We start from the raw sequence: 72,089 nt of genomic DNA on the forward strand, positions 1-72,089 counted from the left end.
CTTCATTGGCTTGAGAGACAACCAAATTCGAATCCCCAACCACATCCAAGCTTATTGCCCCTAGTTCTAGGGCTGCTTCTAATCCAACGATACATGCTTCATACTTGGCTTGATTATTGGACACTTTGAATTAGAGTTTGAAGGCTAAAGGGATATGAGAATCATCTGGTGTTATGAGCAACACGCCTATCGCATAGCCAAATTGATTGGATGCTCCATCAAAGTATAACTTCCAAGTGTCTTCTTCCAACTGCATGACTTCTTCATCTAGGAATGAGTACTCCACATCCTTTTCTCCTTCAATCCCCCGATCTGCAAAAAATTCTGCTACGACCCTTCTTTTGATAGATTTGCGAGCGACATACTTGAGGTCGAATTTGGAAAGCAAAAGCCTAACTTCCTGATATGCGCTGGTTTCTCAAAGAGATATTTGATGTAATCTAATCTTGAAATCATAATTATAGAGTGTGCTAACAGGTAGTGCCTTAATTTTCTAGTAGCCCAAACCAAGGCTAGATAAGCCTTTTCCAAGGGAGTGTAACGGGGTCTCATACTCCAGCATCTTCTTGCTCAAGTAGTAAATGGCCTTCTTCGCTTTTTGGTCTGATTCTTGTGTAAACATACACCCCATAGTTGATTTAGTCACTAATAGATAAAGGATCAGTGGTTTTCCCGACTCATGTGGTGATAACACAGGTAGATTCTGTGAATACTGCTTGACTTGCTCGAATGCAAACTTGCATCGATTATCTCATCGGAACTTCTTTCCTTTCTTCAGGAGATCAAATAATGGTTCACAAGTTAAGGTTAGTTTAGAAATAAACCTTTATTATGAATTGCACTTCTCCCAGAAAGCCTCACACCTCCTTTTCAGTTATTAGTGGCAGCATTTCTAAGATGGCTTTGATTTTTGAAGGATCAACTTCAATTCCTCGTTGGATGATCAAAAACCCCAGCATCTTACCAGCAGTCACCCCAAATGTGCATTTCTGTGGATTCAGTCTAAACTTTTACTTCCTGATTCTTTCGAAGAAGCTCTTCAATACAACATAGTGGCCCTCATGCTTTTTAGACTTGACGATCATATCATCCATATATATCTTGACCTCCTCATGAATCATGTCATGCAATATCGTGGTTACTGCTCTTTGATATGTGGCCCTAACATTCTTCAGTCCGAACAACATAACTCCATAGCAGTGCGTCCCTCATGGAGTGGTAAAGGCAGTCTTCTCCCTGTCCTCTGGAGCCATAAAAATCTAATTATACCTGGAGAAACCATCCATGAATGACAACAATGCATGCCCAATTATGAAGTCAGCTCATCAATATGTGGCAGCGGAAAATCACCATTTAGACTAGCTTTTTTCAAATCCTAGAAGTCAACACAAATTCTGATTCTGCCTTCTTTCTTCGGAACTGGCACAATATTAGCTAACCAAGTCAGATATTCTGATGCCAATAAGAATCCAGCATTGATTTGTTTGGTAACCTCCTTTTTGATTTTTAGTGCCCAATCCAGACGAACTTTGCAAAGCTTCTATTTGACAAGTTGAGTCTTAGGGTAGAGCGATCCTATGCTGTACAATCTTAAGATTGATTCTAGGCATATCTTCATAGTACCACACAAAAACATCTTTGGGTAATTAAAAGATATTGCGTAAGTCTCAGGACCGATCAAAATGGGATGTCTACAAGATGGTACACACCCAAGCTTTGTTCTCTTTTCAACTCATCATTGATTGCCACTTCATCATCTTCTTCCCTGAGATACACGCCATTGTCAACACAGTGCTCATCCCCTCTGTTTATACTTACAAAGTTATCTTCCAGCAAATGAATATCAGAGCTACTTGGTTTTTGCATGACAATTATTTGCTCTTCGCAAACTTTGATCTGGTAGAGTTTGCCTTTGTAGTTCAAGGTTATTACCTGATTGATGCATTTCAAAATTTTGGTTGCTATTCTAACTTTTCCACAGCATAAAGATGACATTTCAAGAGTAACTTTATCAATCTCAATAATATCACTCCATAGCAAACCTATATTCTTAAAATTGATAGAATTCCAAAGATTAAGTGGTACTCCATAACAGCTTGGCCATACCACCCTTTCCTGTTCAATTGTTTTGTCCTTGGACCGTTGTGTGATAAACTCGCACCAATCATGGGCCCAATGCTCTAATTCCTTGCTTGTATTCCTCATTACCTCTTCTAAATTAAATGAGAAGATCACCGACTTGCTTCCAATCTCCCTTAGCTAAACATCAATTCCAAACTTGTCAAACAAATCTTATTTGAAATTAGAGACGAGACAGTGAGGGTTGAGTTTGGCGACTAGACTCCCATATCGCCAATTGTTTCTATACTCCTCTACTTTGACTATCAGCCCATTACCTTTCATAGCTCCAACCATATCTGCCACCACATTAGCATAGCTTTGCACATTATTATGCATTGTACCAACACGATTTCTTTGGACTGCTCTACCTTCACCTTTCGGTAACACTTGTTGTTTTCCAATGTTGATTTGGTCCTTGCTAAACTCTACCATTTTTACCTTTATCTCGCGATTGTCACACCAAGTACCATGTGCCTTTCGAACAGCCACTCCCGACACAACTGAACAGTTGTACCCTACAAAACCAAACCTTGAACTTGTCAACTTCCTCCTCTTGTTAGGGATGTAAACATCCATTATTACTCTGAACTTGGAGAACAAAGTGTACATCCCCTTGGGTTCTAATGATTCAAGTAGGTTGTCTATAAAAACTGTGTATACCTTAAGATTTCTTGTTTGGGCATGCTTACCTACGAACACTGGGATCCATCCACCCTTTGAACATTCACCTCTTTCTCTCATTTTTTTTTTCCTCTAGAGCAAATTCATAGTGTGCACCTTTTCCCATTACTATGTGATGTTAAACACTAGACAATATTTCAACCATAATACTATAAACCCTACTTTTTGATCACTAATATTTCATCAAATAACCTAACTTCTTCTTCTGAAACTTTCTTTTTCTTTCTTTTTCTCTGCAAACTTTGAGTGATAGAACACAGCTCCAAATCTTCATCCATGAAGACAAATTCTTCGATACCCTTACCGGTAGCCTTACCATCCTTCACTTTGCGTGGATCATCCATTTGTTTTTGGATGGGTGACTGTTTGTTTAAAACCATATGCACTTTTGAATTAGCCAAATTGAGTTTAAATTGCTCAATTGCTCTAAATTCTTGGAGAAAGACATGGATCTCTACCTGCATGAACCTAAGAGGAGTCCATGGAATGCCATTGTCAGGTCCGAGGATCAAATCTTTGAAAGCAAAATGCGCAAAATTCATAGCCATTCTTAGTAAGTAATGTATAGTGCCACAAGTGGGGTTAAGATGAGGATAGAAGTGCTTTGCTTATCTATACTATATATAGCCGTATGTAACCAATTATATTCCTCAGTTAATTTGGTTTTAGGTTAAGATCAGGACATAAGTAATTCTTATTACTCTGTGACTTGGCTTTGATAAGGAAAGTGCCTATGATTTTAAAATTAGACTTAGAAAAAGCCTATGATTCTGTAAGTTAGGAATGTTTGATGTCCATGATGAATGGTTTTGGCTTTGGGGAAAAATGGAGGAAATGGATTATGGAGTGTGTGACCTTATCCAGAATTTTCGTACTTGTTAATTGGTCTCCAACTCTTGAGTTCACACCAGGAAAAGGTCTTAAGCAGGGTGATCCTATGTCACCTTTCCTATTTAATCTTGTAGCTGAGGGTCAGAACATTCTACTTCAAAGGGCATGCACAAGAGGGCTATTATTAGGGGCTGTGATAGGCCAAGGTGATTCAATAACAACTGTATCACATCTCTAATTTGCAGATGATACTATAATTTTTTGTGAGGCAAATGGGGAGGAGGCGTTAACAATTAAAAGGATCTTGAGATGCTTCCAATTAGTCTTCGGCATGAAGATCAACTTCCCATAAGAGCCATGTGTGTGGAGTGGGTGTGCCTGAGCAGGTGGTGGAGGAGTGTGCTTATATGTTAAATTGTCGAAACGAAAGGCTACCTTTGTCTTATCTTGGGTTGACATTAGGTGCCAACCCCAGGTTAAAGAAGACTAGGAAACCAGTCATTGATAAGGTTAAGGCCAGGTTAGCATCTTGGAAAAGAAAGCAGATATCCTTTTTTGGTTGATTAACTCTTATAAAGTCTGTGTTGTCTAGCCTTCCCTTGTACTATTTATCTATCTTTAAGATGCATCAATCCTTGGCCACGGTAATTGATAGCATACAAGCAAGTTTTCTGTGGGGAGGGTCAGATTTGAACAAAAAAAGATCCATCTTGTCAAATGAGAGGAGGTCACAAAAAGCAAAGATTAAGGAAGATTGGGAATTAGAAGATTAAAGGATGTGAATGACTGCTTGTTAGCAAAATGGTGGTGGTGATTTGGGTTTGAAGACAATACACTGTGGAAAAGAGTCCTATGTAACAGATATCAGACTACTGGTGGGCATTGGCTTCCTTTTTCAAGCTCTAGTAGTTACTACTCAAAATTATGGGGTGAGATCTTAAGTATTGGTCAATCTAATCCTCATTTGTTAAGTCTTTTTCTAGAAAATTCAAAGGTAGTTGTATGGAATGGGGTTAGAACTCACTTTTGGAATGGCCATTGGTTTGGGATCCATTGAGAAAAAGATATCTTTGAGCATGATGATTGAGAGGAAAAGGATCACAGGGTGCTGAAATTTGAATTTTAGAAGAGATCTATTTGCTTGGGAGGCTGAGGATTTGACAAGATTTTGCACCTCTCTGAATCAAGCAGAGTTGAGAGCATCAAACAAGGATGATTTATTGAAGTGGTTGGCATGTCCATCAGGTCAATTTAATGTCTTTTCCCTTTATGATATGTTTGTGTCTAGTAACTCTGTGGTGGTCATTAGTCTGATTTGGAATAATGTGTCTCCACCAAAAGTCCAATTTTTTAGGTGGTTGGCTTGGAAGGGGAGACTGAAGACTGCTGTCTTTCTACAAAGAATTGGTGTGCTGAACCAGGGTGCTTCAGTTGATTGCGTGCTCTATCGGAAGGACATAGAAACAATCAATCATGTGCTACTCTGGTGTCGTTTTGTTTGGAAAGTTTGGTCATGTTTGATGAATTGGTGAGGGTTGCAACGTGTCACGACCCAAACCCGGCCCTATGGGTTTAGCACCGTAACCGCCCAGTAATCCGAGATTACCGAAGGCCTGCAGAACAGTAACACAATAAAACAGAGTACAGGGCCTGGCGGAAGCCAATACAGTAAATAAATAATGTCCATTGAGCTGTGACAGTCTGTATGCCAAAAAGATTTTTCATGCATTCACATATACAAGCAGTACAGTCTATACAAAATTTACAGTTACACAGTACAGGGACCTAATCCCTTGGTAACAGTACAGTTAGCAGCTGACAGTCTATACAGTAGTCCAACAGTGTGGGGACAGACGGGGGAAAAACAAAACACCCCAAAGCCATAGCATGGCAACTCGGAACCTCGCAGTGAGGCACAAAGGCTGGCTTGACAAAACTGGAGTCTAACCCGCGCTCCTAGCTCCGATCTGGTGGCTGAGCACCTACATATATATATAAACAGTGAGCTAAAGCCCAGTGAATAACATAATGTGTAAAGAGGTTAAGAATGAAATGTCCTTACAGTAATGAAAACAGTTCATTAAACAATACTTCAGTCTTTCAATCAGAACAGTTATTCAGTCATATGTGGTACATCCATTAGCATAGCAGTAAACAGTAGGTCTTAAAGACCAAACAGTAATGATGGCCATCAGTCAGTAAACAGTAGTGGTTCCGCGAGGGAACCGACAGAGATCTCTGTAACAGTAGCAGTAACAGTATACAACAGTTGCTAAGGATGCCACAATACATTTCGGAATATAGGACATACATTCAACAATTAACAATAAGTACTTCAGAAAGCAGTTTCGTTAAACAGTCAGAAAACATTCTCAGTTGAACATATATTTACACAATTGTTACTCACAGTGTTCGGGCTACGGTGTGCTAGAGCATGTCTCCCCAGTCGCCAACCCTACACAGTTCACAGGTTGAACACACACTAAGCTACACAGTTGGAAAATATCATAATTTAATCCCTAATGCCTCGGTGTGTTCCACATCTATCTCCTCAACAATATGCCTTAAACTAGGCCTAAGAATGCCTAGAATGGGATGAGGATGCAAAGATGTGATCAGAAAACAGTTTCAGAATTTTCAGAAAAACAGATTCCCGCTCGAGCTCAGGTTTACCCGCTCGAGCGGACATGCAACAAAGGTACACGCTCGAGCGTCAACTTTCCCGCTCGAGCGTACTGTAAAAGTACTGGATGGATGAAATCTCCGCTCGACGGACGCTCGACGCCCGCTCGAGCTTGAGACACATGACTTCGCTCGAGCTCCCAATCCTCCGCTCGAGCGGACTGTAAAACAGTGCAGAGATACTGGACGCTCGGATTCCACGCTCGAGCGGCACTTTTCCCCGCTCGAGCGGAAGTGCAAAATCTGGAAATTCCAGATTGCACCTCCAAGCCAAAACCCAGGTTCAAAAGCATCAAAACCGATCCTCTTGGGCTGAATTTCTAGAAAACACTTGTAAACATATAGAATAACATGGTTCAAAGCTCAATTTTGAGAAATCAAAGCCCAAGGGTGTTTAATTCAAACTCAATTTCAAACCAATTTCATGAACAATATGAACATGCAAACATGCATGAATTCAAATCATTTTGAAGCTCCAATTTGATATTCTAAGGAGCCACTCGATCCCAAAACAAGTTGAAAACATGGACCATTACAAAATTATGAACATGCATGCACCATTTTACCATGAATTCAACTCGAAAACTCATTAATTCAAACATGCATGCATGAAGTGAGCTTCAATTCACCATTAATGAACCAATTCATGACTTAGCTCTACAATTAGACATGAACCATGCAAGAACAACTCAAAGACACAATTAGGAAGATGAATGATCTACCTTAGGTGTAGAATTAGGAGTGAGGGAGCTCAAATATGCAAATACACTTCAATTTCCTTCAAGTCTCTCAAGCCAATTCACAAACACGAACTCAATTTTCTCTTAAAGTTCTCACCTCTCTCTCTACTCGGTGGAACTCAAGGAAAAGGCTGATCAAATGTTGCTCCTAAGTGAAATCAAGTCTCAAGAAGGTCCAAGTAGTGGGCCACTAGAGTGGCATTTGTGTAATTACGGCAACCATTGCAATTTAACTCATTTTAATCTAATTTAATCATACCTAATCAGTTTTTTGATAATTGCACCATAAAATCACATAAATCATGATGATCATGAAACATTAATCAATTCCCGGTTCGGCCGCCGATAAGGCCTTCAATTAGCAGTTTAAACATGGAACGTGAACAGATCAAATAAACAATCAAACAGATAGAATACAGATTAACACTCATACTCGGTCAATTCAGTTCCAGTTTTCAGTCAGTCAGTTCAGTACTTTAATCAGCTCAGTTTAACGGTAATCAGTGTTTATCGGTAATCTATCAGTCATTAATCGGTAAATAGTATGAGGGTTGTTACACAACGGGTGTTACCTGGAAGTGTTGAAGGGATGCTACAGTGGTGGAGGGGATTTAAATGGAGAAAACTTGAAAATAAAGTTTGGAATGTAATTCTGATGGCAATTATATGGTTAGTATGGAAACTCAGAAATGAAGTGATCTTTAATGGGAAACAGGTCCATCTCGAAGAGTTTTGTGATATGATTAAGGTGAGAATTGCATTATGGGTTAAAGCTCAATCAAAGGGGTGTCCATATTCAGTCTAGGAAATCATCTGCAACATACATCAGATCCGATATGTGAAGATGTCTTCAGGCTTCTGATTTCTGCATTGGTGGTGTGCTTGTTGGGCTGTTATTACCTGCTGGTTTTTATAGTAGAATGGTCTTGGAAGGGGGAGTGTGGTCCTTCATGGATTGGTAGATATGATGGGTGCAGTTGGGGTGTTTTCTCTTAGGTATATTGTTGGGTGGGTTCGTTTTGGTGTCTGTGTCCCCTATTTGTTTGTTTTTTTCTTTGGTGTTGGTTTCTCACCAACTATCCGGTTAAAGCTAACAAATGATAGGGTGTTGCTCTTGGTGCCAACGTGGTTGAGATGAAGGGTAGCACTATGATGCTCTTTGCTTATCACCCTTGCTTTATTGATGTAATTCATATTTTTGTAAAGTTGTTTCTTTTTGCTGATAAAATTTAAAAGAAAAAGAAAGGGTAATGCCTTGTTATACAAGCATAAACTACAAAATTTATGTTAATTAGGTTTCTGGGTCATTTAGAGAAGTTTTTTACGGATTAACTGGAAATCCTCTTTGTACGGTTGACCAATTAAATAAGGTCACCTTAGAAAATTTATAAATTTTACCAAAATTGTTGCACCCACATAGAGTAAGGGTAGACATGGTTCGGATTAGTTTGGTTAAGTGTAAACCAAGACCAAAGCATTATTTATGTTTTTATAAATTTTGGAATCAAATCAAATCATAAAGATCTTTAGGATTAAACCACTAAAATGCAGTTTAGTTCAGTTTGGAATCACGATTATTATTCACAATAAAATTAAAGATCGAATTATGAATTACGATTCATCTATTTTAAGAACCAAGACCAAACAGTGCAGTGAGAAAACTAAACAAACCGAACAATTTGGAATTTGGAGAATGTTAATTTTTATCCCATTAGTTTTATTTTTTATTTTTTATTTTATTTATTTATTGTGAGTTAATCACAAACTGTTCTTCTCCGGCACGGGCAATGTGGTTGCTTCAGGAATTAAGGTTAACTGTGGGATCCAATTTGGAAAAAATTAAACCAAAATTACAACTTAAGATTTAAACAACTATCTTTGTTTTTCAGTAACTAATATGGAATTTGTAGAATGAATGACCGTAAATTATAGGTTGTACGGGTATGCCGCGTAAAACGTTATCTCTTTAAACTAATCTTGCACCGAGTTAATCCAATCGAATGAATTTTGGTCTACCTATCTAATCTATTATATCTAATATATCCTATCATCTAATAAATAAAAATAATCTAATATATCTTATTAAAAATAGGAAGTGATTTACTTAGAAATAAGGAAGGAAAAATATTTTCTATATCACTCACACAGAGTATGTACATGGTTATATAGCAGGTGAATCCCACTAATCATGGGATTGACTCCTACAATATCTCCTATAATCAGTATCTATGATTTGTCAAACCTATCCTAGAAATAGAATGATTTATACGAATCAATTACAATAAATGCCAAAACTCAACACTCCCCCTCAAGTTGGTGCATAGATGTCATACATGCCCAACTTGCCAAAAACTTTGTGAACACTTGGTTTGAGACTGCTTTGGTGAGGATGTCGGCCAACTGATCTTCTGAACGGATCTTCGGTAACTCCACACTTCTTTCATCCAACTTCACCTTGATGAAAAATCTGTCTACCTCGACATGCTTTGTACGATCATGTTGAACCGGATTATGAGCTATATCACATGCTGCTTTGTTGTCACAATATAGTTGAATTGGTAGCCTAGACAAGTAGCCCAAGTCTTGCAAGAGGAGTCTTAGCCATAATGCCTCACAAATTCCAAGTGCCATTCCTCTATATTCAGCTTCTGCACTTGATCGTGCAACAACATTTTATTGATTGCTCCTCCAGGTAACAAGATTACCACCCACAAATGTAAAGTAACCTGAAGTAGACCGCATGTCATCTACTGCTCCAGCCCAGCCAGCATCAGTATATACCTTTATATCTTGATCATCTGTGTTTTTAGTGAATAAAATTCCCTTTCCAGGAGCAGACTTCAGATACCTCAAAATGCGCATAACTGCATTCATATGTTGTTCTCCAGGATTATGCATAAACTGGCTGACAATACTTAATGCATAAGTAAGGTCCGGTCTTGTATGTGCTAAATACATCAATCTCCCAACAAGTCTCCGGGTATCTCCCTTTGTCAACTGGTACCTGATCAGACTCAATACATAACTTCAAACCTTATTCTACTGGTGTATCAACTGGTTGGCATCCTGTCATACCAGTCTCCTTCAATAAATCTAAAGCATACTTTCTCTGAGAGAGGAAGATCCCTTTATTAGATCTAGGCACTTCAATCCCAAGGAAATATTTCAAAGGACCTAGGTCTTTCATTTTGAATTCTTTGGATAAATACTCCTGTAGAGCCTTTTTTTCTTCTAAATCATTTCCTGTAACCACCATGTCATCCACATATATAATGAGTACAGTGATCTTTCCTTGTTGCTTCTTTAGAAATAAAGTATGGTCTGAGTTGCTTTGTCGATAGCCAAAGGCTGTCATAGACTTTGTGAACCTTCCAAACCATGCTCTCGGAGATTGTTTCAATCCATACAGCGATTTCTTTAATTTGCATACCTTCTGATCATGCATTTTTGCTATCATGCATCCTGGTGGAAGATCCATGTAGACTTCCTCAAACAGTTCACCGTGTAGGAAAGAGTTCTTCACGTCGAACTGTTGTAATGGCCAATCCAAGTTTGTAGCTAAAGACAACAAGACACAAACTGTGTTGATTTTAGTTATAGGAGCAAAAGTTTTTGTATAATCGATCCCATAGGTTTGGGAGTACCCTTTAGCTACCAGTCTTGCTTTAAAGCGTTCAATTGTACTATTTGCTTTATACTTCACAGTGTAAATCCATTGACATCCAACTGATTTCTTTCCTGGTGGAAGATCAACAAGATCCCAAGTCTGATTTGTTTCCAAGGATTTCATCTCCTCGTTCATAGTAGCTTTCCATCTCGGGTCAACTAAGGCTTCCTGCACACTATTAGGAATAGATACAATAGATAATTAATTTACAAATGACTGATTTGATTCTGATAAATGGTGGTTAGACACATAATGATTCATTGGATATTTAACAGTACTAGAAAGTTCGGGTTCATATGTGGTTTTAGGAATACCTCTAGTGAGACGTAGTGGTATCTGTTTCCTGGATGGTTTAACCACTAAATTAGGAACATCCTCAGTAGGAGATTGGTTGGGTGTATCAATTGCTTGTGGCACGAGGGACTCAGACTCAAACAGTGGTAGACGTTCCATACCTTTAGTTTCTGGGTGTTCATCACCACCTTGTTCTAATACGGTACCATTCAAATCTAATTCACCCACTTCTCGGTTAACATGCCCAGTTTGTGAGTTGTCACCAATAGAATCCAAGTTTTCACCACTTCTATCCAAGTTGCTCATACCTTGGTTACCTGATTCAGGGGATTCGCTTATCTCTGAGTTGTGAAAATCATATTCTAGAAAATCATAGTCGAGAGTTTGAATTTCTTTCTGATTCTTCCCTTGAAATTCAGGTTCGGAGGAAAAATACATTGAGTTTTCATGGAAAACAACATCCATTGTGATAAACATCCGTCGAGTCAGAGGATGATAACAGCAGTATCCCTTTTGATGCGTAGCATATCCAAGAAAGACACATCACAATGCTCGAGGAGTCAACTTGGTGCACTGATGCGTGTGGAGATGTACAAATGCGACACAACCGAAGACATGATGAGGTAAGTTTGAAACGGTTGGGGCTACAATTGCTTCAGTAAGAGCCTGGAATGGTGTTCGGAAGTCAATAGAGCTGGATGGTACTTGGTTGATTAAATATGCTACAGATGTAAGTGCTTCTCCCCAATAGGATAACGGCATATGAGCTTCTATCAATAAAGCCGAACAACCTCTAATAAGTGTCGATTTTTTCTCTTAGCAACTCCGTTTTGCTGAGGTGTATTGGGGCAAGTAGTTTGATGAATAGTGCCGTGTGCATCCAAATACTGCTGAAGTTCACATCTCTGATATTCTCCATCATTATCACTACGGAGAATTTGAATCTCCGTATGGTACTGAGTTCCAACCATTGTATGAAACTTTTGAAACAGCAAGTTCACTTCTCCTTTGGATTTCATTAAGCACAACCAGGTCATCCTGGTACAGTCGTCAATAAAAGTAACAAACCAACGTGATCCACCTAACGTAGAGACTTTGGACGGATCCCAAACATCAGAATGTATAATCATAAAAGGAACTGGACTTTTATTCAAAATCAAAGGAAACGAAGCACGATGGCTTTTGGCCAGTTCACAAACATCACATTGGAAACTAGAAATATCACATTTTGCAAATAAACTAGGAAATAATTTCTTCAGATAACCAAAGGAAGCATGCCCCAGACGTCGATGCCAAAGGAATATGTCAGATTTATTTTTCTCCCACTCAAAACTGTCCACAATCAAAGTTTGTTGTAACCTGTTTGAAGTCTTTGGTGCCAAGTCCAAATAGTATAGCTTTCCTTGCCTAATACCATAACCAATCGTCTCCTGCGTTCGGATGTCCTTAAACACACAAAAATTAGGCCAAAAATTATAACACAAGATAAGGCTGTGGTTATTTGGGAAAGTGACACAAGATTATAATTCAAGGATGGGACAACTAAAACAGAATCTAAATTTAAACTATCAGTGAGGGGGAAAGAATCTTCCCCAAGAACTAGGGTTGTATTACCATTGGCAGTAGACACAAATTTGTGTAAAGATGGGTTAACAGAGGAGACCTGTCTAGAATCAAATGTTATATGATCTGTGGCACCAAAATCAATTATCCAAGCACTATTAGAAATAGGTGTAGAGATATTTAAAACCTTACCTCCTTTGTCTGCAGTGGCTACCATGGCGGAAGCTTCATCATCTTCTGACCGTGTTTGGACAACTACAGCAGTGGGGATTGTCTTGGAATTCCTCTTCTGTGGATCACGACTATGATCCTGTGGGATATCATCACCCCATGTGAAGGGGACACTTCTCCATGTGCTGCAACTTCTTCCAACCTACAAAGTCACAAAGATGAGTTGGCAATGTGCAAAGCCAACACACATGAGCTGCCATGTTAAGAAGCCTTTAGCCATGTGATGAAGGAGTTGGCACAAGCTGGCCATGTGCTGGCCAGCCCCTCCATCTCCATTCTGTTAGTGTATAAATGGAGGCTGAGGGGAGGGTTTGAGAGATAGAGGAGAACAAGAGAGAGAGAGCAGAGCAAGCCACAGAAAGTGTGATATCTGAGGCGGAGAAACCGTCTTCCTCGGTGTGAGCAAGGGAGACGGGTGAGTGGGTGATTGAGGAGAGTGTGAGCTCCTCCTCTATTGTAATCTTTCTGTAATATCTTCAATGTTATAGTGATAACAGGCTACTCTCCCGTGGACGTAGGCATTGAGGCCGAACCACGTTAAATATTGTGTCTCCTTGAGTGTGGGTGTGTTTTTCTGCATGGAATAATTTCTATAAGGTCTTGGGCGGGATCCCAGATCCCAACAAGTGGTATCAGAGCCTCGTTGGTGGCGTTTCAGAACAAAAACAGCGTGTTGTTTGAAACTGCCCAGAAATCAAGTTGCTCGAAATCAGGTTTTGAGCATACCAGGAGCAAGGGCTCGACGAGAGGAGTCCAGAAATATAAAGCAGACACCCAACGGAGGCCGGACGCGCCCTCACGCGCCTCTGGAAGTTGGTGCGTGAGTCCCAGTCTCGTCACGCGCTAACACACGCCATGCAGGCACCGGCGCGTGGTCCCAGTCTCCCCCACGCGCCCCACGCGTGGACAAAGGAAGAAGACGAGTGGGCAGGGAGCGCGTGTCATCCACGCGCCTGGAACACGCGCAGGCCGCGTCAGCGTGCCACGTCGTCAACACGTGGCGACACGTCAGCAAAGGTTTGCCACGTGTTTGCCCCGTCAACCAGAGGCAGGGAAGGATCCAGTGCTTTGCGGCGAAGGTACAGCCGCAGATCTGAGGCGTACAAAATATTTTGGCTAGATCGAAGCCATTTGGAGTTCGTTTTTGGTGATCCAATAGTGATTTCCGACTATTTGGAGTATTCCAGACACATCCGTACGTTCAGATTTTGCAAATAAGTTTTCAAAAATTTGCAGTTTTTATTTTGGCAATCCGAAGAACTTTTCCGGCTAATTTGAGCAGTCTAGACTTCACAGCAAAGCTTGTTTTTCAAACAGAGATTACTTTCTGGATGATGGAGGAATCCACATCAGTTTCAGGGCCGATGATTCGGTTGAACGCTTCTAATTATGCGATATGGAAGCCGCGGATGGAGGACATCCTGTATTGTAGAGATTTGTTTGACCCTATAGCGCTAAAGGGGGTCAAACCAGATGGAGACAAGGATGGGGACTGGATAAAAACCAACCGGAAGACTGTCGGTCAAATCAGACAGTGGATTGACCACAGTGTGTTCCACCATGTTGCCCAAGAGACAGACGCCTATGCCCTATGGATGAAATTGGAGGGCATGTACTAGTCCAAGACCGCACGGAACAAAGCCTTGATCATGAGAAGGCTTCTAAACCTGAAGCTGAAGAATGGTGTGTCTGTTGCTGAACACACCAGTGAATTCCACAGCCTTGTGAACCAGTTTGCATCAATCAAAATGGAGTTGGAGGATGAGATGCAAGCATTATTATTACTCAGTTCCTTACCAGACAGCTGGGAGACGTTGGTGGTTTCTCTCAGTAATTCTGCACCCGAAGGGAAGCTGACCATGGGGATGGTCACAGACGCCGTATTCAACGAGGAGGCAAGGAAGAAAGAGATGGAAGGAGAGCAGTCCCATGCCCTTGTCACAGAAAGTAGAGGCAGAGATAGAGAAAGGGGCAGAGGTAGAGGAAGAAGTAAAAGAAGAGGGCGTTCACAGTCCAGACAGGACAACATGAGGAGGTGTTTTTACTGTGATCAAGAGGATCACGTAATAAGAGATTGCCCAGAGAAAAAGGCGGACAGACAAGCCAAAGAGAAGGCTAAGGGACACGGAGGTCCCTCAACTACAGCAGTTGCAGTGAATTCCTCTGACGATGAAGAGGTGATGCTTACAATCTCGTCAGAGTTGGAGACACCCGGCTGGATTTTGGATTCAGGGTGTACGCTCCACATATGTACGGATAGGAAGCTTTTCTCCACTTATCGAAGAGTTAGCAGTAGCATTATCCGGATGGCCAACAACACAGTGAACAGAGTTGTCGGCATAGGGACAGTGCGGTTCCTTACTAAGGATGGAAGAAAAGTAATGTTATCTGAGGTCCGACATGTGCCAGGAGTACGGAGGAATCTAATCTCCCTGAGTATGCTAGATCTAAAAGGAAATTGTTTCTCATCTAGTGGCGGGGTTCTTCATGTACACAGAGGTGATAGAGAAATGTTGCAAGGCAAATTGTGCAACAAACTGTATAGACTGGAAGGAGATGTTTTGACAAAGATGAGTGTTGTCAAATGCCAGTCGAAGGGTACAAAGAGAGAACATACGCAACCAAAGCGTATGATTGAGCAAGGCTTTCATCAGGAATGGCGAAAACGGTGCACGGGAACGCAAGGAGGCAGTTCAAAGGTGCACAGATCTGAGCCAGTGAAGCCAATCTTGAAGAAAGTTCAGAGCAAAGAAACCAAGTCTGTAGAGACTATGCCAGTGAAGAAGAGAGTTTCTTTTGCTCCCGTGTTAAAGACATTTTGCAACCTCTCAAAAGATGCATTGAAGGGAGGGATGCAATTTCGAGTCACAAAGTGAGCTTTGCAATGCACTCCAATAAGGGGGTGCAAGCACTATGCACGGAGTTGCATAGTGATAACTTGTACAAACCGGTGGAAGTTGTCTTGACAGAAGGGCTAACTGTCAAACATCAGTACAGACGTACAAGTGAGACAGAACCGAACATCAAGGATTGCAGCACAGACAACGGGCGTATGAGATCGCTGGGAAGTTGTTCTGAAATGCAGAAAGCAAAGGCTGGTTGTTCAGAAATAAGCTCCGAGCAAGGAAAATTGAGGATGTTGATGTGTCAAACTCTGAATTTTTCTAGTTGCTCCCGTGTTCATCATGCAAGGAGTTGCACGGTAATGCAAGGGTATCCCGAGCAGGGGGTACAAGGCATCCAAGGGGGTGCTTGATACCTTGGCAGCAGGTTTTGTTGTGGATCACCTCACATGGGCTGAGGGGGTGATTTGTGGGATATCATCACCCCATGTGAAGGGGACACTTCTCCATGTGCTGCAACTTCTTCCAACCTACAAAGTCACAAAGATGAGTTGGCAATGTGCAAAGCCAACACACATGAGCTGCCATGTTAAGAAGCCTTTAGCCATGTGAAGAAGGAGTTGGCACAAGCTGGCCAGCCCCTCTATCTCCATTCTGTTAGTGTATAAATGGAGGCTGAGGGGAGGGTTTGAGAGATAGAGGAGAACAAGAGAGAGAGAGCAGAGCAAGCCACAGAGAGTGTGATATCTGAGGCGGAGAAACCGTCTTCCTCGGTGTGAGCAAGGGAGACGGGTGAGTGGGTGAGTGAGGAGAGTGTGAGCTCCTCCTCTATCGTAATCTTTCTGTAATATCTCCAATGTTATAGTGATAACAGGCTACTCTCCCGTGGACGTAGGCATTGAGGTCGAACCACGTTAAATATTGTGTCTCCTTGAGTGTGGATGTGTTTTTCTGCATGAAATAATTTCTATAAGATCTTGGGCGGGATCCCAGATCCCAACAGATCCCACCACTCTGGATATCCCACAAGTTCAAAACATCTATTTTTGGTATGACCAAATTGGTTGCAATGAGTACATTTGTATGTTGACTTGTCAACACCATTGGTGGGTTTATGATGATTGGGCCTCATTCGTTCTTGCTGGTTTGGCCGGTTTTTTGCCACCATGGCGGAAGCTTCAGTGTTTTCGGACTCGCCTTTCAGAGTAGTACGTCGTACCACCTCACGACGAATCAAAGAATAGCATTCTTCTAAATTTGGGAATGGGTCTTTGCGCAAAATCTCTCCACGAATTTGTTCAAAAAACTCTTCCAATCCTGCAAAAAATATGTGTACCCTCAGTCGTTCAATGGACTGCTGGTATGCTTCAATGTCATCTGGATCCTTCATGACCACTGTATCACGGTGATCTAATTCTTGGAAAATTTCAGTCAACTCCCCATAATATACAGAGAGTGATTTTCCACTTTGTCTAGCAGTGAAGGCCTTCTGGTTCAAGGAAAAAACCTGTAATTCATCACTTCCATCATAGAAGGCTTTTGACAGTGCACTCCAAATTTCGTGGGCAGTGAGTAGGCGTAAATAACGCTTCATAATTTCTGGAGACATGGACATCAATAGCCACCTCTTGACTTTCTGATTGTCAGCATACCATTTTTCATATCCATCTTCAGATTCTGCAGGAGGAGTTTTCTTGCCCCGAATGAAGGAGAGTTTTTCCCTCTCAGCAAGATGGATCTCCATCAACTGGGACCAGATGTCATGGTTTGATTCTGTAAGAATAATTCCTGCATTAAAAACACTCTCAGATTGAACAATAATATGAACTGATTTTTTTCAGATGATTCAGTAATTTCTCCGCTCATAGCTGTATTGGGTGGCTGTTGGTTTATGGTGATTTGGTTTAATTTCTGGGTGTCAAGGTTTTCAAAGATTCAAAGAGTAGCTCTAGTTCACAAGAGCTTTCAAGGGATTCGGAGGTGAGGGAAAGGAGTACCAAAACTTCTGATTTTGGTGTGGCTCTGATACCAACTTAGAAATAAGGAAAAATATTTTCTATATCACTCACACAGAGTATGTACATGGTTATATAGCAGGTGAATCCCACCAATCATGGGATTGACTCCGACAATATCTCCTCTAATCAATATCTATGATCTGTCAAACCTATCCTAGAAATAGAATGATTTATACGAATCAATCACAATAAATGCCAAAACTCAACAAAGTCATGTTGAAGGGTTTTTGGACCCATCCTAACTCCATCTGATTAATTTAAATTATTCATTTTGATGTGTGTATCAAGTGAATTTTATATATATATATATATATATATTAAATTGATCAAATATTGATAGACATATAATTGAATCACATTTAGTTTACAAAAGTGAACGGGAATTATGATTTTTAAAATAGATCATTTATTTTTTTGAAAATAAATATGATCTAAACACGTAATTATCAATATCCAATCAATCCGATATTTTTATGTGGATGATCTATTCACGAGACACTAGAAGTTGAATGGTTTGGATTACTGAGTTAAATTCGAAGTGGATCCATAGCCTTCAAATTGCTCCTTCCAATTCAAGTGATGGACCGGAGACAAACCTAACCTTTAAAAACACATCGCAACTTGATAAATTACAACTACACAATTTAATATTTGCTTAAAATATAAATTGCCTCTTATGAATTTGGAAATTACATTTCGCCCTTAAAAGTTTTAATTGCATAACAAATAAGTATTTTTATTAATAAACTATTAAGTCAATTAATAATTTTTAATAATGTCAACAATATATTTCAGTTAACAATTTGATAATTTTATTATTTTATTGAAAAATAGTTAGAAATTTTATTTTTTCCATCAATTCTATTAAATGACAAATTAATTGTGATGAAGGGATATTCGTAAGTTCCAAAATTATATAAGATAATTTGTATTTTAAGTAAATTTGATGTATTTGTCTTTTACGCTTAAAATAATTTTAAAAAACAGATTTGTGCTAATTTTAAATTATCCAACCTTGTTTTTTCATTTAAATATAAAAATCCTAAATTTAGATCCAACTTAGACCTGAGTTCGACTGGCTCTGGAGGCCCATTTTGAGCCAAGAATCACCTGGACCGGCACCAGCAGCACTTCATGAGTGGCCGGACCCGCACTATTTCCCCTGCAAATCGCGTTTTTAATTTATTTATTTTTTTATTATTTAAATTGAACTACCTAAACCAAACCGACCATAATAAATTCAGCTTAGGTCAACCCCTAATTACTGACAAATTCGAGATTTTTTTCGGCAATTAGGCTAATTAAGTTAAAGTTAGACCTTATTAATTTTTTTGAAATAAATAAGGTCATCAAAACAAATAATTTATATAATTAAAGGAAACCAAGAAAAGAAAGTTGAGATTCGAGAAATCAATGCACTGCTGTAGTGGTATTTGCCATTTTTTAGTCAATTTTTGTGTAGTGTTATTTGTGTATATAATATGTATGTTGAATATTGTCCAAATTATTATAATATCATCAAACGATTAATAATTATATATGTATATTTATATTTATATATAATTCTGGTTTTGAGTTGCTCTGGTTGTTCGGTGTCTTTACCAAATTTACCCAAATTTAATTCAAATTTCTAAATTTCTATCCAAATTTGTAAGTGTTTGCACCACATTTTATTTTTTTGCTGATTGTGACCTATTAATTATGGCCAAGTTCGATTATGATCTGTCAATTGAAATCATAAACTATTTTCAAAGAATAATCTTGACCACATTTGTTTTTATTGTTATTATTTTTGTCGACAGACATGCTAACGTTGGTGTTAAAATTTAGGAATCTTCCATCAACAGATTGCTAACAAAGCATAAGGTTGACGTGGTAAGTGTTAGGTTTTTGTTCTTGCCAATCTCGTTTGACAAAACTCCTTTCAGTTGTACTTGTTTTTGCACTTTTTATTTCAGTGAGGTTATGAGTTTTTAGATGTGAATCTAACCCGAATTATGCCTTGCAAAGAAGTTTGTGATGTTAATGCTTTCAAGATTGCCACTTCGCTGACTATGACGGGGATCGAGCTGCTTGGTTAGCTCGCGGGGGTCCAGTGAGCAGCGCCCCCGAAGCAAAATGCAAAATGCAAAATTACGTTCGAAGTTGCTTGTCCGCCCTTGCTCGCTCCAGCGAAGGCTGCGTCTGTGTAAAAAACCTGAGAAGGATGTTTGTGCGCTCGAGCGCAAGTTGCATGGCTCGAACGAAGCCACTTTTGGAAAATACGTGTTTTTGGTTCCTCGCTCGAGCGAGAGAGTCTTTGCTCGAGCGAGCATCGTGGAACAGATTTCTATAAATATGCGTTTCAGTTGAAATCTAGGATTAGTTCTTTAGATCTTCTTCTTGGATACTATGGTTTATATCTAGGGCTATTTTGCTAGTTTTCTTTGATGTTTAATTGAGTATTCAACTCAAGGTTTAAGAAGTATACATCAAATGATTGTTTGGTTATTCTACACAAAAGAGAGAGTTGTTCTTCGGTGGATTCTGAAAAATTCGAGCCTGAAGCTTTAGTGGATTCTGAAGTGGCTCATCGTCAAGACAATTCCGAGGTGAAGACGGGGCTGGAAGATGCACATAGGGGTTAGTTCAATTCGGGCGTGGATTCGCTAGGTAATTGAGAGTATACCTGTGTAATTCTTTTATATCTTCTTAGTGGATTGTTTTGTGGCTGTTGCTCATGGTTTTTTTTTAATCACAATTGGAGGTGTTCCAATTGTGGTTTTTTCACGTTAAAATTGTTGTGTCGATTTGTCTTGATTGTTTGATTGAGATTGTTATTTAATGCTTAAAATTGATACATAATCACAAATCAATATCTAGGGGATTTCTTAATTTTTCAATTGGTATCAGAGCAGGTCGCTTTATTGTTGTTTAAAACTGTTAGAGCGAGATCTTGTTTGATTTCTGATAATGGATTCAATTCGTGAGGGAAATTCTATGGTTCGACCACCCCTACTTGACGGATCCAATTATTCTTTATGAAAAGCTCGGATGAGATCGTTTTTAAAATCTATTGATGAAAAAGTTTGGCAATCTGTCGTGTATGGATGGACCGAACCAACAATTACCATTGATGGAGTAACTTTGCCCAAACCAATTGATAAGTGGGACACAATTGATTACCAAAATAGTAGCTGGAATAGTAAAGCTATCAATTCTCTCTTTTGCGCTGTCACACCTAAAGAGTTTAGTCATATTTGCAATTGTGATGTCGCAAAAGAGGCTTGGGATATCTTACAAACTATTCATGAGGGCACTCCTTCTGTTAAACGCTCAAAACTTCAAAGGTTCACGTCTAGTTTCGAAAACCTTTCAATGAAAGATAGTGAGACCTTTGATGAATTTTATGCGAAATTGAGTAACATTATAAATTCCAGCTTCAATTTAGGTGAAAAAATACCAAAATCCAAGATTGTAGGAAAAATTTTGAGGTCCTTGCCCAATCGGTTCCAACCAAAAGTTACGGCTATTGAGGAGGCTCAAGATGTTGACAATCTCAAGCTGGATCACTTGGTCGGAAATCTCCAAAATTGTGAGGCACATAGGAATTTCAAAAAGAAACAAAAAGATGCTATTGCTTTTAGTAGTGCTCACAGAGTTGGAGTGGATTCTGATGAGGATTGTGAGATAGATTCTAAGATTACGGATGCTTTTGTAAAACAATTTAAAAAATCTTTTCTGAAAAAGAATCCTAATCTTTTGGAATCTACTCATACTCATAAATCCAAAGGCAAAGATAAACTCAAAATTAATTCTATAGCCAAGAAGGAGAAAGGAAAGATACAAGGGAACTTTGAAAGAGTCCAATGCTATGAATGCCAAGGATTTGACCACTTTGCTCAAGAATGCCCCACTCGTTTGAGGAAGAAGAAAGCTCTCGCTATCACTTGGGGTGATGAATCAGAATCTGATAAAGATGATAGTGACAACGAAGATCCAGGCAAAGAAGGACATAAACAATTCCTTGCTTTCATGGCGGCTTCTAAAATTGAAGGACGAATAGAGTATCCGAAGAGGCCGGTTGAGAATGACACTGATGATGAATCCTCAAGAAGTGATGATGAAGAGCTTTAGCAAGCTTATGAAAAGTTGTATAAGAAGTCTCTTAACTTATCCAAATTGAATGACAAACTCACAACGAAACTCAAAGCCTATGAAAGTGAGAATGTCAAATTAAAGAAGGAGATTTCCGAGGCTAAGAATGATGCCATCAAGATAGCTAATGATCGACAAGCTCTTTGCGCAAAACTCTTGACTTGTGAGACAGAGAGGAATGAGCTACAACAAATCTATGCAATGCATAAAGAAAAGATTGAATCTCTTGAGATATCTCAAGTTGCTTTGGAAGAACTAATGATCAAGAAAAAGGAAGAACTCAAGTGTGCTATGGCAATCATTGGTCTTTGGAACAAAGGATCAAAGACTTTTGATAATATCATTGGGTCTAAACAAATTTGCTCTGACAAGAGTAGCATTGGCTTTGATGGTAAGAAAAGGCAAAAACAATGTGCATCTACATCTCATGATACAAGAACTCAAGGAAAGGGAGAACAAAAAATCCAACATGAAGATAGATTTCTCAAACATCCTAGCGTTAGTAAGGCCAAAGAAGAGAAGATACACTCTGTTTTTATTTGTCATCATTGTGGTATGAATGGTCATATTCGCCCTTATTGTTATGAGTTGCATGGGAGAGTATCTCATAGAGATGGAAGAATTCCAACATCTCGTGTGGTAAGAGACACTTCATTGGTGGTAATGAGGTTAAGGGTTATATTAGACCTCGTTATTTTGATGTGCTTGAGACTAAATGTGAACAGAGGTTTTGTTTGTCTAGACCTAGGAATAGGAAGTTCGACACCAAGTCTAGATGGGTTCCCATTGAAGGGAAAGGGAACCGCAACGTCAAGACACCACCAAAGAACCGCAATTCTCACAACTTTTTTCATACTAAAGTGGTTTGAGTGAAAAAACTTGACTTGTGTTAATTTGTTTATTCGTTTTAGTTTTTGGGTTTCTGTGTGTTTTTTTTTTTTTCTTTTTGAGTCATTTAGGGTGTGTTTGGTAACGTTTACGTTTTCAGTTTATATTTACAAAAAATTTATGAACTGGTTTTTGTTTATTTTTTGTTTATTTTTAGAAAAACATAAACTGCAAACGCGTTTGGTAATTGACAAAATGTTAAAAAAAAATTTAAAAATATAAAAAGAGTGAGAAATAGCAAGTGGTGGCAAGTGGCGGCGGAAGACGGTGGTGGAAAATGATGACGGTGGGTGGTGGTGGTGGCAGGTAGGTGGGTGGGTGGGTCACGGTGGCGGGTGGTGGGTGGTGGTGGTGGTGGTGGTGGCGGGTGGCAGGTGGGTGGCGTATAGCGGGTGGTGGTAGTGGGTAGGTAGCGGGTGGTAGGTGGGTGGGTGGGTGACGGTGGTGGGTGGTAGCGAGTGGTTGGTTGTGGCGAGTGATGGGTGGTGGTGGTGGTGGCAGGTGGGTGGCGGATGGTGGTGGGTGGTGGCGGATGGGTGGTGGGTGGTGATGGTGGGTGGGTAGGTGACGGTGGCGAGTGATGGGTGATAGCAAGTGGGTGGTGGTGGTGGGTGATGGTGCCAGGTGGTGGGTGGTGGCGAGTGGTGGTGGTAGTGGGTGGGTGGGTGACGGTGGCGGGTGGTAGGTGGTAGTGAGTGGGTGGTGGTGGTAGTAGTGGTGGGTGGTGGCAGGTGGATGGCGGGTGGGTGGCAGGTGGGTGGTGAGTGGTGGTGGCAAGTAGGTGGCGGGTGGTGGTGGCGGGCGGTGGATGGTAGTGGCGGGTGGTGGGTGGTAGCGGGTGGATGACAAGTGGGTGGTGGGTGGTGGTGGTGGCGAGGGGTGGATGGTGGTGTCGAGTGGGTGGCAGGTGGGTGGTGGGTGGTGGTGGCAGGTAGGTGGTGAGTGGTGGTGGCAAGTGGGTGGTGACGGAAGACGGTGGTGGAAAATTGTGGCGGGTGGTGGCTAGTGTTGGGTGGTAAAAAAAAAAAAACTGAAAACTCAAAATGGAAACATATTTTTTGTATTTTCATTTTTTGGCCAAATTTATAAACTGAGACCACTGATTTATAAATCAAAAATTTTACCAAACAAATTTTTATTTAAGTTTTTAAAATTTTTGTAAATATAAACAGAAAACAGAAAATGTAAGTGTTACCAAACGGCACCTTAATATGTGCATGTTTGTTTTCTGTCTTGCTTTGTTTAGAAAAAAAATATGTGCTTGTTCATTTTTTGTCTTGCTTTATTGTTGAAAGAAAAAAAAAAAAAAAAATCCAAAAAGATTTTCCTAGTATGGTTTTGCAAGCTTGAATTTTTTGAGATGTCCTTGGTGCATATTGGAATTGATGAGAATAACCATTACATGTTAATATGTTTGTGTTTTCTGTGGTCATTACTCATTTCGGAGTGTGTGTTCTTTGATTAGTATGTCTCATTTTGTACACACTCTTGGATTAGCAAACATCGGAGTCTTCCGCCTTACTGATTTTTTTTCTATGGACTTCTAGCATTACATCTTTTGCTTTTCTAGAGGAATTGACATATTCTAGCATATCATGGGTGATGTTGAGTCTTTTAACCACCTTCCATCTTTTTGTACCTCCACGGCTTTCCCCTCAATTCTTTGCAGTCCAGCCATGAGGAAAAGTCTACCTCAGAGTCACTAACCAGGCCATCCTTATTTTATCCATACTTCTCTGGTTCGGTTTTCATACTCTTGAGCATATCAGTTGCCAATGAGTGTGCAAAAGAAAGAAAAAATGTAAAAAAGAAAGAAAAAATGTGCAAAAGAAAGAAAAGAAAAAAAAATGTGAAAAAAAAAAAAAAGAAAAAGATTCATTGATTGAGGGGGATCCTCTGCTTTTACTCACCAAATATCCATTGATTCCTAATGGTTTGACTTTCCTTTGTTGTGCTTAGATTCTCTTGCCGGAGGTCCAGCTATCAAATCCTTACTAGGATTTGAATCTTGTGTTTGTCGAACTCCAAGAGTCACACACACACTTTTATCATGGGATCTATACTTTTCACATGTGGTATCACTTTTTTTCATGAGGAATCTTCTATAGACTGTGCATATTGTGTTTTTTTAGTAATTGTGCTTCTTGGATAATCTTGTGTATTTTAAGGTACAAATCTAAAATTTCTTGCTTGCTCCACCATATTATTCTTGTCGTTTTCTTTTTGTTCACTATTTTCAGTGTTTGTAGTTGCTTTTAGTGTAGAGGAGTTTGGTTCATTTTGGATTGGTTTGTAAGGGAGTTTGGCATTAGTTGGTTGTGTGTTGCTATCCACTGCTTGTTTATTGTATACTTCTCGCAGGTTATTATTTTTTAATAAAATCTTGTCCCTACTTGTGTGGTTTTTTGATCTTGCTTTCGTGATTTGAGCTGCTTCCCTTGTCAATTTGTGACAAAAAGGGGAAGAAATGTCAAGTGTCCTAGGATTTCATGTATACAAATGTCATGTGTTTTAGGATTTCATGTATTAGTGCTTCATGTTCTTAAAATCTCCAAGTCACATCTATTCATGTTTTCTATCTTATGCTTTAAGATAATCTTGTCATATGTCTATTTCTTTTTCATATACTCTTGTGGCACTAATAGTTGTTTTGGAGATTATGACACTAATAGCTGTTTTGCAGATCATGACCTTGAGATAGAAGTTTGCGTTTGTTGGCTATAATGGGTTGGAGTGATTAGGATTTTATTTTTTAGGTGTGTTTTGTCACGGCATTGCCAAATGGGGAGATTGTTAGGTTTTTATTTGTAGCAATCCCGTTTGACAAAATTCCTTTCAATTGTACTTGTTTTTGCACTTTTTATTTCAGTGAGGCTATGAGTTTTTAGATGCGAATCCAACCTGAATTATGCCTTGTAAAGAAGTTTGTGATGTTAATGCTTTCAAGATTGCCACTTCGCTGACTATGACAGAGATCGAGTTGCCCGGTCAGCTCACGGGGGTCCAGGGGGCAGTGCCCCTTGATGGGTCCGAGGCAGCGCCATGGTGAGGTTGAAGGGCAGCGCCCCCGAAGCAAAATGGAAAATTGCGTTCGAAGTTGCTTGTCCGCCCTTGCTCGCTCGAGCAAAGGAGTCCTCGCTCGAGCAAAGGCTGCGTCTGTGTAAAAAACCTGAGAATGATGTTTGTGCGCTCGAGCGCAGGTTGCATGGCTCGAGCGAAGCTACTTTTGGAAAAACACGCGTTTTTGGTTCCTCGCTCAAGCGAGCATCGCGGAACAGATTTCTATAAATATGCGTTTCAGTCCAAATCTAGGATTAGTTCTTCAGATCTTCTTCTTGGATACTATGGTTTATATCTGGGGCTATTTTGCTAGTTTTCTTTGATGTTTAATTGAGTATTCAACTCATGGTTTAAGAAGTATACATCAAAGGATTGTTTGGTTATTCTATACAAAAGAGAGAGTTGTTCTTCAGTAGATTCTGAAGAATTCGAGCCTGAAGCTTTGGTGGATTCTAGAGTGGCTCATCCTCAAGACAATTCCAAGGTAAAGACGGGCTGGAAGATGCACATAGGGGTTGGTTCAATTCGGGCGTGGATTCGCTAGGTAATTGAGAGTATACCTGTGTAATTCATTTATATCTTCTTAGTGGATTGTTTTGTAACTGTTGCCCGTGATTTTTTTTTATCACAATTGGAGGTGTTCCAATTGTGGTTTTTTCACGTTAAAATCGTTGTGTCGATTTGTCTTGATTGTTTGATTGGGATTGTTATTTAATGCTTAAAATTGATACATAATCACAAATCAATATCTAGGGGATTTCTAGATTTTTCAGTAAGGATGGCATGGCAGGATTGGTGAATATGGTTGACATAGAGTAAGGATGCGTTGAAAAGAGAAGGATAAGGAAGATAATGACAGAAAATCAAGGAAGAAATTAAAAATTCAAAGAAGTAGTTCCTAGAATGTAGGGATACACATGAAGGAAATCAGAGAATCAAAGGAGATCAGAACCAAGAGCTAGGTTAGAAGTCAAGTATAAAAGAGAGAGCTAGGGTGCATAATAGAATCAATCAACAACCACTAATCACACTCGTAAGGAGTTATCTAGGAGTAGTTCTAAGTTAGCCATTTTAGAAGTAGATTAAACTAGTAACTTTTTTCAATCCACACTTCTCTTCTTTCTGTCGATTGCTGTATTTTTTCATTTCTTTGTTCTTTTTTGAGTTGTTGTAACTGATAGCAAATGAAAATTTAATTTAATAAATACATATTATTTTCGGTTTGAATCTTTCTTTACTTAATTACCTCCAAGGAAGTCCTTAATCTATTTAAGGTATAGAACTCAATCACAAAACCTGATCTTTTTGTGTTTATTAAAATTTGTTTAAGCCTGTTGATCAATCATTGTCGATTGGGCCTAAACTGAATTTTTGCTAACATAAATTGGCATGCTCGGTGGGACCATTCTAACTTGGAGTGATGACGGTAAAGAAGCAGATTTATCCTTATGAAATCATGCCTCAATAGATGTGTTTACATCTTGTAAACCTATGGATGCAAACTACCAATGGAGTGACAGTGTTCCCATGGATACATATTATCAGTGGAATGCCTCATATTCTAAAAATTGTCAGTGTTATGGTGGTTGTTCTATTACTTATTGTCAACATAATGGCATGACCAATGATGTGAAAAGAATAATTTGGCATTGTGAGAATGAAATTTATTGGTGCGGGAATGAAATTTTAACCCTAAAAGAAGAAATTAATTCTCTTTATAGGCAAAGATTTCAAATAATTTCATCATTTCTGTATTATTTGACACAAAGAGATTTAAATTACTATGATGAAAAAATTCATCGACTTAAAGGCCAAATTTTTTCAATTGATGAAGAAATTCGATATTGGAAGCAAAAATTAGAAGGAATAATGGTCAATGAAAAATTAAAATATGAAAATAATGTGGCTCATACGGTTAACACACATTTTTTAAGAGCCAAGGTATGTAACTCAAAGGGTTAGTACACCAAGTTATGAAGATAATATGACCTTGGAGAATTTTCATAGGTCATTAATGACTAAAATTAAAAAACAATCTATTCTCTCAAAAAATATTGAGAATTCTGATGATAAAGGTTCACTTGGGAGAGGGGGGGGGGCATGATGTTTTGCCAAACATGGCAAAAAGTGACAAGCCATTAATGGCTATAAAAAAAAAAAAAAACAACTCATTCTCTCAAAAAATGTTAAAAAATCATTATAAAATGATGGAAAAAATTCACTTGGGGGAATGGTTTTAAGCCAAAGATGGCTAAAAATTATGAACTTGGGGGGGGGGGGAGGGGGAATTTTAAGCCAAAAAATGGCTAAAAATTATGAACCCACGTTTATTGAATGTGAATTTTTTGGCATTGTTCAAAGTGTCAAAATTTTTGAATTTTTCATAACATTCAATTATGTGAGTTTTGGGATCCAACACTCACTTTGGATTTGTGGATTACACCAAAAATTAATTTTTATGACATGGTTTGAAAATTAACAATGGTTGAAAAATGTTATATGTAGTGGATTCTCTTTAATTAGCTAAAATGTGGCTAACGGAGAATTGTTTTATTTTAAAAATAAATGATATACTCTTTGTTGTCACTTGATAAAACCAAAGATGGAGTGTTTGTCAATTAACAGTGATAGATTAAAAATTATTATAGGTGTAATATAACTCTTAACGAATTTGAATTATTTACATCATAAAATATTTCCTGTCCATTGTCATAAACTGCCTTATAAATCATTTAATTAGATTTCATTCTTCAATCCATTTAAATGAGTGAGTATTGTTTGCACCACATTTTATTTTTTTGTCGATTGTGGCCTATTAATTATGGCCAAGTTCAATTATGGTATGTCGATTGAAATCATAAACTATTTTTAAATAATAACCTTGACCACATTTGTTTTCATTGTTATTATTTTTGTCGATAGGCATGCTAACATTAGTGCTAACATTTAGGAATCTTCTACCGACAGAATGCTGACAAGGCATAAGGATGGCGTGGCAAGGATGACATGGCAGAATTGGTGAATATGGCTGACATGGAGTAATGATGTGTTGAAAGGAGAAGGAGAAGGAAGATAATGACAGAAAATCAAGGAAGAAATCAAAAATTCCAAGAAGCAGTTCCTAGAATGTAAGGATAGACATGAAAGAAATCAGAGAATCAAGGGAGTTCAGAACCAAGAGCCAGGTCAGAAGTCAAGTATAAAAGAGAGCTAGGGTACAAATTAGAATTAATCAACAACCACCAATCACACCTGTAAAGAGTTATCTAGGAGTAGTTCTAAGTTAGCAATTGTAGGAGTAGATTAAACTGGTAGTTTTTTTCAATCCCCACTTCTCTTCTTTCTGTCGATTATTGTATTTTTTCATTTCTTTGTTCTTGTTTGAGTTCTTGTAACTGATAACACGTGACAATTTAATTGAATAAATACAAGTTCTTTTCTATTCGAATCCTTCTTTACTTAATTATTGCCAATGAAGTTCTTAATCTGTTTAAGGCATAGAACTCAACTACAAAACGTGATCTTTTTGTGTTTATTAAAATTTGTTTGAGCTTGTCAGTCAATCAATCATTGTCAATTTGGACTAATTTGAATTTTTGCTAACAGTAAGAAATTAAAAAATATGTTATCCAAATTCTAAAAACTTTTAGGGGTGAGCATGGTCTAGATTGGTTCCGATTGGGGTAAAACCAAAACCAATCCGTTATCTACGGTTTTTGAAAAATTGGAACCAATCCAATCCGTTTAAATTGTAGAACTAATCCATTTAAATATGGATTGAATTGGTTTAGGACCACGGATTCACATAATTAAATAAAATATATATATAACATTTTAATTTCATAAAAATATAAACATAGTATCATATTAGTTTCACAATAACAACATGTTTTTCCATAATAGCGACATACTATTCTAGAATTTAAACAACTATAAGAAAATTGATTCTACCATAAGTATTCAGATCATTACAAATTAAAACTAAAAACCAACAAACAAAAACAACAAAAGAAGATACTATGCGAATTTAGGTTTGGATTTAGATTTTATATGGAATAAAACGAGATACTATTGTGTAATATAAATATAGACTATTTGTATACGGTTCGGATCAGTTCCAATCTGGAACCGTGTGGTTCAATCCGGAACCAATCCGTGGACTATGGATTTTTAATTTTTCAATTCGGAATCGAATCATAGATTCAAAAAAACCAATCCAAATCTACCGGATTGGACTGGACCTGATCGGATTACGGATTTTAAGAATTCCTTGCTCAGCCCTAAAAATTTTGGGGTGGGCTCGAGTTACTCAAATTAAGCCCATACAAGTTGCACGCTAATTTGAAAGATATTTTTGCTAAAACTCAATACTAAAGTTCTTGTAAGTTTAGACTAGATGCATTAGAATTTTGGTTGCACGAAACTGTAATTATTGTTATAATAAAAATTGTGTTTTGCATGAGCTTTTCCAAGGCGATCACGTCTCATTTAGTCTTGACCACTCGACATAAATTAGAAAAATTGAATTGTGAGTCCCATTTTTCTATATATATAATCAACTATAATTAATTGGGACCAAAATTATCATAGTAGTCATAACCACTGAAAACAAAGTCACTTATAGGATGCATTGTTGCGATATAAATACAATTGTTTATTTTCTCCTGACACCAAAAAGTTGTAGTCAATATGAGCTAAAAATCAAGAAAATGCACACCCCCTTTTGGTTGTGGACTCCCACTTATGCCACTCAAAAGAGCACAAATAAGTAACAAAAAGAAGAATCAATGTATAGACAACAGAGTTTTCTTTCGATTGTATGTCAATTATTGATTTATTTAAAACTTAACTAATAAAATTTAATTTTTATCACATTAGTGTGAATAATTTTTTCAGAATAAAATTTATGAAGGACATCTAACGTTGCCAATTAGAAATGAGCCAATAAGCTAATAAAGTGTGTTAGAAAAATGTTATACACTAATAGAATTTAATTGATAAAATGATTAAGAGATTATGATAAATAAGATGTGAAAGTAAGTAAATTCATATAGAGTAAGAAAGAATTGGCCTGTGAGATTGAGAGGCATGCAGTCATTGCCCTAAAGCCGTTATTCCTCCCAACGTGGCAGTATAACTGTAGTGCAACTGCTCCAAGATACAACCTGTGAACGAGTTATGAACTATAGTTGTCCACAGATACATAAAATAGATAAAGTACTTGTTGTTCAAATTGTGAAATTAAATAAATAGATTTATGAAGAAATCAAATTATATACTAAGAACATATGCTGATAATTATAATTAAATTTCAACAAAAATACACAAAACAATAAAAGGGTAAAGAGACGAAACCGAAGTCTGCACGGAAGCAGTTTCCTTAAAACAGATTTCGCCGCCTCACGGGTCGAGTGCTTGAGGAAACCCGGCGTCTGTCTCCCAGGATACGACGGTCAAAACCAGTTACGGCAGAAGCACTTTCTGTCTAGCTTAGCGAACAAGAACAGTGGCAGCACTCTCTCAATGTGGGAACTTTCTGGCAAACTGACTTGTAAAATGGAAGCAAAAAAATTTCTATATTGAAACTTGATAGGGGGGTCTCAATTTATACATGTAAAGGGGAGAGAAGAAGAGCCTCCAGCCTTTAAGGCTGGTCATTAAAGCACCAAGCATCCATAGCCCCTTTCAAAAAATATGAAAGTTTGGATGCCTAAAGGATTCACACCCTTTAGCCAAGAAAAATGATTTAAATACTCTTTAAAATCCTATTCATGAATCTAACATCATGAGGCAATTTCTTGGCAATTTTTTATTCAAAACCCAATGGTTTTTGGCTCACTTGGACTTAACACAATAAAAGGTTGGGACCCACTTTAATATTTAATTAAAGTCACCACACTTTAATAATAAATTAAAGTCATCAAAAATCATTTTTTCCAACAATCCCCCACATAAATAAAAATTGACCGAAAGACTCAACAAACGGACATCGTTCAACAATAATGACTCGAAGAGAGAGTACAACGAACTAACCCCGACATCAGAGAATATAACTTTTGGCTTTGAACCTCTCCCAGTGAAAACCTATCGAGCTTACTGGCTGATCAGTGAATAAGACATCTTGAACTGCTCTGCCGTTTATGTAAACTGAGACAATAAATCTCACACGGGAATTACTCCTACCACCATTTTGTTCTCACTGGTGTGCCCTGTGTGGCCCTGGACACTAGCCTGGTTCAGCGAGTGGTTTCAAAGAATCTTGGCATGCCCAATTCTTCTAGAAGCGGCCCCACTTCACACTCACATAGGTGACTCTACTTGAGTATCCTGCAATACTCAGCTCAACAGCTTAACACACTAGAGTCAGTAAAAGCTTAGCTTAACCTCTACACTTGCAGGTATCATTGATAGAAGGAATGGCTGGAGGTTTAACATCCTCAGTGACATACCACCATTACACGCAATTAGGTTGTCCTATTGAACGTAGATCTTGGGATCTCCAGTCAACTAGGTTGGTTTCCATTCCGGTAACTTCCAAAGGCCTCGACCCCATTCCTTTTGACGGCGTTTCGACTAACACTCGACTTAATCCTTTGGTTAGCGGATCCACAATGTTGTCCTTAGACTTTACATAGTCTAAAGAAACAACTCCATTCGAGAATAGTTGTCGTATGGAATTATGTCTATGACGGATATGTCTAGACTTTCCATTATACATATTACTCTGTGCCCTACCAATTGCAGATTGACAATCACAATGAATACAAATAGCTGGCACAGGTTTAGACCAACGTGGAATATCTTCAATGAAATGGCGAAGCCATTCTGCTTCTTCCGTTGCTTTATCCAAAGCAATAAACTCTGATTCTATCGTTGATCTAGATAAACACGTTTGCTTGGAAGATTTCCAAGACACGGCTGCCCCACCAAGAGTGAACACATATCCACTAGTGGACTTTGAGTCCTTAATATCTGATATCCAATTCGCGTCACTATATCCTTCAAGCACCGCTGGATATCGAGTATAATGCAGCCCATAATCCCGAGTGTAGCGTAAATACCTTAACACCCGCACAATGCCCTTCCAATGAGAAGCATCCGGATTACTTGTGTATCTACTAAGCCTGCTAACCGAGTAAGCTATATCCGGTCCAGTACAACTTATCAGATACATTAAACTTCCAATTACTCGAGAATATTCTAACTGTGAGACACTTTCATTATTATTCTAGGTAAAATGTAGACATAAGTCTACAGGTGTCGATGACACACTCGTATCTGATCCACTAAACTTCTCAAGTATCTTATCAACATAATGAAACTGAGAAAGTACAATTTCGCCAGAGATTCTGGTAATCTTAATTCCCATAATAACATCTGCAATGCCCATATCCTTCATGTCAAACTTAGAGTTTAACAACTTCTTGGTAGTTTTGATCATTTCATCGTTACTACCTATAATGAGCATATCATCAACATATAGACACAAAATGACATAACCTCTGTCAGTGTCTTTGACATAAATACACTTGTCACATTCGTTGATTCTAAACCCATTTGACAACATTATATTGTCAAACTTCTCATGCCATTGTTTAGGCGCTTGGTTCAAACCATACAAAGATTTGACAAGTTTACAGACTTTCTTGCTTTGTCCTGGAGCTGAAAACCCTTCAGGTTGCTCCATGTAGATTTCTTCATTCAAATCCCCATTTAAGAAAGCTGTCTTTACATCCATCTGGTGTATTTTTAGGTTGCGCAAAGCTGCTAACGCAATCACCATGCAAATGGATGTTATCCTAGTTACAGGTGAGTACGTATCAAAGTAATCCAGGCCTTTTCGTTGCCTGTACCCTTTGATAACGAGCCTCGCCTTATACTTGTCAATTGACCCATTGGCCTACATCTTTCTTTTAAAAATCCATTTGCAGCCTAAAGGCTTGCAACCTAGAGGTAAATCTACCAACTCCTAGGTGTGGTTCTGTAAGATGGAGTCAATCTCACTTTTGATAGCTTCTTTCCATAAAAGACTTTCATGAGAAGTCACAGCTTCGTGGAAAGTTTGAGGTTCGTTCTCAACCATATAAGTCAAGAAGTCTGGACCAAAAAATTTGGATATCCTAACCCTTTTACTCCTTCTGGGCTCATCTAAAACCTCAATTTGTTCATCACCTGAATCATCAACATCATCCTCACTAGCAAGCTTATCAAATTGCTCCAAAGACCTTGGAACCCCTTCATGGGTTCGGCAAGGAAAAATGTCTTCAAAGAAACATGCATTCCTTAACTCCATGATAGTATTCCTGTGTATGTCTGGAATTTCAGACTTATGTACAAGAAACCGATATGCACTATTATTATGTGCATAACCAATGAATATACAATCCATGGATTTCAGGCCTATCCTAACCCGTTTGGGTGTTGGAATCGCCACTATTGCAAGATACCCCCACATTTGTAAGAATTTATAAGAAGTCTTAACGTCTTTCCATAACTCATACGGAATCTTGTCCACTTTGCTTCAACACAAGTTTCATACTTGTGTTTCATCAGAACAACCTTGTCGGGCTCAAAACCCATGCGAAAACATGTTTATTGAGAAGAGACCTTGAGACAAGATTCTTACAAAAGTCCGGAACATACAGAACTTCGTTCAAGATTAGCTCGTTTCCTGAGGTTAACTTCAGGACCACCTTTCCCTCAACAAATGAGGTAGTAGAGTTTCCCATAAACAGCTTCTCACCATTTGTAACCGGTTCGAAAGTTGTAAACAGTTCATTCTCGGAGCAGATGTGGCGTGTAACCCTAGTAAAACTAAAACCCCTCGCTACCACAATTGTAGCACTTCCCAAAGAACCGATAACCAGGTTCCCGCGGCTTGTGTGCCAGCTTCTTTTGCAACACCACCCCTTGGTCCCAGCTTAGAGCCCTTGTTCACGGGGGGCTTCTTCCTTACCCCAGAAGCTTTGCCATGCTCAATGACATTGGCCTTCACTGAGGAGGTACTCCCTCATTTATTTCTATTATCCTCCTCAATTCGGAGTCGGATAATTAAGTCTTCTTTGTAGAATTTATACAAAGTCTTAAACACATCCTTGTGTCACAATGATTATGAAACTCTCAAAATCATATCACAGTAAAAACATTCCCAGAATGTCATTAACCGAATTAGGCACCCAAATATAATTGGTCCAACCTATCACTCTGAAGTTAATAGTCTTACTATTAGGAAACACAAATCCAGTGTTCAATAGTCTACTATTTGGAACTTCATAACATGGCCAGTAGTCATATCACTAGGAATCACTAATTTCTCAACATGTGGTCAGTAGACTTTCTACTACTAGGAATCACAATGTCTTAGCCTGTGATCAGTAGTCACTTTACTACTAGGAATCACAACGTCCTGACATAGGATCAATAAACTCTTTCATTACTAAGAATCATCATGTCTTGACATATGACCAGTAGCCTCTCCACTACTAGGAACCTTGATGTCTTGACATGTGATCAGTAATCTGTTCACTACTAGGAACCACAATCTCATAACTGTGTAGCCAGTGGTCTAACACCTCCTAGGAACCACCAGTTTTCTATCTTTGTGATCAATGATCTTGTACTCACTAGGAGCCACCAATTTAAGAATATATTTGGAATTTAAAAATCCAAAAAATATTCACCCACTATAACAGGTTGTCTCATCTTTGCTTTCAAGCAAAGTCACATAGCAATCACAAGGATACCAAACTAATGGCCTCTGATCAAATCAGAGAAATTTTAATGCAATCTTATGATTTTCTTTAATCATACTTGATCTTTCAAGATCTTCCTTTAAGAATCTCGTGAGGCTAAGGTTGTTAGGTGGAATAACATTTCTGTTTGTCACTTTTTGAAGCCGTTTTCGAAACATCACAACAGAATTTCACTTCTGTGATATCAGAAATTAAACTTAACCCTTAGAAAATCCCTCAGATGGAAATTTAATTCAAAACTAGTCTCACCATTTAACCTAGAATCGAACATGGTCAGGAATGTTCCCAGGAAGACTGGAGGGGTCACATCGGTCTCACTTAAAATCCAGTTAACCTTTTGACAAAACATCCAAGAGCATGTTGACTCCTAACCCATAGGAAACAATTTTAAAATTAAGATTTCCAGGGGATAAACCAGGTTATAACAAACAGATTTCCAAGCAAATAAAATTTGCTACCAGAATTACACCATTCATAAAACTTAACCGGTATTCCCGGAACTGAGCCCATTATTTGTGAATAAAATCAAAAATATTTTAGCTAAAGCTAAAATTTGGTTTCCTTTATCAAAATCAAAACACTTGGGACATAATCAGATTATAACCAAAGACTTTCTCCAAACTTGGTTTTCCAACACTTTGGGAATAAAATGATTAAACCCAAAGACTTCCTTAAACTCCAAAGGTTTGAAACCAAATCTGTCTTAGAGCATCTCCAATGGTTATTACTATTTTGCTATTGCTATTGCTATAATTTGGCAATGAATAGTGTTATTTTGTCAAATTATAACAATAGTGCTCCAATGATCATTTGCTATTTTTGACAAATCTCAACCAACTTTCCCTCCAAGGTTGTAGGTATTGTTTGGATATAGGTTTTTTGTGATTTTATTTTTGTTTATTTTTTGTCTTTTGTGACATTTTTTTACCTGTTTGTTAAAAAAATTATATATTTATATTTTTCCCAACTAGACAAATATAAAAAAATGAAAAATTGAAAAAAATTATATATTTATATTATAATGTCTTTTTATTATAATAAAATTATCTTCATTTAATATCAGCTAAAGTATTTTATCTTTTTATTGCCTTCATTTGAAAAAATATATTTATTTTTTTGCATTATACTTTATTGAAAATATTAAATTATAATACAAATTAGTGGACATTATACATTGAAAAAATAATATTACATTATGAAATACAAAATACTAAAAAAATAAAAAATAAAATTTCATTACAAAATAAAAATTACATTGCAAATAAAGACTAAAAATTACATTAAAAAATAAATGATATTGCAAACAATAAAGACTAACATTTATCCTATAATTATTCATCAGGAGGTAGGGGGAAATAAAAATTTGGGCTGCTCACATTTGAGGACCACTTGGCGAAAATCTCATTTTTTCGCATTGTGTAATACGCTTTCATCTGAGGGTCCAAATGAGAAATATCCGTTGTCATTATCATATGTTCTTCCTTTTTCATCTCATGTTCTTGTTTTCTGATCTCAAATTCATGTTTTTTCATCTCAAGTTCTTTCATCTCCTGCAGTGCTTCAATCCTTTTTTGTTCTCTTTCATCTTTTTTCTTTTCCTTCTCAGCAAGGTATTGGTTAAATGTGTCCAATTGTGTGCCCATTTTTTGAACTTCAGCTTGAGCGACTTGATTTTTTCGAAATAATTCTTTTGCAGATTTCCTACCCATCGGCCTTTTTCCCCTTGCAGAGACACTGCCCTCATCGACAGTTGGATTGTTACCAACACTTGGACTGGTGTCATCTTCAAGAGAAATGCAGTTATCCATAGGGGAATCAGGGGTTGAATTAGGGGAAAATGGTGTATGTATTCTTGACTTCACCGTGTTCGTAGGAGTTACATCTTGCCACCTGATATTGTTTTGCAAGATTGGCCAACAATGTTCAAAAAGAAAATGCTTGTTTTCATCTTGATGGTATAACAGTTTTGCTTGAAGCATCTATATCAATAAAATATTAAATTAATTAATCAGTTAATTTTTATGTAAGACAAATAAAAAAACTAACATAATAAATGGAAATGAAATCTTACTATATCAACTTGTGACGCCCCACTTTGATGTAGATTTTCGACTTGCGCTAGACACCCACGAAATTTGTTACAACATTTCATGATTACACCCCATCGAGATGAGATAGACACTTGTGTTCTCGAGCGATCATTCTGCAATGAACAATAATTTTCAAAAATTCTTCCCCAAAAATGAGCATGAGATTGTGAATTTCCAACAATTGGGTCTTCAGTAATGTGACACCAAGCTCTACAAATTGCCACATCTTCTTGAGTGGTAAATAATTTTCCTCTCTTCATTTTTGATGAACCTTCCATAGTGATTGTGTAAAAAAAAAAAGAATAAAATAATTTGTGAAGTTTGGTGTGAAATAAAATTCAGATAAAGAGAAGAGAAAAGAAAAATAAAATTTAAAATGTTTGGTGTGAAATGAAATTGAGATGAAGAGTTTTTATTTATAGAAATACAGAATATGACCGTTTGAAAAAAATGCCCGTTAATTTATAGCTGTTGTTTGAAAAAAAAGATGAAAAAGAGCCGTTGCTCAAACCCATGTGCATTCCTTTCACAAAATAGCACCGTTGGATTATATGATCCAACGGCTCAGCCATCCATCTATGTAGAACAACCGTGCATTATCTATCTATCTATATGCCCTCCTGTGAGTCGAATCTATTTATCTATCTATACACCAAGATCTTGGTCCCGATCTTCACTGATCTTCACAGATCCTCTCCTCAAATCTTCCAAATCTCCTCTCAGCCATCTCCTCTCAACCGGCTCAGCCATCTCCTCTCCTCAAATCTTCCAAATCTTCACTGATCTTGGTCCCGATCTTCACTGATCTTCCAGAGTAGTGAAACAGATCCTCACAGATCTTCACTGATCTCGGTCCCGATCTTCACTGATCTTCACAGATCTTCACTGATCTCTCCACTGATCTCAAGCCCGATCTTCCAGCAGAGTAGTGAAACAGATTTTTTTGGATGTACGGTGTATGTATTTTTCTTCACTAATTTTTTTTTGGATGTACGGTGTAGTGAAACAGATCTTCACTGATCTGTAATTTTTTTCCATTCCCGATCTTCCACTGATCTCAGAGTAGTTAATCCAAAAATTAAGGAAGATTTTTGTTTATTAGGTGGCCGATTTTTGTGTTTGGATTGGATGCCTTTACGATAAGGCCACGTTTGGTTGCCTTGAAATAGGAAAGATACGTGGGATCAATCAGATTGTTTTGTTGCAGGATAATTAGGATTAAAAGGATTGGGAGTGGAAATTACGTGCGTGCGTGGTGGATAGTTCAATCTAATCTTTGGGTTTCTTTCTAATGTAGAGATGCCTGATCTCCCTTTGTTGATCTGTGGGCTTGAGATCAGTGTAGAGATGCCCGATCTTCCTTAATTTTTGTTTTCATTTCATTCATCTCTACCCCAATCTTCTTAAACAGATTGACTAGTTTTTTAATTCATCAATTCTATTTTTTGTGAATTAATCAGTTTTTTTTTTCTGTGAATCTGTTTGATGAATCTGTAATTTTTTTGGATTTGGATTTGTTTGAATTTGTTTGATGAATCTGTTTGATGAATCTATGAATCTGTAATTTTTTTGGAATTTTTTTTTTTTGTGAATCTGTTTGATGAATCAAATTGACAAACAGATAATAAATTTTTTCTGTGAATTGTGAATCTGTTTGATGAATTGGCTGAGTTGGCATGGAGGGAGTGAGGGAGGGAGGGAAACCGTTGGTTTTGGCTGAGTTGGCATGAATGGCAGCTGCCAAAGCTTGTGTCAAATTTGACACAAGTTTTGGTATTTCTCAAATTTAGCAGTTGCTATGTTTTGCCATTGGAGTATCAAAATTCAATGGCAGCTGCTATATATAGCAATGGCAGCTCCAATGGCAAACCATTGGAGATGCTCTTAGTTGTCATTTCTGAACAAATAAGAACTACTCTTTAGTCAAGGCTAAACACTTTGATTTCTATTACAGAAAACCAAACCAAATTTCAAATTTACAAGCAATTTAAAAATTGCTACAACCAAATACATGCATATAAAATGCTACTAATAAAACAAGCAAATAAAACTTGCTACCACAAATTGATAAACAAACCAACTAAATCTCAAGCAAAACATGCTTCAAATATTTAAATAAAATAGCCAATCCATAAGGATTCTATTTAGTTCAAAAGCCTTTCCATGCTTAGGTATTCCTATTCAACACAAAAGTTAGTAGTCCAAACATTTTTTGTTTTTTACATCCCAAATACTATTCATTTGATTTTGTATTTGTTTTTCCATTCCCTTTCGCATTGGTATGTCTACAAAGAAAGTTAGTAGCAAACTACAACAAAATACAAATAAATAATCTAAGCAAAAAATAAATATAATAAATAATAGAAACCATCTAGCCAACTATTTATAAAATTAACCAATGAATTAAAATGCCAATTTAATTAAAACTTTAAAAAAAAGTTCAATACTCATGAGTTATGAATGAAATTAATTCATAATAAACATTTAAACTAATAACTCTAAATAAATAAGTTAAATTCAAAGTTAATGCACCCAATTAAATAATTTAGATTAATGCACCCAATTAGATAATAGATTAATGCACCCAAATAAATTCAAATTAATGCACCCAATTAAATAATTCACATTAATGCACCCAATTAGATAATTTAGATTAATGCACCCAAATAAATTCAAATTAATGCACCCAATTAAATTATTTAGATTAATGCACCCAATTAAATAATTCACATCAATGCACCCAATTAGATAATTTAGATTAATGCACCAAATTAATTCAAATTAATTATGTACACAATTCATAAAAATTCTATAACTCTAAATATATTAAACTAAAATTAATAGGAAAGAGTTACAAACCAATAACCATTTAGCAATTAACATATGCAAATAATTCTAAAAATATTAAATTATGTAATCTAGTCTAAAAAATAATAAGCATGTAACAAATTAAAACTAGAATAGAATTAATGTAACAACCCAGATTTTTAATTGTTATGTAGAATTTATACTAATATTATTTAATCTCAGTTCGGAAAATATATAATTTATTATATATTATTATGTGTAATTTTATAAAATAATATAATTATTAAAAGTTTAGGGGTCAAAATATAAATAATAATAATATAGATAATACAAATAATAATAATAATGGGTGTGGTATTAAAATAAATAATTAATTTCTGTTAGTATAAGATAAAGTGTAATTTAATTAGAAATTAAATTATTTATATAATTATATAAAAATATTGGATTAAAGGATAATTATCTTAAATATTTATTTAGGATAAGATTGAATCCCTATGTAGTTATGACGAATCTGGAGGGAGGGAGATGGCTCGGCCACGTGTTGGCCGATGAATGGCGTCGGCTCCCTATATATAGGGAGAGTGATCAATCTGGAGAAGGAAAAGGGAAGAAGAAAAGGAAAAGAAAAGAAAGAAGAAAAGAAAAAGAAAGAAAGAAAGAAAGAGAGGAATGAAGGAAAGAATAGTGGAAGGTAAAAGGGTCTTTGATAGTGGAAAGAAAGAGTAAGGTATTAAAGTTAAGTTGAGTTATATTATATCTTGAGTTACCAAAATATATTTTACGTATGTTTTGATTTACCAAAATCTATTTTATAAAAGTTATGTTTTATTAATATGTTTATAAAAGTTATGTTTTATAAAGGTTTCAGTTACGTGGTTTTATTTCTGTACCCTATTTGCTTAAAAGGAAATCCATGGATATGTTGTTTTGCTTTTAAAGAATATTTGGTTATGACCTTATATGAAAATATATTTTGTGAGTACCATCACGGGAGTCTCATGCCTTGGGAGACTTAAATAACCATTTTCTTAGTGAGTCCCATGTCTTGAGGGACTTAAATAACCATTGGCTTAGTGAGTCTCATACCTTGGGACTTAAATAACCATGGGTTTAATGATTGACCACTTTGTGGTCTAGTGTTTGTCGTAGATCCATTGACCAGTGTAGTGCTTGGCACTTAGTGATGTACCGTGGTTATGGTTGTATAGTGATTTCCGTATTACATGTTATATATCAAATGATTTCAGTATTATGCATGTTATGTATAAGCTCTTTTTGGCCTAACTAATTATCCATGGTGAATTTTATGCCTTATACTCTTGGTATAATATTTCTCACTCTGCCATGAGCTTATAGTTTTTTACCACTTTCAGGTGACATGTCGGGATCAGCGTGTGGAGTAGGCACAAAGCACTTTTATTGATGTATTTTTTTTAAAAGTAAATATCGGCCTTTTTGGCCAATACATTTTGTAATAAAAATAGACGCTCCAATGATTATTTTAGTACCCTTATTTAAATATTTCTTCCGCTTGTGTTTATTAATTTGTTTAAAGATTTGGTCGGAGGCAACCTCGGTTACTGGCCATCACGATGCTTAACCCTTGGATACGGGGAGCTGGTCGTGACAATTAGCATGTCAAAATTGCAACATCCATAAATTATATTTTATAACCTTAAAATTCATGCAAATTATGATAGAGAATTCTAACTAAACTAAGAAATTAGAGAGTACCATTGCATAATTTACAATCATTGAAATAGTGAGCAATTCCGCAACAATTCCTAGTAACATTATACAAAGCTAACCTAATAGTCTATATAAATCTATTTGATCAATTTCATAGAAAATTTATATAAAATCTGTTTTAAGCTTGTTGTTCAAATTGTGAAATTAAATAAATAGATTTATGAAGAAATCAAATTATATGCCAAGAACATATACTGATAATTACAATTAAATTTCAACAGAAATACACAAAACAATAAAAGGGTAAAAAGGCGAAACCGAAACCTGCACGGAAGCAGTTTCCTTAAAATAGATTTCGCCGCCTCACGGGTCAAGTGCTTGAGCAAACCCGGCGTCTGTCTCCCAAGATACGACGGTCAAAACCAGTTACGGCAGAAGCACTTTCTGTCTAGTTTAGCGAACAAGAACAGTGGCAGCACTCTCTCAATGTAAGAACTTTCTGGCAAACTGACTTGTAAAATGGAAACAAAAAATTTTCTATATTGAAACTTGATAGGAGGGTCTCAATTTATACATCTAAAGGGAAGAAAAGAAGTGCCTCCAGCCTTTAAGGCTGGTCATTAAAACACCAAGCATCCATAACCCTTTTCCAAAAATATAAAAGTTTGGATGTCCAAAGGATTCACACCCTTTAGCCAAGAAAAATGATTTAAATACTCTTTAAAATCTTATTCATGAATCTAATATCATGAGGCAATTTCTTATTTAAAACCCAATGATTTTTGGCTCACTTGGACTTAACACAACAAAAGGTTGAGACCCACTTTAATATTTAATTAAAGTCACCACACTTTAATAATAAATTAAAGTCACCAAAAATCATTTTTTCCAACAGTACTTTCATGTTAAAACTTAATATCTGATATACATGTATTCTTATGTTTCTTGTGTGTATCTTTCGTTTATAGAAAACGTAGGATTATATAGGTAAAAATCTTCGAAAAATTAACACATAACAGATAATCATAACAAAATTACAATAATAATAATAATATCCTTGTAACCAAAATATTTAAAACCAATATTAATTTTAATAACAGTTAAAATTAAATAAAAATAATTAATTTTATTTTTATTAAAACTCCAACAAAGTGCAAGTGCTATATAGCTTTAAGATTCACTGAACAATTGATGTAATGTAACTAAAAACAAAGTGAACCATCTAGCACTGATTGACCCTCTCCACATGTGACCCATCGTGATACCTCTATTTATAACATGTTCTTTGTTCTTTCTTAATGTCTAAGTTTACCTCTCCTAGGCTTTACCAACAAAAGTTTATCACTTTTTAGAATCAAGCTCTTTATTTTAATAATTTCTCCTTTTAAATATCTTTTGTCATATTATACCCTTTTAGAAATGTTGTTTATCATTATATTTTACTTCAATTTTTATGTATATTTATATAATAAATATCATGTATGTGTATATATGGGGTATTTTATATTTAAAAAATGATGAACTCACGGTCAAATAAAAGTCACATAACGAACGAAATGTTTTAATAAAAATATTTAAGTAATATATAACCCTATAGCTTTACTTACATGGATCAATTCTGGGATGTTTATAAACTTATAGCACATAATTATACTCAACAATTATACTTAACAAAACACTAGTGTAAGTTCTTAAATGGTTCTAGCATTATTGTTCATCCAAATAATAAATTTAAATTTTTTAAATGTCCAAAAAAAAGTTAAAAGAAAAAATAATAATATTGCAATAAGACATATTTGTATACCACATTATGTTTAACATTTCATATATAGCATAATTATATTACTTGAATGAGTGTTATCACTCATTTTTATTACCAATATATATATAATGCATTAGTAGCGGTTCAAGAAATTTTGAGGTTCAAACCCACCATTAAAATGGGTTTATTTTATTTTATTTAGTCTTTGAACAATTGATGTCTTTAATAATAATTTTTTTTTAATCTAAAAACATAAAATAATGAGAATTTTTTAGATTTTTTTGATAGACCTTAGGCGATGCTCTAGGTGGCCTTAGTTTTTTTTTTTGAACCAGTAGGTGGCCTTAGTTGAGCCACTTGTCCAGTGCTTACACATCACTTAGTAAACTTATGGTATATAAATGTTATCATCAAAATATTTTTGAAAGAAAAATAATTACATTAAACAATGATCTTGATAATTTGTTAAAAAAATTGTTCATCTTATTATAGAGTAAAAACTCAAAATTCAACATTGTTCATCTTATCATTCGACATTTGAATATATATATATATATACATATATAAGTATTTAGTCAGACTAAAATAGTTTTCATGCCATGCATGGCTTAACGCTTAATAATGATATATATGTATATATAACGAATTCAATTATGAAAAAAGAAAAATTCAGTTCCCCTCATTATGGTCTCTCTCTCATCTATTTTTATGATTTAAATTGTTTGTAAATATATTATTCATACAAAAATATAAGTTGATTTGACATTGATAATCATTTGATTACGTCCTTCATTGGATCAGATTATAACACATTTTGAAGATAGACAGACGGTCTTTATAGTCTTCAATCATAACTTATTGAGATATTTGTGACTTACCATAGAATTTCCATTAAATATAATTTCTAAAAGTAATATTAAAAAGGAAAAAGTAAAAGAAAAAAAATGAAATTTTAAGCAATTGATCGAAGCCTTAATTGAGGTGAGTGAGAGATATAAGATAGATAAGCCCACGTCAACGTTCGAAGCAAACGTTATTGCATCCCCACCAATAACACAAGACTACGTACTCTCTCTCTCTCTCTCTCTCTCTCTCTCTCTAGCCATGGCAACAACACTGTGCTCTCTTCTCTCACTCCTTACCTTCCTTCTTTCTCTCTTCACTCCTTCACATTCCTCCATAGACTCTTTCGTCTATAGTGGGTGCTCACAGATCAAATACTCACCAAACTCACCCTACGAGTCAAACCTCAACTCACTCCTCACCTCCCTAGTCAACTCAGCCACCTACTCACCCTACAACAAGTACACCATCATGGGCTCGAGCCCACAAGACGTTGTCTTCGGCCTCTACCAATGCAGAGGCGACCTAGCCATGCCTGACTGCGCCACCTGCGTAGCTCGCTCAGTGAGTCAACTCGGCACGTTGTGCCCCGAGAATTGTGGTGGGACTGTACAGTTACAAGGGTGCTTTGTCAAATATGATAACACTACCTTTCTTGGAGTGGAGGACAAGACGGTGTTGTTGAAGAAATGTGGACCGTCCACTGGGTATGATACGGAAGTTATGGGCCGTCGAGATGCGGTGTTTGCCAGCATGGCAGGAGCTGGTGGGCCCTACAGGGTTGGTGGGGCAGGGGATGTGCAGGGTGTGGCGCAGTGTGTTGGGGATTTGAGTGCGAATGGGTGTCAGGATTGTTTATCGGAGGCGATCGGACGGTTGAAGAGCGATTGTGGGACCGCAGTTTATGGTGACATGTTCTTGGCCAAGTGTTATGTTCGGTACTCAACAAGTGGGGCTCATAGTGACTCCAAATCCAACGGTAAGCACTTGTACAATTCAAAGATGGTTTCTCTTTTATTGGTGGTTGAGTTTGGTGTAGGTTTATTTTAGGCTTATTTCTGTAATTTAAATCATTTATTTTGTATAATTTGTTATGAAAATAATTCATGTAAAATATTAGATTAATCGAATATGAGTAATTGTATTTACAGATTACATTTGTATTATAAAATCAAGTAATAAATATGATTTTGAGAATAGACTATTTATTTTTTGTAATATAAATGTAATTCGATGATCTAACTATTGATATCTTATTAATTTTACTTTTTGCATCACTGTTCTTTTTAATGAATCATATAAAATGAACTATTCAAATTATTCAAAATAGACTCCAAAATGAATCTATTGAACCCAACAGTATCTCTTTAATTAGATCGCCAATTGAAGAGGAACTCAACCCCTATTTTTTTTCCCCTAATCCTAGGGTAGCTTAAGAAAAATATCTTCTTTTTAATATATAATTTTAATTTTTTCAGACCCATTACTAATATTTTTTTTTTTGTTAAAAACAATGAAAATAAAGTAATTTAAAAAAAAAAAACAATACTTATAATAACAAATAGGCCCTTATTTTTTGCTACACCAAACTTCACTTTGATTTTCATTGTTATTAAGCCATCTTTAAATTTTAATTTTGGTTTAATTTTAGTTAAGTCAATGTGATTTTACTCACAATAGATAGTAGAAATTCTTTTTTTTTTTTTTTTAATTCAATAGTTGACATTTAAAAATAAAAAATAAAAAATAAAAAATAAAAAATCCAGCATTGGGCTTTCTAAAAAGAAACTTATATATCTTACACCTAAAATTCAAGTTAAACTAATTTCACCCGAACTATCATTTCTTTATCTCACCCAATATATTGGGGGCGTCTAATAATCCCCATTTATTTGTTCACTTCTTTAAATCCCACCATCCACTGTGCTCTCCACCTTCTCTTGCTTTGGACTCAAATCATAATTCTAATCATACACATTTCTTTAGACCACCACCCTTGTGACCACAATACATGCTTTCATTTATAGGGTTAGGTTTTTGTCAAATTCAAATCTCAACTTAAAAGAATTTGAGTCACGGATTCTGTTTCGATAATCCAAATCTTTCATAGTTTTATGTCATTATCTTTCTAATATTTCATAGTTTTTTCTACTTTTGATTTTCTCAATTGCAGGTTCCTCTCATAAGGAAAGTGAGAAGACATTTGCTATTATCATTGGATTATTAGTTGGGATAGCACTACTCATCATTTTCTTAACTTTCATGAGAAATTTGTTTGGATGGAATGGTACAAAAACTTCACCTTCTTCTCTTTTTTTTTCTTTTTTTTTTCACTTTATTTAAAAAAATCAAATCCCATGGATTCTATTTTGCTTTCTTTTGCTTTTTGCAGGTAAATAAAGTGCAAAGATTACCCATCTTTTTTATGATAATTTTCTTTTGGTAGCACTTGTGCATTACTTTTCTCTTCGTGTCGTCAACAACTTGTCTTTTCTCTCTTTTACCCCTTTTTGGAATTTCTTCTTTATATTCATCCCCAAAAGGAGATTGTGAAGGAAAGATGGAAAGATGCCTCTAAAACAAAAGCAATTCAAAAGGAGGGGAAAAGAGGCTAAGATTCCACTCTGGCCTCCACTTAACAAAGTTGTGTTGCCTAATGTGAAGAGATGGCATATTTCTTTTGTGAAGGTGTGGGATGGAGATTCCATTTTAAGATGTTTATATGTTGGTGTTCTTGATGGTGTTCTATACAAGTATTCTTTATTTTCAGTTTCTTTTTTCTTTTCTTTTTTTTATATACTATTTGTACTGTTATTCTTAACATTTGTACATGAAAGAACTGGGTTGGGGAGTTGAACTAGTGCAACTAGAGCTTTCAATCATGAATAGAAATCGTCTAACTAAAGACTTTATTTAAAATAAGCATATGATTGGAAAATAATAAGTTGGTTTCGTCCTTAATTCAAGAATTGCAAAGGATCTGGAAATGTTTTACAGAAAACGTATTTTCACACCTTAATAAAAATCCTACGAATAAATAAAACGCCCGGAGAGCACTCAAATATCTCATCTATCTTGCTCTAATTTTGTGGGACACATCCTCGAATTAATAATTAATAACAATCTGAATACCAGTTAATAAAACAGTTACATCATTTCCTAGTTATTGATCACTTGGGTTTTTATTTTTTATTTTTTATTTTTTATTTTAATGCTACTGGGAGAGAATAAAGGATTTGTTTCCAGCTTCTAATAAAATATCACACCAAGATTACCATTAATGTCGACACATAACTCCATCAATCTCATAAGGCACAAGCACATCACATAGGAAATTATTTTAAAAATTATTGACTGAAACTGAACTACATACACTTCTCCTCTGTAGAATCAGATCAAGGTTATTATAGCCTTAAAATTATACTAATGAATTTCTCAATTTCAACAAACATGCACATATAGTCAAATTTCAAACTAAAATAACATATTTTTAGTTCTTCCTAATTTGAATCGTGCATGACTTCTTATCACTCCTCCTTTATTTTTGCTTTTATTAGTCAATAATATAGATGAGATATGTAGTGGATTACATGTTAGCATCCTGTGATTAAATTTAAAGATCTCTCTCTCTCTCTCTCTCTCTCTCTCTCTCCCTCCAGAATGTAAAGAAGAATTATGCAGTATATACTGTCATCCATTTTCCAGAACTTTTGATGATATTGCTGATAGAACTAGGAGTTCATTAAAACAAACAATTAATTGTTTAAAATTTAAAGGGCTCACATGATTATAATATGTAGTAGCTGTGGATGACAACCTCAATGGAAAGAATAATTTGTGCTCAATAGAATAAAACATGATCCGAGATAGAATCTTCATCCCCACAGATGTAAAGTTCTGTAATGCCTATATAATTAATTGATATTGCATTGCATCTTTTGGGTTTTGACAGTAGGAATTTATTTTTAATTAGGCTGCTATTGATTATATTTTGTTTGGAAACGATCCAATTTGAATCTCTGATCACATCCAACTTTATTGCTCCTAGTTCTAAGATTGTTTTCAATTCGACTATGCAAGCCTTATACTCTCATTGATTATTGGACACTCAGAATCAAAGTATGAAAGCTAGGGGGTTCGGACCTCAAGTTGAGAGGGATTCTATGCTGTACAATCTCATGATCAATTCCAAACATGTCTTCGTAGGATTCTGCAAAAATATTTAAAAGCAAAAGGTAGTACATATAGGGATTCTTGTTTATCATTCAGTCAATTACGGTGGTAATTTGATGAGGCATGGAAGAACAATCCATGTAGTCATTTTGACTTAGATTTTGAAGATAACAAATGTTTCAAAAGTGTGCTTGTGACTTTTCATGCATGCATTGCTGGTTTCAACTATTGTCGGTCATTGTTGTTTCTTGATGAAACCTTTTTGAAAAAACGATACAAAGGAGTTATGTTTGCTGCGATAGGGAAAGATAGGAATGAATATAATTGTAAATATATCTAATTTTATCTAAGTATGTGAATTTTCTATAGATGTGGGAATTGAGTGAATATTCTATTTTTGTGGTTATGTTTTGTGAATTTTCTCTAGATATGACCACTATGTGAATTTCTTCTAGATTTGGCCACTGTGTGAGTTTTCTCTAAATGTGGCTACTTTGTGAATTTTCTTTGGATTTAACCACTGTATGAATTTTCTCTGGATGTTGCCACTATTTTCTCTAGATTTGGTCACTATGTGAATTTTCTTTCGATTTTAGCATTGTGTGAAATTTCTCTGGTTGTTTATTGTGCAAATTTTCTCTACATGTGTATATCTAATATACTTGTTTCTATTTGTTTTGTAGGGTTTTTTCTTATAGTTTTTGTCATTGTTGATGCTGAGAATAAAGACAATTGATGTTGGTTCCTTGAACATTTATATGAATTATTGTCATCATAGAGGTTTATAAGTTTTATATCGGATCGACATTGTGGTATTGTGGAAGGAATTGTTAGGTTTTTCCCTAATTGCTATCATATATTTTGTCTTAAACATCTAAACAGAAATTTGAGGGATAGGTTATCATGTGGAAACACAAATTTGGTTAGGGAGATGATCATGTCCAAGTTTTCAGATTGTGCATATACGCCAACAAATGCATCATTCCATTTTAAGTTAAATGAATTAAAAAGTGACGGATGAGACATTGTGGGTGTTTTCTTGAGAAGTTTACCATATGAAAATTGGAGTGATGCATATTTTGAGGGAAAATATTATGGTGAAATGTATTCAAATATTCCTGAATCATTCAATTCATGGATACAAGAAGCTCGGCACTTGCCAATAACAAATTTGATGGACATGATACGGTTGCAAATCATGAATATAAGGTCTGATATGAGGCTGCATTCTAGTAAATGGAATAAAGTTATCTATCCTCGTATGAATATTGTGTTAGAGAAGGCTTTCATGGATGGAAAGACATGGAATGTGAGTTTATCATCTACTAATGTGTTTGAAGTGCATCGTTTTCCTTCAGTTATGGTTGATTTTGGATTGAGAACTTATTCATGTCGAAAATGAGAAATAAATGGGTATCCATGTCAACATATTGTTTCTGCAATTTTTAGGAGTGAAAAGAATTTAAATTCATTTGTTGAACCATTTTTTCATGCTGATATGTATCGTCAAGCATACTCGTTTTTTATTAGCCTAATTCCAACTGTTGAAAAACTTGCGTGTAACATTGATGATACTATGATTTTACCTCAATTGAGTAAGAAACCAGCTGGGAGGCCAAAAAAGAATAGAATTGCTTCTACTGGAGTGTTTAAAAAGGTGATGAAGTATAGTCGATGCGAGAGTATTGGTCACCATAATAAGAGGACATGCAAGGAACCTTTACTAAATAGTTGAGAATAATGCATTTTATTGATGGAATAATACATTTGAGGATGTTAGAGGAATTTATGTTGCATTTTTCGATGTTGGTCAACAGAGAGAAATTTGTATAGGTATGGATATTATTACAAAAATAATGTGTCTGTTGTACATTGTGTTTAGTAATTTTCTTTGAAATTTTTTTCGTAATTTCTGGATCAAGGCACTTGTGTTCGTGAAACATACTTTGGGCAGTGTGTTTATAATACCAATCAAATTAATCTAGATAAATTTGCCAATAGTAGAGAAAATTACTTTGTATATTGTGTTTTTTGAAATGTACTTTTGGGTAGTGTTGTTATGCTAAGTCTTGATCGACAGAGACTTAACAACAATTTTAATCAAACAACCAAACAGGAAATCAAACGATTGTGTAAAGGTTCTAATGCCTTAAAAGTACAAGGACTTCTTTGGAACAATTAACAATCGAAAGGGTGAAGTAAACACAGAAAAACTTCCATTGATAGAGAAAAACATCCATCGACAGAAAAACTTCCTTCAATAGAGAAAAACCACCTTTCTTTCATGTTGCCACGTGTCCCTTAGTCCTTTGGACCTTTCATCGATATAGAAAATCTTCTATTCTGCACATGACTCTTCTTGCAAGTTGCCCACTAAGCCCATGACCTAGCCTGATAACTGCTCTATCATCTAAACCATCCAACGCATGTAATCAACCTCTCTAATGCCACATGTTTCTTGACTGCTGAAAGACTTCATTTTGACTTCACTGCCATGTGTCATCATCCAATTAATCCACCTGTTGATAAGAATTTTACAAAAATTGGTGCAAACAAGTGTATATATAATACCAATCAAATTCATCCAGATAAATTTTACAATAGTAGAGAAAATTACTTTGTGTATCGTGATTTTTGAAACATACTTTGGGCAGCGTGTTTATAATAGTAGTTAGATTCATCTAGAGAAATTTTCCAATATGAGAGAAATTACTATGTATTGTGTTTTTTTAAACATACTTTGGGCAGTGTATTGTGTTTATTGATGATCTTTCCCTTCTAGCACGTTCTTCTTTTATACATTCCCATTTTTCTCTGGCCCACGATTGCATAATTCCCTTAAATCTTGCAACTGCTACTGTACAACTACTGCAACTGCTCTCTCATTTCCCTACCCTCAAACTTCGCCAATTCTTCCTTTGTATCTGGCGAACCACCTCTCCTTCATGTTGCCCCGTGTCCCTTAGTCCTTTGGACCTTCCATCAACAGAGAAAAACTTTCATTTTGTACATGGCTCTTTTTGCAAGTTGCCCACTAAACCCATGACCTAGCCTGATAACTGCTCCATCATCTGAACCATCCAATGCATGTGATCAACCTCTTTAATGCCACCTACCTTTTGATTGCTGAAAGAGTTCATTTTGACTTCACTGCCACATGTCATCATGCAATTAATCTACCTGTCGATTGGAATTTTACAAAAATAGGTTGAAACAAGTGTGTATATAACACCAATCAAATTCATCCAAAGAAAATTTTCCAATAGTAAAGAAAGTTACTTTGTGTATCATGTTTTGAAACATACTTTAGGCAGTGTATTTATAATAGCAGTCTGATTCAGCTAGAAAAATTTGCTAATAGCAGAGAAAATTACTGTGTATTGTGTTTTTTGAAACAAACTTTGGGCAGTGTGTTTATAATACCAGTCAAATTCATTCAGAGAAATTTGCCAATAGTAGATAAAAGTACTCTGTGCATTGTGTTTTTTTGAATTTGATGGTGTGAATTACTTTGTGCATTATTTTGTACCAACACAATGCATTACAAATTACATGATTATATAGGCACCCTCTTTGCATGATACGAGATAAATTTCTCTGTGAAATTCTGGTAACTTCAAACCAGAGAAATTTCTTTAGACATATAATTATCTCTGTATGCATTGTGCTGACAATCACCACTTAGCATACATTATAAAAATATATACTTAACCATTGATAGTTATGAAATTTTGAAGTTTACATTAGCCAAATATATATATATATATATATGTGTGTGTGTGTGTGTCAAATATCATCATTCCTTCAATATATAAAAAAAATATATATTAAAGGTTTATTCCTAATTACATTGTGTGCATTGTCTTCTTTTTGCTAGTGTTCTTTCACTATTATACTTTTGGTACTTCTTTTGGCGGTATTTGAATTGGTTCTGTCCATGACCGACCAACTTCGATCGTAAATCTCTCTAGGAATTTTACCTTGATCAACCTTACGTCTTTTATTGATAATGTCGAGTTGATAGGTTATGTAACATACAAAGAGTCCACAATTCACACTACATACAAATTATAAGGATAGTTAGTTTTGAGAAACATTTAAATTAAATTATCTTATTTATAAATGTTGTATGAAACTTACGAATCTCTGGCTTGTTGTGGAGCATTCTTAACATATTGAAAGTCATAATTTGTGCTTTGTGAGTCTATCAATTTGAACGAGGGTTGTGATTGTGCTTCTCTTTCAAGGCATACTTTCAAAAAATTCTCCACATAATCTTGTTGCAAAAAAGATAATTTTTAAATAGCAAAGAAATTTACACACAAGGACACAAAGACACAAATTAATAGGAGTCTATGAAAATTATCATCACATAAACATCATCATGGATCAGAGAAATTTGTAATCGTTACCAATTATTTTGCATCTTTGAGATATTTGTCATGTGCATCATCCCTTATTGTCCTTAGCGAGTTGTAGTATCTTCATAAATTGTCTTTTTTGTCCAAGACAAACAAGGTCCAATGATTTCAATCAGTTGACTTCACATTGCCACCGTTATTTATTGAAAAATGGAGGAATGTTATTTATTGGAAAATGGAGGAACCTATAGTTCCTCCATACGGGTTCAAGATGCTTGTCAAACAATGAGATTTTGAAAGTTTGATTTTCTATTATCTTGATGAAGTTCTGAGGTCAGAGAAAATCAAACAATGGTCGGAGAAAGTTGAAATGACAGAAATTTCAAAAATATATACACTAAGAAGATTGAAATGCATACAACTAGTCAGAGAAAATTAGACAAGTCACACAACTAACTTCAAGAAGTATCTCGATAAGAAAAAATAGTAAGTAAATTCCAGAAAAATCAAATAAAAGAGTAATAACATACCAAGCTCATGCATGTGAAAAAAAAAAAATAAAGTTGCTTGTAGTCATTTTCTCATTTGGTCAACAAATAGTATCTCTCTATAACCATCAATGACCTGAAAATATCATTTATAATTGTAACATTGGTTTATAAAGGCTTATGGAACATGATAGAGAAATTTGATAAAAGACTTACATTATTGGCAATTTCTTTTTCCTTTATTAGGTTTCTGATATCTTCAAAAGTAATTAGATTCGGCTCACTTGTCTGGATGAAAGCCTTACAAGATGACAAAGAAGTGATTTAATAGTTGTTAATGCAATATAAGTTAGCAAATTGTTGTTTGTTGTCTTCTATTTTATTTGTTGTACTTATTCTAGTCCAGACACATTTGATATATGTACTGCAAGATATCTTTGATATGTTCTTTTACCAATTTTGCAACCAATAGTCTTGATGGAAAAATATAAGATTTTTTGATGTTTGTCGGTTGAGGCAAGACATAGTCATCGGCATTGGCATCAAGTACTTCTTCATCTTTGGTGGTTTGTGCTATTGGCTTTGCATTTTGATTTGAACCTCTAGTGATCTTCACAATTTTGGGATATTTAAAGTTTGGATCTTGCTTTCCTTTCCTTTCTTTTGCCTTTAAATTCTTTATCATTGATGTAGGATCTTTTTTTCACTATAAACAATGAAAATATTAGTATAATAGTGAAAATATTAGTAAAGGTTAAATTTCTCTGAAGCAACAGATCATATTTCAATATATAAATTTATTTGATTCAATATTTTCTAGTTACTATAGACTTTTGTCTTTTGTTTTGGTTGTTGTTTGTCTGCCACATTTTCTTGTTGGGTTATTAGTTGTTGTTCCACTTCCATTCCAACTATACACAGTGAAAATCAAACAAGCCCCAAAAAATCAACGTGGTCAGAGAAGTTATAAAATCTAGAGAAAATTACACACATATGGAAGCAAATAGACAGAGAAAATGAAATAAGCAGCAGAAATCAAACTGACCAAACTAATGTGGTCAGAGAAATTTAAATTCTAGAGAAAATCACTATTGACAAAGAAAATTTTAGTAAATAGAAATTTCTTAGGGTTATGTTGACACAAGAACATAATATTTTGTGGTTCAAGATTTTCATTGACCTTGGGGTTGAACTTGTTTTGGTGTTTGGTAAGGTTGTGTTGTTAGTTAAACGGATAGTTCTTGACTTTGTTCATGCAATCTTGCATTTTTAATTTCAAGCTCTGAAATTGAATGCCTTACCTGTTGAATTTTTTTTTTTTTTATCATCTTCTTTTTGAACCTCCAGCATCCTTAGTTTCAGTTGGTTTGTGTTGTCTCTTTCTTGAAGCTCTGAATTATTTGATGTCAAGGTTCTTATTACAATGTCTTTTTCTCCAAGTAATTGATTCCAATTTTTCTCTTCTTCTATTTTGGATTTAGAAAGTGCATTTAGTCTTTCATGTAGATAAGCAATTTGAGCATACTTTGATTCCTCAGATTTTTGAGGTTGTTGCATTGTTGAGCTACAAATGCTATCATGATGTTGGTTCATCCGATCATTATTTTCTTCTTCATCCCTTTCCTCATTGTTCTCTTCTTTCTCTTTAGATTCAGTGCTTTCACCTTCTTCTTCATTGTCTTCTTCTTCTTTCCCTTCATATTCTTCTTTGTGTTCTACTTCTTTATTTTCTTCTCTGGCTTCCTCTTCTGTACTGCTTCCTTGATCTTTTTCTCCGTTGCTTGCTTCTTGTTCTTCTTTGTTGCCTTCTCCTTCTTTATTCCCCCATTCTTCTTCAAATGAATCTTCTAATGTCTGCTTGAATTTGGCCAATGCCTTTTTTTGTTTCTTTCCTTTTGTTTTTACCAAGAACAAAACTCTTCTGATGGGTTTTTAACTAACTCCTCGTTATCTATCTGTAACATGAGGGTCTTTTATTAGAGAAATATTAAAATTTAAATGACAGAAAAATTCAAACAAGATCAACCAAATGCCAGATAAAATTCATCTAAATCAAACTAATGGGAAAGAAATTTTAGAAAAAAATTTTATGGGTCAGAGAAAATTACACACAATGAGACATAATTTTATGGATCGGAGAAAATCGCAAAACAAGCAACATTATTTGATGGGTCAGGGAAAATTCAGATATCAGAGATAATCAATCAAGGCATATAAGTTAATGTTACTATAATTATGGTCAGAGATATTTAGATTCTAAAGAAAATTCATTACAATGATAGAAATAAACCAGTGTTAATCAAACAAGCAATATAAATTGAAATTTCAGATAAAATTAATCTCAATTAGTCAAGGCACATAAGTTATTCCATATAAGTTATTACATCGCAGAGAAAATTGCAGATAAATTTTGATTAACATTGGTTCATAAGTTATTCCATATAAATTGATGACAAGGAGGGAAACAAACCAGTGGTTAGAGAAATTTTGGAATTTCACTAAGCTTTGAGTGGCGATCAAAATCTAACCTGTCGAGGTGCAAGAGATTGGATTGGTGTCATTTGCAACTGTTTGGTCAAGCTTTGCAAGTTCCGCTTGGCACATCTTGGGAATTTGGTTATGCTACTGTCTTCCCAGTCAATGATAGTTGCATGTTCACATAGCCAATAGTGTGATGGAAATTGAAGTATTTAAATTTTACTAAGCACATAAATTTGTAAGTGTCATAACTGTAAATGAAAATTCTACTTACTAGAAATACAATGACACATCCCGTAACTTTCTCTGGAGTTTTTTGCAATACTGTCATAGAATTGATCAATGCTGCTGTTATTGCTTCTGGCCAATCATACTTCTTCATTGATTCAAGCGGTTCCACATACTTGATAAAAACCCACCCTATTAAATTCCCACTTGATGCAAAAAATAGGGTGAGACACAAATACAAGGTAACAATGATCGCTACATCTTTGAAGCCATTTGGTTACTTCCCTTTCATTGTTTTGACCAATGCCTTCTTTAGAATAGGACCAGTGAGCCTTGGTTCCTTTGGGAATCTTCGCCTCAGGAATGGCGTGTTTGGCTGCTTTGAGTAGCTTAATGACATGGCACCTTTACCACCTTCCAAACCAAAAATCAAGGTCATGTCGTTAGTTGTAAAGGTCAAGTTCTTCTTACCGATTGTGAATGCTTTGGTTTTTTCATTGTATCATTAGATGATTGCAACTACATCATCATCTAATTTCTTATACTTGGATCCATCTTTCCTGTTGTTAGAGCTTGGATCAAATATCAGAATGAGGTCTTTTGAAGATCTACAACTTGGTTTGAATTGAATTTAAGTGTTTGAAAAAAAGACACAACAGATGAGAGGTTTGATTGGTATTGAATGCGTAATTAGCCTTCTTCCTTGGAGTTTCATAGGTCTTTTCCCCTTTGAGCTTAAGTCTTTTGAAGTTGGGATATTCCTCTTGATGCTTGTTGCTTCTTCAACTTGGACTTCTTTTTTTTTGGTGTGGAATTTGTGGTGTTTTGTTGCTGCTGCGTTTTGATCTAAGATCATAACTGGCAGAATCAGAGACTTTCTGTTTCTTTTTTGATGTTTCTAGTGTTTTGTTGTTTTTGCGTTTCGCCATTTTTAGACAATGAAAACATAAAGATATCAACATTAAATCATAGAAAAAATTACACATGGTAAAGAAAATTAAACATGCCAGAGAAAATTAAACATGCCAGAAAAAATTACACACAATGGAGAAAAATAAGGTGTCTAGAGAATATTATAAATGTTAGAGAAAATTAGACATAGACAAGAGAGTACTAAGTGTTTTCCTGCGGAATACATCTAGCCACAGAAAATTTCCAAAAAAAGAAAATTAAAATGGTAGAGAAAATTAAGCCATGGCAGAGAAATTTTCAATAATTGCCAAAATTACATATAGAAGTAAAATATAGTGAGAGAAAATTCAAAAAAGAAATCTAAATCTAACAAGCCAAAGAAAATTAAAATGCTAGAGAAAATTACACATGCCAAAAAAAATTAAACATAGCAGAGAAAATTAAGCCATGACAAAAGAGGAATAACCAGCTTGTGTTTTTAACATCTTGTTATGTTTTGGGTAATATGGATATATGTTGGAATGGATTGCACAAGGGCCCATAGGATTTATTTAGTGCGTTTTAACAAAATATATCAAACATGGCAAAGAAAATTAGACACACACAAGAAAGAAAAGTAATGCGGCCAGAGAAAATTATAAATGTTAGAGAAAATTAGACACACACGAGAGTGCTAAGTGTTTTCTTGTGGAATATATCAAGCCAGAGAAAATTTCCATTTCCAAATAAATTTTCTATAACTTAGAAAATTAAATAAACGAATACACAATTAGCAAAAGAAAATAAACAAAACAACATAAACATGCTACAAAAAATTACACAACAGAGAAATTTGGAGGAAAACAAGAATTGAATGAAATAAACATGCCAGAGAAATCTAACAAGCCATAGAATATTAAAATGCTAGAGAAAATTGGAGAGAAAATCAAAAAGACATCTAGCTAGGGGAAATCAAGCAAGGCAAATAGAGTAAACGGAGTCCAATATGTTCAAAGAAATTTGGTGGTTGTTTAAATGTGGTCAGAGAAAATTCAGATTTGAGAGAAAATCAAACAAACAAAGGAATCTGATTGAGGCCAAATTATACAACACTGATGCCGATAATTAGGATCTCTTAACTCTACTTGCCTATCAAATTATATATTTTATGCATGTTTAATGTCAATTAGGTTGGACACAGTGGGAACATAAAATGAACAAAAATGCAGAAATTGGAGAGAAAAATGCTTCTTGTACGTGCGGCCCATTCATCGCAGCCAAACAGAGCTTGAAAAAATCGCACGTGCGGAGGCCCATTCCCGCATGTGCGGAACCATGGCCACACATGTAGTGGTATTTCCCGCACGTACGGTCATACCTCGGGAAACGTACCTGATGTTTTGAATGTGAGAAAATAGCAGAGGTATAAAAAGACATAAAAAAGGCTGGATTAGGGTTCTAAAAAATTCCAAGAGAGATGAGAGGCAAGGGTTTGGAAAAAGGGGATTCTCAAGCTTCAAGGGCAATTTTCATGGAGGGTTCTTCTTCTTCTACTCTTTCCTACTCCTCCTTGAGTGGCCAAGCTCCTATTTCTAGGGTTTTGATATAAACCCTAGCCAAGTAAATAGGTTTTCTTTTACGTAATAGTTTGAACAGTTGTATAACTCTCAAGATGCTTTCAAATATAATTTTTCATTATTTCTTCAAGTATTGTGTTTTCTGTGATTGTTGAATGCTTTCCATATAATGATTTTCTATTCTTTCATGTTCAAGGTATGAGATGAGCCATACTACGAGAGATGAGTCGTGTTGCTACACTAGTTTAGAGCAAACGACTTGTACTACTTGAGATGGTTCGCGCCTATACATTGAACGTGTTAATTCTCTTGATAAATGTTTCGAGCTTATAATTGCGAAGTATTATTTAGTTTGAACCGTAACATAATTGAGTCTCAAATTGAAGCCTTATTTATATAACTAGTGGTGAATTCATTACCCTAAGTTTTTCTCAAAATCAGTAATTTCATCTTTATTTATAATTGTTAGTTTATTCGCTTTGTTTAATTAAATTATCATTCGGTTATGAATCATCATCTTTTTAATCAAAATTGAATTTGGAATTTAACAATTAAATTAGTTTAATTTCTAGTTTGTCCCTGTGGATCGATACCTAGACTTACCACTATTTTAAGGAATTTGGTATAGTTTAGTATTTATTTTTGGTGTGAAACGAACCATCAGAATCCAATGTGCTCAGAGAAAATTGTAATGCCAGAGAAAATTCATTTCAAGGGAATATCTTAATATTATTACAAAATCAAAACCCTAGTTAATGGAACGATATTATAAAATGCAATGAACTGTAGATACAGAGAAAAACTAGTTCATGAATAAAAACACTTACAAGATTGAGGTAATGATGATGAAACTCTAATTATGAACGAAGAAGAAGATGATCAGACTCGAGGATGAACAGTAAAATGCGTCAAAGAAATTTGTAAGGAAGAAATTTCAAAGATTTTCGAGGAAGATGAAATCCTAACTTCGCTGAATATGCTAAAACCATAATGTCAGTCATAAAGATGAAGAAACCCTAGTTCGATCATATGTAGCTTGTGGATGTTAGTTGGGGATATCAGGCATCGGAATACCAATTCATTTTTCTTTGATGAATGTGGACGGTATTTTCATCCAAAAATTGAATAAAAGCGCGCGTTTTTGTTTGAGGGACCAGAGGCATCATATTATTTTTTATTGTCATTTATCCTCTAAATTGCTATTATTAGGGACCTAAATTTTTTTTTTCTCTTTTCTTAATTGTTTTCCCCAAAAGTCATTTTTTAAGACAAATTATTTTAGGCACTTCTAGACTAAAAATCAAGCTGGCTAATTTCACACCAAACAAGTTGCTTTATTTTATTTTATTTTATTTTAAATGGTATGGTATAGCACTGGTGAGTTTTCATATACCATTTCGGATTTATCGCTATACATTAAATTTTTTTAATTGATTTTTTAACTTTTTAACTATTTTTAAAAAAATATTATCCAATACCAAATAATCTTCGCATTGCAAGCCATGAAGCACAAGTTGTTAAAAATAATATTGCCTAATACCAAACAATTGTAGGAATGCAAATAAATCAGACAATTTAAGTATAGCCAAACTAAAAGCAGAGTAGAAGCGCGGTAGTGTAGTGCAGACCCTTTTCTAACTTAACCTTAGAGCTCTATGTCAATCAACCAAAATCTATCAAACTCTGTTTGTAACTGAGCTCAGACTTTGAATCAGCCCATCAAAGAGAATCGACATATTTGATAGATCCAATTGAGTACCAATTTCAATCTTTATGCATAATTTATTAGAATACCTAGCCAATCAATGATCGATCATCATATTTCATGAAATCAAACTTTGTACATCTTCTTGGTCTTTGAGCAGTGATCGGTTAGGGTATAAGAGATCTCTAAAGAAAGGAGAAATCATTCTTGCGATCCAGTTATATTTTTTGGTTAGAAATCTTACTTTTGTATACTAGAGGATACCAAGTGTGGGGATATATTTTCTGAGTACCAACACGTGGCTAAGGTGACGCCGACGTGTCAGCCGAGGTGCCACGTGTCCTGGTCATGACACCGAGGTTATCTCGGCGAGGCCGAGGTTACCTCCGAAGATATCAGAATCCGAGATAAGAGGATAAGGCACAAGAGTCTTAGAAATGGGGAAGACTACAGTTGGGAAAGGATAAGACTCTTAGGGAGTTTATCCCAATCCTACTGGGAGTCCAAGATCGATAGTAATCCTAAGTCCATTAGAGCTAGGCTCCTGTTGGGACAAGGATTGAGTTAGCTATAAAAGAGAGGCACCCCCCTGGGTCTAAGGTACGCAATTTATATTCTGAATAGTGAGTTTAACACTACTGATTATCTTTGAGAGATATACTAACTTGATTGTCGGAGTGCCCCCGGATGGACGAACCACCGCCAGAATCTTCTCTTTCTGCTGCAGGTTAGCCAGGTGTCATCTATTCTGCCAGTGTTCTCCAGCTGAATACTGAGTTGGGCAGAGTGATCGAAAAATTACTCACACAATTTGGCATCGTCTGTAGGAAAGAAATGAGAATAGATGGCCAATAACAGACAGAAGGAAAGGATTAGGGACGACACTCCTGCTGGGAGTGGGAGACCTATTGACCTTGATATCACAGGAGACGAATGCAATGCAGAAACTTGTGACCAGAATCACGGAGTGAAAGATGTCGGTCAGACTGGCGATGCACCAAAGAAACCAAATCGAAGTGGATACTACAACGAGGATGACCTCCAGGTATGGAAGGATAGGTGCCTACGGAGGGATGAAGAGGTAAAAGAGATGGCAAACAAATTGGCAGACCTGCAGTCGGTCGTCAATTTCATTATGCAAAATAACGTTATGCAGCCACCGTTCCCGTTGCAGGACACGCCGATTCCAGCGGCCAATGCCCAGAAGGGAGGGCAGAAAACAATCCCTGTAGTCCCTCAGCACAACGAGAGCGAAAGATAGTCAAGAAGAGAAGAAGAGAGTCAAGAAGAGAGTCAAGAAGAGAAGAATAGCGGAGGACGCATCGCACAAAGGAGGCAGACCCCAAAGGACATCGGCATGTTCAGGGGTAAGCACTATGCTTCGACACAACTCATGGAGAAGGGTCAAAAAGGACTCACCACGAAGCTGAAAGTAGTGCACCAAAAAGACTGAAAGCAGGAGATAGCCGAGCTCCTGGGCAGACGAAGGAAGACTTAAGAGATTACCTCAAGAGGAAGCAACAGAATGCCGACGCCGAGGTAACCTCCCTAGATAAGCCGAGGACACCATTCTCGGTAGAATTGGAAAAGTTTGAGGCGCCGAAGAGATTCAGTATGCCGAGGTTTCAAATATACGATGGTAAGTCAGACCCCAACTTCCACGTTGGATTATATTTGAACTCAATGGCATTGTATAGTGGGAACGAGCCGTTGCTCTACAAAGTGTTCCCCTCGTCTTTCAGGGAGATTACATCAGATTGGTTCCACAAACTACCAAAGGGAAGCGTTAAGACTTGGGAAGGCCTGGCCGAGATGTTTGTGGCCAGGTTCGTGACAAACAAGCTACAGTCATTAAGGGTGGACGCATTGATGGCTCTGAAGATCAGCAAGGATGAAGGCCTTAGGGCCTATGCAAAAAGATACTATAAGGTGTTCAACCGAATACCCGAATGCAATCAAGAGGTGGCGGTCGTATCTTTTTAAAAACGGCCTGAAAGACAACTGTCCACTACAAAAGTCTTTGGCAAAGACATAACCAAAAAGTATGGAAGAGCTCATGGCGAGAATCGAGAAATATACCAAAGCCGAAGAAGACACGTCGGGGACTAAGGAGATAAGGCAAGAGAAAGGAAACGGCTCACCGAAGCGAGGCCGAGGTAGCAATGGATCGAGCAAACAAGAAACAAAACTAAGGGCTGCACAGGCAGTGACAACTGTGTTCCGAATCCCAATTCACAAAGTCCTAGAACAAATTCGGAATCAACCCTATTTCAGAGCACCAGCAAGGGCTCCAGGAGAATTTATGAGAAGAAACCTTGGTAGACGTTGTGCTTACCACAATGAAGATGGGCATATGACTCAAGGCTGCAGAGCCCTGAAAACACACTTGAAAGACCTGGTGAGACAAGGCCATTTGAGAGACCTTGTTGATGAGGCTAGGACGAGGGAAGAACAGACAAGATTGCCTCAGGCGCCAGCAGCTCCGCCTCCCCCAGCACCACAACCTCAAGCAGGAGGACCTCGGGTAGTTAATGTGATTCACTCAAAGGTCAACGAGAACGAAATTAGGGGGGAGACCCAGAAGGTGAAGCACCTGCAACATGTCTACCAAGTCGGGGAGAATAGACATTGGGCAGAGGAGTGCCAAGGACCAATAGTGTCCTTTTCAGAAGCCGACCTTGAGATGGTACATCATCCGCATAATGATGCCTTGGTAGTATCCATCCAGGTTGGGAAGTGCCAAGTAAAACGCATTCTGATTGACCAAGGCAGCTCTTGCGACATCATGTACGTTCGATGTTACAAGGAGCTTGACCTTCACCCAGATGATATGGAGCAATCCAATAGCCCAATGGTCGGGTTTAATAGAACGCCGATATGGCCACTGGGAACAACCAGTTTGGAGGTGCAGGCAAGCACCAGGAGGGTAATAACAGAGTTCACCGTAATCGACACACCCTCCCCTTACAACATCATCTTGGGAAGGCCATGGTTGCATGCAATGGAAGCTGTTCCCTCAACACTGCATCAACTATTGCGGTTCTCAACAGAGCATGGGATTGAAGAGATAAGAGGAGACCAACTGCAGGCAAAAAATTGCGCCATGGCAGCAATGAAATCCACCTGCAACATTCGAGAACCAGAGAATGCAGAGATTGAAGATGAGGACGTAGAGGTCCTAGAGGATGTCGACAAGGAGCCAGCCGAGAAGAGTGAAGAAGCACTGAAGAAAATCCTCATCCAGGAGGGAGATGAAGAACGCTTATTTCTTCTCAGCTTGGGCTTAGCCGAAGAAGAGGAAAAAGAGTTGGAAGCTTTTTTGAGAGCAAACATTGAGGTGTTTGCGTGGACACCTTACGAAATGCCAGGCATTGACCCCGAGGTCACTTGCCATAAGCTGAACGTTGACAGGTCGGCCAAACCTGTAATTCAACGAGCAAGAAAACCGACGTTGGTATACGTCGAAGCAGTAGAAGAAGAAGTAGACAGACTTCTCGAGGCCAGGGCCATTCGAGAGGTAAATTACCCGACATGGCTATCGAACACAGTAGTGGTGAAGAAAAAGAACGGTAAATGGAGGGTCTGTGTAGACTTTACCAGTTTAAACAAAGCATGTCCCAAAGACAGCTTTCCTCTACCCAAGATTGACCAGCTGGTAGACGCCACTTCGGGGCATGGGAGGATGAGCTTCCTGGATGCATACAGGGGGTACCATCAAATAGCCATGTACCCCCCAGATGAAGAGAAAACTACGTTTATCACCCCCAAAGGACTGTACTGCTACAGAGTGATGCCTTTCGGGCTGAAAAATGCAGGAGCAACTTACCAAAGATTGGTAACCAAGATGTTCAAACACCTGATTGGCGGAACGGTAGAAGTGTACATTGACGACATGGTCGTGAAGACCAAGGAACCTGAAGATCATCTAGCCGACCTGAAAGCAGTCTTCGACATCCTTAAGACATATCGGCTCCAACTCAATGCAGCAAAGTGTGCATTTGGAGTAGGATCTGGTAAGTTTTTGGGATACTTGGTGACTAGAAGGGGCATAGAGGCCAGCCCAGATCAGATCAAGGCCATACTCGATTTGAAGAGCCCGACGTCAGCAAAACAGGTACAAATGCTAATTGGAAGGGCCGCAGCCCTGAATAGGTTCATCAGCAGAAGTTCAGACAAATGCAAACCTTTCTTCAACCTAGTGAAGAAAGCCACGGACTTCCTATGGACCGAGGAGTGTGAAGCCGCTTTAGCCGACCTGAAGAAGTACTTGACCACAGCTCCAGTTCTTTCAAATCCAGAACCTGGGGAGGCGCTGTTCCTGTACTTAGCAGTTTCAGAACACGCAGTGAGCGCAGTGGTAATCCGAGAAGAAAAATGGGAGCAAAGGGCTGTTTACTATGTAAGCAAAACCTTGGCCGATGCAGAAACAATGTATCTATCCTTAGAAAAATTGGCACTGGCTTTGGTAATGGCTTCAAAGAAGCTGAACCATTACTTCTAGGCCCATAAAATTATGGTGCTAACTAAACACCCCTTGAAGTCCTTACTGCAACAAAGAGACTTGACAGGAAGAATAGCCAGATGGGCAGTCGCCCTGGGCCAGTATGACTTGGAGTACAGACCCAGAACAGCAATCAAAGGCCAAGTTCTGGCCGACTTCGTGGCCGAGTTCACGCCAGAATCCATCGTACATCGGGCTCCGTTGAGCCAAGATGAACGATGTCCAAACAAGTAAGGAGAAGCCCAGGTAAAGGCAAAAGAACAAAAGAAAGAAGAAAAAATCAGACCCTGTAGCATTTACATCAGCGACTCCTTTCGACTGTTCGTTGATAGAAGTTCCAACCGACAGGGAGCGGGGGCAAGAGTAGTTTTGATATCTCCAGATGGGCAGATGATAGAACAATCGATTCGTCTGGGGTTCAAGGCCTCAAACAATGAAGCAGAATACGAAGCACTCATTGTAGGGCTGAAGCTAGTAGCAGCAGTGCAAGCAGATGAGGTAATAGTTTTTTTGTGATTCACAACTGATAGTTAACCAGACAACTGGCGAGTTTGCAGCCCGAGATGAACGAATGTCGGCCTACGCAAAGGAGGTCATCAGGTTATCAGCCTTGTTTCAGAACTGTCGACTACTTCAGGTAAGCCGAGATGATAACAGCCACGCCGATGTGTTGGCTAACCTAGCTAGTGCGGTACAACGTGGAAAAGCAAGGACCATAATGGTTGATTACTTGTCAGGCCCAAGCATCGAACCACTGACCACAGAACGTGAAGCGATGTGTGTAGACATGGGACCAAGCTGGATGGATGCAATTGTTACATTCCTGAAAGAAGGAAAGTTGCCAGACGACCACAAGGAGGCACACAAGATCAGATTAAAGTTGGCAAGATTCAGTCTGACAGCAGAGGGACACCTCTACAGAAGATCCTTCACTAGACCCCTTTTGAGGTGTGTACATCCTTCACAAGTTGAAGATTTTTTATATGAAATTCATGAAGGAATTTGTGGAAGCCACTCTGGAGGCAGATCACTTGCCCATAGGGCCATTACCTAGGGGTATTGGTGGCTCTACATGCAGAAAGGCGCAGAAGCCTATGTGAAGAAGTGTGAAAAATGTCAAAGATTTGCACCTCTGATACACCAGCCAGCAGCAGACCTGAACCCAGTATCCAGTCCTTGGCCGTTTGCCCAATGGGGCATGGATCTCATTAGAAAACTGCCCCAAGCAACTGGACAAAGAAAATACCTGCTGGTGGCAACAGATTACTTCACCAAGTGGATAGAAGCTGAGCCCCTAGCCAAGATCCGAGATGTAGATGTAAAGAGCTTCATATGGAAGAACATCATCACCAGATTTGGAATTCCAAGAGCAATAGTTGCCGACAACGGAACACAATTCGACAACAAACTGATTAAGAACTTCTGTGCAAAGTTCAAGATCAAGATCAAGAACTACTTTTCAACCCCAAGCTTTCCCCAAAGCAATGGACAAGCAGAAGCATCCAACAGAGTTATCTTGGATGGGATAAAGAAGAGGCTGTAGGTAGCGAAGGGAAAGTGGGTGGATGAACTACCAAGTGTGCTCTAGGCATATCGAACTATGCTGAGAAGATCAATAGGAGAATCCCCCTTTGCCATGGCCTATGGCACAGAAGCTGTCATTCCACTGGAAGTCGGCATCCCTAGGATCAGAACGCAGGGAGTAGAGAACGGGATTAATGATGTACTCTTGGCCCGAGATCTGGACCTACAAGAAAAAAGAAGAGAGAGAGCTGCAATTCAGCTGGCAACATACCAACAGCAACTTGCCAGAGCTTACAATAAAAAAGTTAACCCAAGGGAGTTCCAAGTTGGCGACCTAGTCTTGAGAAAAGTCGTTGGCAACAAGAAGGATCCCAGAGAGGGCAAGCTTGGCCCAAACTGGGAAGGACCTCACAGAATCACTTCAGTATTGGGCAATGGGGCATATTGACTTGAAGATAATGAGGGCAAAAAATTACCAAGGCCTTGGAACACTTGTAATCTGAAATTCTTTTATCATTAGATTTTCCTTGTTTCTTGCCGACATAATGAATAAAATTTCTGCAGAATTCTTCTACATTTCTTAGATTCTTGCCGATATTTCTTGAATACATGGATAATGAGACCCCAAGTGGAACTTAGGTTCACATTAGGGGGCAGAGAGAAGATACAATGTTTAACACTTGTTGAAACTTGAGAAAAGTTTACAAGTTGAAGTTAAACCGATATGATGTTTAATACTTGTTGAAACTTGAGAAAAGTTTACAAGTTTAAACCGAAATGATGTTTAACACTTGTTGAAACTTAAGAAAAGTTTACAAGTTGAAGTTAAACCGAAATGATGTTTAGCACTTGTTGAAACTTAAGAAAAGTTTACAAGTTGAAGTTAAACCGATATGATGTTTAATACTTGTTGAAACTTGAGAAAAATTTACAAGTTGAAGTTAAACCGATATGATGTTTAACACTTGTTGAAACTTGAGAAAAGTTTACAAGTTTAAACCGAAATGATGTTTAATACTTGTTGAAACTTGAGAAAAGTTTACAAGTTTAAACCGAAATAATGTTTAACACTTGTTGAAACTAGAGAAAAATTTACAAGTTGAAGTCAAAACCGAGATGATGATACTTGTTGAAACTTGAGAAAAAATTTACAAGTTAAAGTTAAAACGAAGTTTGTATGACCGAGGTGTGTTATCCCGAGAAGATTGCACAAAGATTGAAGTGTATACTAAAGATATATTCTAAGTATAGAATCATGCAAAAGCAGTAAACAGAAGACAAAAATACAAGCATTCAGGGAAGGAAGTTATATTAATATTCAAAAAAGGCACGTCGGCCAAAAGCTTACAATTGTTCCCAAAAGAAGAAAAGCAAAAGTACAAAAGATGGAAGAAAATAACATCAAAATCAAGAGTCTTCAGCAGCAGGCTGGGTTTGGACCTCGGAGGACTGCTGAGAAAACATCTCGGTAACCTTCTCAGCCGCAAGTTCAGCATCAATTTCTTGAAGAGTTTCATCTAGGCTCTTGTCGGCAGGAGGCATATCCGATGATGCCTTCTCAGCGCAGCATCCTTGGCGGCTTCCTCATCCTCCTTATCTTGAGTCAAGTCCAGGACTTGCTCATTTTGAGAAAGAGACTTGGCCCCAGCAACGTCTTTGGACTTCCTTACCAAAACCTCCTCCTCCTCGGACTCAGAATCGTCGTCGGCGGTTTGGCTTGGAGTTGGGGGGAATGGCAGAGGAAGAACATCAGCATTCCTGAGAGAGGAGTCCTCGGGGACATCAAACCTTTTCAGCAAGGTCATCCAGCCAAGGGTGAAGCCCTTGTTGCATGCCAGCTTCACTTGTTTTTCATAATCCGCCGTGACGTCGGCCACCCCTTCGTTGTAGCCCTTCTCGTCGGCGGCCTTGACCTCGGCCTCTTTGGTGGCCAGAGCATCTTGAACCTCCTTCTGGGCCTGGGCCATCTTTTCTTCGGCCTCTCTTTTCTGGGCCTCAAGCACCTTCTTGATGGCCTCAACAGACTCTGCCTTTTCTTCGGCATCATTGTGGGCCTTGATGGCAACCTCGGCCTGGTCTTCTAGTTTTTTCATTTTTGATTGTAAACTTTTGTTGGACTTTTGAAGACTGGAGACCTCCCTCTTCATTTCGGCTAGTTTCTCCCGATTCTCAAAAGATTGGATTGAGAAAGAATGGGCATGCTAGATGGCCTGAAAGTAAACAGAACATAAGTTATTAGAAAAAATTACACATATGGAATGAATAAAAATAAAGAAAACATTGCCAGACAAAGACACCTACTTGAACGGAGCGTTGAAGCATCAGAGCGTAGTTTTCGTACTCGCTCAACTCGGCGTTTCGGTTGAGATCGCCTGGGAGAAGCAGAGCGGTACTGAGGGCTACACCGACGTTAATGTCATCGGCACTGTCATTGGCCATAACTGGCTTATCTTCCAGAGTGATTCTGGGGGCATCGGGTTTTTTGGACCCCGAGGTGGTTGTAGAGGATGACCTCGGCCTCTTTGATTTCGGAGAATCAGATGGTTGGGCCTCGGCACGCCTCTTCTCCGTGGTAGGTTGGAACTTGTCACTTTCAGCCAGTTTGGAGATTGGCAAGGTGTCCTCAGTGTTAACCTGAGTCACCTTTGCCTTAGGCTGAGCCTTCTTTATCCTCTTTTGCTTTGGTGGAGGCTGGGTTTGTGTTGGCTGAGCGTCAACATCAGAAGGGATGCTGGCTAAGAGGTCCTTGGCAACTGCCTTTTGTCGGCCCATCTCAATAGGAAAAACGGTTCGTCGCCGACGTTGTTGTTGGGATATCGGGATCAAGTTTGGAGCCGAGGTTGACGGCTACTCAGCTGGATCTGAGGTTGATCCTTGGTCTGTCCGAGATGTGGACGCACCTTGTGGTGTTGTGGCAGAAGGTGAAAAAAGGCTTTTCTTCTTCTTTTTTGGGACTTCGGGAAGAGCCGACTTATACGTCAGAATGAAATTAAGAAGCAGAGGGGCCTTCCGCTTGTGGACTGGCAAATTTAGTAGTTTCTTCAAGTCTTTGCTAGGGAAGAAAGACTGACGAAAGCCCTTTGGTGGCTGAGAGAGAACTGCAAAACAAAAAGAAGCATAGACATTAGAGCAAGAATGTTGAAAACTTTATGCAAGAAAGCAAGAAAACTTGTGAATAATGGCCCTTACCAGCTCTTTCCCTGAAAACTGTTCGACTTAAGGGATAAAGATGGAGGTCATCGTTTGGCTGAAACTCCCAGTTACCCGAAACGATGAAGTAATCATCACCCGCTCCCTTGTTGGAGTCAGGGAGGTCGGCAACAATTTTGTATTTCGTGGACCTCGGCTTAAGGTGATAGATGTGGCCTTTTTCTAATTTCAGGTGACGCATGGTATAACAGAACTAGAAGTCGGCAAGAGTAATCCTAGCATTCTCTTGTTTTGCTAAGGCTATGGTACCATTAATAACTCGGTACGAATTGATTGCAAGTTGCATTGGGTTCAACCTATAGAAGTGGAGGACTTCACGGAAGAAAGGGTCAAGTGGAAACCTAAGTCCGCATTCAACAAACGCTACTACTGGGAATGGCATGAGGTTTACACCGGGCATGATAAAGTCGTCATCCCCAGCCAACCTCAGATTGATGTCGGCAGGGATGGAAAACTCTCGCCTAAAGTAGTCTAATTTTGTTAGGGTGCCTACCCTATGCTTCCATATACCCATTATATCGGCTTAACTCAAAGGGTTGGATTTCAGAATAAAGGTATTTTAAAAGGGTTTTTGGGACCTCGGCAAAAAACCTAAAAATGTACTGTGGTAAGGGTTTGTATGGATCTAAAAGGAGTTCGTTTCAATTTTTCCTAAAAACTTGTGGGTTCTATAGGCAAATCGCAAAACCTAACTCTATGGGAGCAAGATTAGAAGCAAAAATCTGGAAAAGACATAGAAAACAGAAAACAAGAACGTGTTTCAGAATCAAGAACAAGGGTGAACTACCAAGAACATTGTGCCAGAGTGTGTGAAAGGGTACAAGGTCAAGAACAGTTGCAAAATTGCAGAAAAATTATGAGTAACGCAAGTGTTCAAGACATGGGCAAAGAGCAAAGCCGTGGAATAATCACATTCAGATATATGATTCGCAAATAAAATGTTTGAACAAAGTAGTAATGACAACGAATAATGAAGAACATCCAAAAACTGAAACCAGACGAAATAGTGGCTTACCAGAAAGAGAGAAGCCGGAATGGGGATTGTCGAAGTCTGACGGCGGTTGCGAAGGTAGAAGATCGGTGAAAACCACGCCGGAAGAGGTGAACAGTAGCAATTGCAGAGCTTCAAAGCTTGGAAAATAGAGGATTATAGGAAGCTAGAGAGAGAAAGAATTCTGAATGAAGACAATGTAAAGTGAAAAAAAACGAAAGGGCGAAACAAGTTTTGTCAAAAACTTAAAACGGCGGCAAAATAGGGCAATTAATGCGCCTGGAACAACGAATGCGTCAGAAGGCGCATGTAGGCGTGAAACGACTTATAAACGCGTTCGGAGTACGATCCAATAAGGAAAAAACACGTGGCTAAACGGTTGAGTTGTTATGTATAACAGCTCATACGCATGAAGGAGCTCTTGGAATTCTTGATCTTTAAGAAGACATATCGGCCTATGATGATGATCTCGGCTAAGCCGATGTACTAGCAGGAAGGAATGATATAGGTTCCATCACCTCAGAATGCCGAGGTAATAGAACTTAGGGGGCAGTTGTGGGGATATATTTTCTGAGTACCAACACGTGGCTAAGGTGACGCCGACGTGTCAGCTGAGGTGCCACGTGTCCTGGTCATGACGCTAAGGTTATCTCGGCGAGGCCGAGGTTACCTCCAAAGATATCGGAATCTGAGATAAGCGGATAAGGCACAAGAGTCCTAGAAAAGGGAAAGACTACAGTTGGGAAAGAATAAGACTCTTAGAGAGTTTATCTCAATCCTACTGGGAGTCCAAGATTGGTAGTAATCCTAAGTCCATTAGAGCTAGGCTCCTGTTGGGACAAGGATTGAGTTAGTTATAAAAGAGAGGCACCCCCGTAGGTCTAAGGTACGCAATTTATATTCTAAATAGTGAGTTTAACACTATTGATTATCTTTAAGAGATATACTGACTTGATCGTCGAAGTGCCCCCGGGTGGTCGAACCACTGCCGAAATCTTCTCTTTCTGTTGCAGGTTAGCCAGGTGTCATCTATTCTGCCAGTGTTCTCCAGCTGAATACTGAGTTGGGCAGAGTGATCGGAAAATCACTCACACACCAAGATTTGGATTTTCGATTGGAATTCGACTGATTGAACGGAATTGATCAAAATCGAGCAAGATTTTTTTCGAAATGGAATTAGACCCTCCGCGTCCCATTTTTCTATTGGCACGGTAAGAACCGGCCGGTATAGAATGGTATTAATAACTTTGTGGTAACAA

The 72,089-nt window shown here is 37.2% G+C and overlaps 2 protein-coding genes across 2 annotated transcripts; one reads left to right on the forward strand and one right to left on the reverse strand.

Moving 5' to 3' along the window:
* Positions 1 to 16,620: 16,620 nt before the first annotated feature.
* On the reverse strand, positions 16,621 to 37,316 carry LOC145820469 (uncharacterized). Its single transcript, XM_082916178.1, has 2 exons — positions 37,214 to 37,316; positions 16,621 to 17,441 (listed from the first exon to the last, which is right to left on the reverse strand). The coding sequence occupies exons 1-2, from the start codon at positions 37,314 to 37,316 to the stop codon at positions 16,621 to 16,623; spliced, it is 924 nt and encodes a 307-aa protein (XP_082772304.1).
* Positions 37,317 to 44,844: 7,528 nt separating this feature from the next.
* Positions 44,845 to 47,567, forward strand: LOC145798785 (plasmodesmata-located protein 7-like). The gene is made up of 3 exons (XM_082887759.1): positions 44,845 to 45,682; positions 46,877 to 46,990; positions 47,096 to 47,567. The coding sequence occupies exons 1-3, from the start codon at positions 44,965 to 44,967 to the stop codon at positions 47,101 to 47,103; spliced, it is 840 nt and encodes a 279-aa protein (XP_082743885.1). The 5' UTR covers positions 44,845 to 44,964; the 3' UTR covers positions 47,104 to 47,567.
* Positions 47,568 to 72,089: the final 24,522 nt, after the last annotated feature.

Source organism: Camellia sinensis, chromosome 1, assembly GCF_055761805.1.
Source record: "Camellia sinensis isolate YWXY chromosome 1, ASM5576180v1, whole genome shotgun sequence".
Taxonomy (NCBI): domain Eukaryota; kingdom Viridiplantae; phylum Streptophyta; class Magnoliopsida; order Ericales; family Theaceae; genus Camellia; species Camellia sinensis.

Coding starts and splice junctions, on each gene's coding strand:
- LOC145820469 (XM_082916178.1), bottom strand. CDS start 37,316: ATGGATAACTGCATTTCTCTTGAAGATGACACCAGTCCAAGTGTTGGT. Junction 17,442..37,213: donor AAGGGGAAAAAGGCCGATGG/GTAGGAAATCTG, acceptor TTTTTAATGCAG/GAATTATTCTTACAGAATCA.
- LOC145798785 (XM_082887759.1), top strand. CDS start 44,965: ATGGCAACAACACTGTGCTCTCTTCTCTCACTCCTTACCTTCCTTCTT. Junction 45,683..46,876: donor TAGTGACTCCAAATCCAACG/GTAAGCACTTGT, acceptor TCTCAATTGCAG/GTTCCTCTCATAAGGAAAGT.